We start from the raw sequence: 69,557 nt of genomic DNA, 5'->3' as shown, positions 1-69,557 counted from the left end.
CGATTATCTTAAATCTAGGGATGTGTGGTATATTGGTTTTAACATCTTATATTACAGGAAGGTGTCAAATACTTCTATACAAATAAAACACCTTCTGTGGCTTTAATGACATAATAATATCAACCAATAGTAATGCTGAAGAGCTTATGAAGAAGTGGGTGAACTAAGCGCCCCACTACTGTCTTCGAAAAGCCTTTAAGAGCCTCCAAATCATGATCACTCTCCTAGTCATGAAGGAAATGGGATGGAAAAAAGTTAAAAACCCCCTCATGAAAACACAGATTTTAGTTTTAGGTCCCATGAAATCCTAATCTAGAAATCTTCACACTCACAATCTTGCATGAATGCCCATTTGTTGTGAAACATATCAGAGTCCCATATCAGAGTTCTTTTTTTTATTTTACTGATATTTCACCAGGCCTGTGTGTGTGTGTGGTTGTGTGACTGTTGGTTACTCCCTCTCAGAATGGAGTGACCACCTAAACTCCAGCTGATGCTCCTATTACGCTCACACACACTAACTTGTCTTGTCATTCACTGCCATGTCGTTGCTGTATACCAGCCATTTCCAAGAGTCAAGAGTGCTGCATCACTAAAACCAGAAAATCCTTAATCTAATCAAAATACAACAGTGATGCATTTCCTTAAAAAATGTTTGCACAAAACATAAATCTCACAGGCTGCTGGCTATAAATTTCTGCCAGACAGATGGAATGGGATGGGAGTATTCATATGGAGGAGTGGACCTTACCTACAATTTGTCTTCTCTTCCCCTTAAAACTGACTTTATGCCAGTGTACAAAGAAGCAATGTTACATTAATATTATTAATGCAAGAGCAGTAAATGTAGGTCAGATTAATGACTAATATCACAAACTAAACCACTCCTACTACCAGTTTTGATTCATTTTTGTATATAAATATATGTCACTGTTCATCAGAATGAATTTGTATCACGTCGGCCTATCTGCAGTGCCTTGATGGCCCACCAGGGGGCCGAGCCCACACTTTCTAAATCACTGCATTATGTTGTTGGTAGGACTCTTTTGGCTGCGTTTGTTGTGTTTGAGATCATGGTCTTGCTTGATTCTTTGCCTTACTCAGTTTGCCTTGTCCTCCTGGTCAAGATTCATGGGGAGTCAGCTGGCTATGTGTGAGGAATCATGTTTCATGTCCACCAGCAAAGCCTATAGTGGTGGAAAGTCTTGTTGGAGAGTAGAGTCTGTGGATTATTCTGGAATCAGTCCCATGATTTAGGTAAACTGGAAACTTGGTTTTGGATTTCGTGGTGCTTCAGGGAACCCACCCAGGAGAGGAGCAGTGATGGATTTTGGAAACCTTTTTGGAAATCTCATTCATAAACTGATCTCTACTGTGGACTGAATTCATGATTTCTCTGGGTAACCCTCTAGACATGTGGATGAAACTGAATGTGACCTTGACAGAAATACCTTTTTTTTTCATTCAGTAAAAGGACTAATTGTTACAATCCCTGATAGTATATTGTTTCAAATGGAGAAAGTCTTGAGAGATGCCTGTTATGAGGAAAGGCAGCCCAGAAATCCAGATACCAGCTGGACACATTTTTGTGTGCCCAACTTCACAGAGTGTTTCAGTCTTTTATCCCAAACTAATCTGCTATTTTTTTTACCTTCCTTGGTTAAGTTTAGGGATTAGAGAGCTGATCTAGATTATCATATTAAAATTTAGGACACATTGTCAGTAGTTGACCTTGGATTCATCAGGTGAACTAGAAGAGGGGTGCCTGATCTGGCATCCCACACCTCCCTGTCGGATTGGGCTGTACGCTCTACCTCCCCACTGCCTCCCAGAAAAGGGAAGAAAAGCAGAGGGGAGAAGAGTGGAAAATTTTTCCTTTTCTCTTTTCTCTTCCATTCCTCCTTTAGGTTTCACTACCATGAGGTTAACTGCATGGCCCCCAGGAGGCCCTGAGACAGGTGTATCAGTAAAGCAGCAAAGTTTCTAGTGTTAGGTTTTCTACCCTTTTGATGCCCTCTCCTGAGGCAGGCCCACCACGGGTTGATCAGTCCTAGGCATGTGTCTCATGGTTAGCTGACTGCCTTAGCTGCTCAAGTGATGTCAGCCCTCTTTAGCCACAGCCAAAGAGGGCTGACATCACTCTTTAGCCACAGCCAGTGACTGGTCCTCTCAGCAGTGTTAGCTAATTCTCTACGCTGCTCTGGTCGCAGAGTAGTTGTTACGATTTCTGTGGGAAAAAATAACCTCTGAACCAAGTCCACTTGCATCTGCCAATCCCTGGCAACCTTCAGCGGGCTTAGGTCCGGGGTTGAAGGGCTAGTCCTTGGCTTGTCCCCCTCCCGGACAAATGCTGATGAGTACTGACGCTCCTCTTGGTTGAGCGTTGATGGATTTCCTCTTGCACTCAACTTTCTTGGCTAGACACCTGAGTCCTCTTTGAATTCACTTTTATCACTCCATTTTGTTTTGTGTGTGAAAACTCAGTAAAGTCTGTAACCTTTTCAAAAACATCTTCTTTCAGTCTTTTGAAAACAAAAGCAGAACATGGCAAACTCATTGTACGCGAGTTTGCAGTTGAAATATTATATCTCTACAAACCACATCGGACTTTTCTCTAGTCTTTAGGAGCCTCTGTGGTTTTATTTGTCAAACTAACAGGAAGACATCTTTATTGAATGTTCACACTGCATGTAGTTTCTTAGCACGTTTGCTTGTGGAAACAATAGAGTGAGTCAACGCCCATTTCAATGTTCACTTCATGTATAAGATGCTGCAGCTCTTTGTATAGGGGCAGCTTTTTCTGTGCCTCAGAGCCAAAGGAAACAGCTTTGGGGTCAGCGACACAAATTTCAAACCATCTGTTGAGGTCAATCCACTTTATATTTAATTTTCTTGTGAAACTCGGTAAAAACATGATGCAGTTCTTCATCTTTTGTTTTGCAGTGATAGGTAAGTATTTTTTCTGTTGAGCTTTTTACTTAAAGTTATCTCTATAGTATCTCCACATTGTTGCCGTGGAGCTCCTCTTCCAGAGAGCACATTCATTTTACATAAGCTCCTTTTAAATAGATGCCTAACACTGAAAGTGCAAAGGCCCACATGGAGCTGCTCCATTTATCCTGCAGCTTTGAATGAGGTACAAATGATTAACATGAAAAAATCTTCTGACCATAAAACCTTTCTATTTTTGAACAACAAACCCTATTCATTTGATTTATATAAAGCTCAGGGAGTCTCCATAAGAAAACAAAATTGTTTTTTTTGGTTTTTTTTACATATAAAATTTAATGAAACAAATTCAACCCCAAGAACAACAGTGGCCCCAAGATAAGCAACTGATGCAGAACTGAAAAAAAAGAAGGAACATTGCAATTTTTGAAATTAACATGAACTGTTTACACATTATCTGATGTGAATAACCAACAAACTGAACTGTTGTTTATATAGCTACTAGTCACTATGGTATTTGTCGGAGATCTTATTTTCTTTAGAGAGTGCCAAAATTAAATTGTTTCTCGTGATTATATGATTTCTTTACGATTTGTAATATTTAGGGGAAGATCTGAATTTTTCCACATCTCCAAGGACAACCTGCCTCACGAGTACCAGTGTAAGGGGAAATCTGCATGAATGCATGCTCAGGGGGTGGTTAGTCCAGTCATGCTTCAAAACTGAAAAAAAAGAAAGAAAAAAACATTATTTCATCAGCTTTATTTAAACATTTACAGCACGGTAGTTTGGTTACGACTAACAATGTGAGTGTAAATGCAACCCTTAATCAGATTTAATCTTAGCTTCTTCCGGTCTTCCACACACAAGACTTTGTTTCAGTCATATATCCTGACTCATTTCGCGTCACTGGTACATACTGCTGTCAAAGCAGCCCCGTTTTCCCTCGTCTGAACTGTCTTTGCAAAAGTCCAACAGCCCGTTGTCCGTTTCATCACCTGGATCTTTGCAGAAGTGATTACGAAAGAGGATTCGACATGTTAAAGATGTTATCACATCAGACTGTAGCATCCTGTTTATTTGTTCATTCATTTGTTTGGTTGACCACATGTTTTGATGCTGCGTTTTAAATATATCATGTTAGATATTGACGCTATGTGAAGTGACGAGGGTTTATTGTGACACAGGGTTATCTATTATTCTTTAGCATTCACCGAACACAAAGATAAATCAATGAACTTGACTCGCAGTTCAAACACTTTCTTATTCTAAGTATGGTTTCACTCATGTCTTTAGATGCTCGGGCGGATTTATTTCGCAAAATCACAGCAAATGTAAGACATTTTTATTGTCTTATAACGTATGAACCACAACCTTCTGTGGAATACTTAGAATTTTGCTTGTGCAAACCAGAAAGTGAGGCAATTGTTCACTTCTTCTAAACAACTCTGCATTTCCCTCCACGGGCGGAGGCTTTCTGCGCCTGACGAAAGAAAACGAAAGGAAGAAGCGCACGAGAAAAGATAACACATTTAGAAAAAGCTGTTCAGGTCTGCTTTAGTTTTAGTTTCCTTCTGTGGGTTTTGCACACTTGGTGAAAGCACTATGTTTTTCTTTATCTTTATTGCGTGGATAGGTAAGTGTATTTTTTCTGTTGCGCTCTTTACTTTGTTAAAGTTACCATATTAGTTTCAGAAGGGAACCCGGGTTCCCTTCCCAGATAGAATAGCCATTCTTCGGATGTAGCGCGTTGTTTGTTTTACATCAACTCCGTTTTCAGGGTCTGAGCACTCAAAGTGCAAAGGTCCCGTTAGAATTGCTCCGTTTATTATGATTTTTCGTATTTATGCATGACGAGTCGCACTTTGGGAGACACAAACAAGCTTTTAAATTTACATACGTGTCAACAGCTGTGAGCATTATATGTACCCTGTTTTCAAAAAGTAGTCTACCTCCTATGTCCTTTTCCTAAACACTTAAAGGTGATAATTCACAGTGACTTAAGAAAGAAAAGAGTTGTGGGCTGAGAATCCTGACCACCTCACAGTCGTCTCCAAAGGCCGAATTTATATGCATGTGTCAGTCTGATTTCCAAGTCAAGTCAAGTCACTTTTATTGTCACATCACATGTGCAGGTACACTGGTACAGTACATGTGAGTGAAATTCTTGTGTGCGAGCTTCACAAGCAACAGAGTTGTGCAAAATACAATAATGTAAAACAAGCAAAATATAAAAATGGCTAATCTAAAAAGTAATAAATATATGTACAATATGTAAAGGTATATACATTACTGAATGTGTATACTAAATATGTTTTTCTACGTGTGTGTGTTTGAGTGTGTATATAGTGTGTATATACATGTTTTACAAATGAAATAAAGTAAACAATAAAATAAGATATATAAAATATACAGAGGTTGGTATGTGTTCCGTTAGGACGTTTCCGTTAGGACTGCGATGGAGAGGGCGGCACTACACACATAGATGGACAGAAAATATAATGCATACATATATTATCTATATATCCATTTTTTAAATTATCAATATTAAAGGTTTTTCTTTTTAATCAGGTTGGCACAGTTGTTATTTGATTAGCAGCAGTGACAATTAAAAGTCACACTTTAGGTATTTGGAGTGACTCGTGGTCGTCATTTTACTTGAATCCACTTATTTCCTCACCACTTTAATTGCACCTTTCTCTGTCTCGCTCCTGCTAGTTACTCGGTGTTGCTGGTACTACTGTTCACGGTGCAGCTAATATGTCGGTTAATCTGACACATTTTCCTGTGTCTATTATTAGTTTCTTTTTTCTCTCTCTCAGCTTTTCAGCTCCACCCTTGACCACTGTTTCCACACCAAACACTACACGGTGCGCAAGCGCAAAGCAAAACTAAGGGAGGACCAGGTTGGGTTAAGAGATTTAATTCGGCAATACAGTTGACCCATCGGCGCAAAAGTGCGTCGACCAAACGGGAAAATGCCCGGTATGCCAGTTCACCAGTCCAGCCCTACAAGACGCTGTGCACTCAAAGACTTCTTCTCAACTCAGACAGCTCTGTATAGCTGGAATTGACTCTTGTGACAGCAGGTGTACCAACAAAGCTATCAGAAATACACAGTGTCTGTTAAATTCTAACTTAGTTAAAGGGATGATGATCAAGGAACTGACCTCCCAGCCCATTGTTCCTTCACTGGTGCTAGTTTCAGTCATTATGCAATGTACTGTTTATAAGATTGGGGAAACCTGCAGTCAGCTGAGACTGAAGAAGTCATTTGGATGGGTGACGAAACGTTTCTCCCACTAAAAATGCTACGTCCAGATGAACAGAATCAAACTTTGGGGATTTACTTACCTGGATGATTAAGCATGCACCAAGACGTTAGTTAAAGGGAATTATATTCTGACAGAATTTTCAATGGAGGATGTTACGGTGACAGTTGTGTTCAGACGTTTCACTCGTATGGTGACACATCTGAATAACTTGTATTTGTGTACAATTATTTGAATTGATGATCTTGGAATGGGGAGTTGTTTGAAAATGTCTCATTAAGCTTTTAGAGTGGCCTTCCCAAAGCCCAAACATCATCTAGTGTGAACCCACAACAACCTGAAACAAGACGTATAACTACTAGTCATATTAGTATTTGACTAGTAGTTATTAGTCAAATACTAGTAGTACAAGTAGTTATATTAGTATAAGATATTCTATAGAGACTGGCCACATTTTATTTTTAGCAATGTCATGAGAGTTTTTTTAAGCCTCATGTAAATAAGGGGGAGATCAGAAAGGTGACTGTTGTTTTGATTTAAATAAAAATGAATTGAAACTGAATTAGATTAACCTCACCCAATTTAGTTTGCAAGTAGGAGATCTCAAACCCAAACAAATATTGAAGAGTCTCCTATACCGATCCTTGATAATGTTATTTATATCATTTAATGTGGGTTTTTTCATCACATTGGACATTTAGTATCCTCCTCAAGGCTTTTGCAACAGTAAATTTTGCTGCTCCAGGTCTGTTAGCCACGGTTCGCAGTAAAGCATTACCAGCTTATGCATATTTGATAGTTTGTTTTTTTAAGATTCTGTTTGACTATATGCCTACGTTAAGCTTTCCTGTATCATTTTAGGAAAGCCTGTGAACGCTGCCTGTCCATTAGAACTTAGCCCTCCTAGAGTTGTGGTGAGATTCGGAGACTCCTTATCAGCAAATTGCACCTCATCATCTGACCAGATTGAAGGAATGGGCTGGGAGTCTCCATATGGAGGAGTGGACCTTACCCAGGGTGCCACTTCTCTTCCCTTTAAAATTGACTCTGTGCCAGACTGGGAGATAGGACCAATGTGTTATATGAATTCCCGTGATGGTGATCAGTGTACAAAAGCGTTACTGGTCACTGTTTATAGTAAGTAGCCTTAACTTTATCTGAGCATGCAATTTTTAGTATTCACTGAATAACATGAAAATAACATCGATTAATTGTATCCCTTTTTGTTACAGAAATGCCAGACAGTGTGTCTTTGAAGAATTTACGTACAGTGGAAGAAGGCCAACAGTTTGTCATACAGTGTGACATTGTTAATGTTGCACCAGCAAGAAATCTCTCTGTGCTTTGGCACAAAGGAAATAAGATCTTAAATTCTGAGACATTTGATGAGTCCAGTCCATCTCCAGTCAGTAAGTCATCTGTCCTCACTCTGACTGCTCATAGAGATGATGATGGAGCTGAGATCTGGTGTGAAGCAAAGCTGAACTTGTGGCCAGAGGAACAAGATCCTCCTGCAGTGCGTTCAGAGGCGCATACTCTGACTGTACTCTGTGAGTTTTTAACATGATCTTAATGTGATCAACACAATATTTCTTATTGTATTTTCATCTTTTAGAAGTGTATTTGTGTGCAATTTGATTTCACATTTCCTCAGACCCACCAACCTTTATCAGCGCTTCAGATGAGACTCTGGACTTTCCAGCTGGTAAAAGTATGACTTTAAATTGCAATGCTACAGGAAACCCTTTGCCATCATACCACTGGCGATTCCTACAAGCAGCACGAGAGACGTACAATAATCAAGATGAGAATTATCCAGTTTTAACTCGACCATTTGAGTTTCCAGGAATCTATACCTGCACCGCCTCAAACACACAGGGCATTGCAACTAAACACTTCACAGTCAGCGAATCTCCATGTAAGCCCTTATCAGTTAACTTGTTACATTTTTTTTATCTTTTTATACTTTGTTTTAAATTTTGTGTGCTGCATTTCAAACTCACACAAAGTGACTGTGCTTAAGTTTTTTAGAAGATGAATTTAACTGTCAAAGGATTTATTGTATTTTCATTGCTTCAAACTTTTTTCTCTCTCTATTTTGATTTCACATATGTCCTCAGACCCACCAGCCTTCATCGATCCTTTAAATGAGACTCTTGAACTTTCAGTTGGTGAAAAAATGACCTTAAATTGCAATGCTACAGGAAACCCTTTGCCATCATACCACTGGCGATTCCTACAAGCAGCACAAGAGACGTACAAGAATCAAGATGAGAATTATCCAGTTTTAACTCGACCATTTAAGTTTCCAGGAATCTATACCTGCACCGCCTCAAACACACAGGGCACTGTAACCAAATACTTCACAGTCAGCGAATCTCCATGTAAGCCCTTATCAGTTAACTTGTTACATTTTTTAACTTTTTATATTTTGTTTTAAATTTTGTGTGCTGCATTTCAAACACACACAAAGTGACTGTGCTTAAGTTTTTTAAAAGATGAATTTAACTGTCACAAGATTTACTGTATTTTCATTGCTTCAAACTTTTTTCTCTCTGTATTTTGATTTCAAATATGTCCTCAGACCCACCAGCCTTCATCGATCCTTTAAATGAGACTCTTGAACTTTCAGCTGGTGAAAGTATGACTTTAAATTGCAACGCTACAGGAAACCCTTTGCCATCATACCACTGGCGATTCCTACAAGCAGCACAAGAGACGTACAAGAATCAAAATGAGAATTATCCAGTTTTAACTCGACCATTTGAGTTTCCAGGAATCTATATCTGCACCGCCTCAAACACACAGGGCATTGCAACTAAACACTTCACAGTCCGCGAATCTCCATGTAAGCCCTTATCAGTTAACTTGTTACATTTTTTATCTTTTTATACTTTGTTTTAAATTTTGTGTGCTGCGTTTCAAACTCACACAAAGTGACTGTGCTTAAGTTTTTTAAAAGATGAATTTAACTGTCACAAGATTTACTGTATTTTCATTGCTTCAAACTTTTTTCTCTCTGTATTTTGATTTCAAATATGTCCTCAGACCCACCAGCCTTCATCGATCCTTCAGATGAGACTCTGGACTTTCCAGCTGGTAAAAGTATGACTTTAAATTGCAACGCTACAGGAAACCCTTTGCCATCATACCACTGGCAATTCCTACAAGCAGCACGAGAGACGTACAAGAATCAAGATGAGAATTATCCAGTTTTAACTCGACCATTTGAGTTTCCAGGCATCTATACCTGCACCGCCTCAAACACCCAGGGCACTGTAACCAAACACTTCACAGTCAGCGAATCTCCATGTAAGCCCTTATCAGTTAACTTGTTACATTTTTTAACTTTTTATATTTTGTTTTAAATTTTGTGTGCTGCATTTCAAACTCACACAAAGTGACTGTGCTTAAGTTTTTTAAAAGATGAATTTAACTGTCACAAGATTTACTGTATTTTCATTGCTTCAAACTTTTTTCTCTCTGTATTTTGATTTCAAATATGTCCTCAGACCCACCAGCCTTCATCGATCCTTCAAGTGAGACTCTTGAACTTTCAGCTGGTGAAAGTATGACTTTAAATTGCAATGCTACAGGAAACCCTTTGCCATCATACCACTGGCAATTCCTACAAGCAGCACAAGAGACGTACAAGAATCAAAATGAGAATTATCCAGTTTTAACTCGACCATTTGAGTTTCCAGGAATCTATACCTGCACCGCCTCAAACAGCCAGGGCACTGTGACTAAATACTTCACAGTCAACAAACCTCCAGGTAAGTTCTCATCAGTTAATTCACTACATTTCCCATCTTGTCATACTTTAACATCTATGAACTTTTTAAATTCTTTTTTAGGTATTGGTTCCGGGGTCATTGCTGGGATCGCTGTATTCGCTGTACTTGCTGTTATCTTTTTTGGGGCATTGATTTATTACAAATCTAAAAGCTGAGAGAGAATGTATTTTTAAAGTCAAAAAATTAAATCCTCAAAGTTTCTCAGCTACATTCTTAAATTTATTAAAAACATGAGGACTAGTAACGTTCAAATAGCATGTTTCATTTTAGCAATTTGTACACTTTTTGATTTAGTTTTTATAGAAACATGATTGTACTTATCAGTTGTGATGTCTGTATTTTTTTCTTTCAATGTTTTAATGTTTTGCTTTTTTGACACCATTATAATTAGTCAATAAAAATGTTGGTCTTTTCAAATACAGGCTTCATTTGTCGAGATCACAAAGATTCACGGTGTAGTATTAGTACTGTGCATTATCAGTATTAGTATGTCCTCACTAATGCACACTAGTTTTCAGGTATGATCTCCTGAAAACAAGATTAGTAACTTTTTGCAGCATTGCTCACTTGCCACATGTTGTCTTTTCTCAATTTATTTTGGATCTGAAATCCAGTTTTACAAGTGTGCACACATTAAATCAAAAATAAAGTTGATAATAAGTGTCATGATGGTGATTATCTCTGTCTAGTCGTTTAGGTCTTGTAAAGCCAGCTAACACTTTTGCCAGTTATGATTTTGTGATGAACTTCTTTCCTCTTTTCTATTTACGTCTCCAAATCAAGAAAATCAATGTATGTAGTGTTTGTCAAATGTCGAAGACGTGAAGGTTTAAATCAGGATAAAAGCTTAGACAGAAAATGCATTAAAGGAAAGAAATAATGACAAAGACATTTACAGTTACTCTCTTTATTACGGTAACAGCCATATTTTACTATGACAATAAAATATGGAATCTTCCTGGGATTTACACTGAATTCCTCAGTTGTTTGACGGTCTGCAAAGAGAGTGAAATTTAGTCAGCAACAAGATTACACAACATTATGACAAGTACACTGACAAAACTGACAGACTGAACTTACTTGGCCCATTCAACATTGAGAATAAGATGATCATATCCAAATCCTGACACTCCCGCGATGGCTCTTGCTGCATCTTCCCGACGGTGGAAACTGATAAAGGCAAATCCCTGTTGGAAACAGGATGAGAATACTGAACCATGCTCAGTTTCAGTTCAATGTCAACAGTTTAAAAAAGGAGAAGAAAACACACCCAAACTCAGCAGCTGATACTTAAAAAAATAATACAAAAACAACAATAATAAAGCCAACCACTCAATTTTCACTTTCACTGGAACACTTGATGGACAACATGTTTGTGTATTTTCTTAATAACAGAAAACTAAACACTGCAGTCAATTTACCAGCTACACGGTCTTGGAAAGAGGTTTGTTAAGAAATTGTTGCTGACACTTTATTAAATCAAATGCTCGCTTTATAACTGACCTTCGACTGTCCCGTGTTCTTGTCCTTGGCCAAATAGATCCTTGAGATTGAGCCAAATGGTCTGAAGAGCTCCTGCAGGTCTGTTTCACGGGTGTCCTCAGACAGGTTGGTGACACGAATGGTAGCATTGTCATCAGCTGTCAAAAACAAACAGTGTTTCTGTTGAACAATACTTGAGGCTGTGCAGGAATTATCAAAGATACTACCACTACCATTACATCATCCACTGGTTTCTAAAGACCTGTTTTGAAGCCCTGAAGTTTAGCATTTCCACTGTTGCCATCTCAGTTGCAAAAACTGGACGCAATTTGGGAGGCTGTGTGTGACTGTAACACTGCAAGCTCAGTGTAATGTCTTTTGACTGACAACTCATTAGCCATTGAGCATGCAATTTCATCTTCCTTTTTGAAACATAGCATTACTAAGACTTGCAAAAAAGTAAAAAATAAAATAAAATAATTTATTCAGTATGACTCAAAATAAGTGAGAGCCCATAAACTAAGAAAGCACTTTCCCTCTAAACTTCTACAGGACTGGAAGTCTTTTTGAAACCCTGCATTTCTATCACCATCTGGTGGCAACACAATAGAAAGCCACCAGATGGCTGCATTGCTGCACTGGCTTCACTTTTCTGACCTGGAAGTTACATCCATGTTTTATAATGCCTATAGCAATTTCTCAAAGAATAACGGGTGTGTATAGTATAAGCAGACAACAATGTGCACCGACCTCTGCGGTTAGGCTGCATGGACTCCCCTCTTCTGGTGCCTCCATCCCTCTGACTCTGTGCCAGAGTGGGAGATAGAGCCAGTGTGTTATGTAAATCTCCATGATGGTGATCAGTGTGTAAAAGTTTTACCAGTCATTGTTTATAGTAAGTAGCCTTAACTTAGTCTAACATTTCTAAGGTCATTTTTATTATCTAGTCACTGAGTAATATTGAGTCATTTTATTCTTTTTTTTTTTTTTTACATAATTTTCTTTTTCAGAAATGCCAGACAGTGTGTTGCTGAGTCAGAATTTAAGTGCAGTGGAAGAAGGCCAGCAGTTTGCCATAAAGTGTGACATTGTGAATGTTGCACCAGCAGGAAATCTCTCTGTGCTTTGGCTCAAATGAAATACTATTATAAAATTTGAGACATTTGATGAGTCCAGTCCGTCTCCCGTCAGTAAGTCGTCTGTCCTCATCTGACTGAGCCAAAGCCAAACCTTTGGCCAGAGGAACAAGGTCCTCCTCCAGTGTGTTCAGAGGCACATAATGTGACTGTAATCTGTGAGTTTTTAATATGATTTTAATTTAACAATTACAACTTTTTGTACTGTATTTTCATATTTTTTCTTTGTGTGGATTTTGATTTCACATGTCCTCAGACCCACCAACCTTCACCAATACTTCAAATGAGACCCTTGAACTTCCGGCTGGTGAAAAAATGACCTTAAATTGCAATGCTACAGGAAAAACTGTGCCATCATATGTCTGGCAGTTTTTGCAAGCAGCACAAGAGACGTACAAGAATCAAGATGTGAATCATCCCATTTTGACTCCATCATCTGAGTTTCCAGGTACCAGTACCAGCTCAGCTATCAACTTTCTTTAAAGCTCCATTCATCCAGATTTCTGTCCTAAACAACAACAACATTTTCAATTAGTTTTTTGTATCTACAAATTGTTTTCATTTGTTTCCATATGGATTAACATGGCATTCGAATGCTCCATAATTACTGCAACAAATGTACTACGACATATCAGTTAATTGCATTTGTCTAACGTATCAATAAAATGTTCTTGAAAAGAAACTATTGTAAGTGTTTCTCATTAAGAACACTGAATGTAAAAAAGGAAGGTTGAGGAGAGAATTTAAAGATATTTAATCAGATATTTAAAAAACAAGTCTGTTACAGTTTCCTGCTTAAAATAAATTCATGTACTGTGAGACCACCGAGAGTCTGTTTAAAAGACTCTAAGCATGGGCAGAAACGATTATCTTAAATCTAGGGATGTGTGGTATATTGGTTTTAACATCTTATATTACAGGAAGGTGTCAAATACTCCTATACAAATAAAACACCTTCTGTGGCTTTAATGACATAATAATATCAACCAATAGTAATGCTGAAGAGCTTATGAAGAAGTGGGTGAACTAAGCACCCTGCTACTGTCTTCAAAAAGCCTTTAAGAGCCTCCAAATCATGATCACTCTCCTATTCATGAAGGAAATGGAATGGGAAAAGCTAAAAACCCACTCATGAAAACACAGATTTTAGTTTTAGGTCCCATGAAATCCTAATGTAGAAATCTTCACACTCACAATCTTACATGAATGCCCATTTGCTGTGAAATATATCGGAGTCCTTTTTCGATCTTTACTGATATTTCACCAGGCCTGTGTGTGTGTGTGGTTGTGTGACTGTTGGTTACTCCCTCTCAGAATGGAGTGACCACCTAAACTCCAGCTGATGCTCCTATTACACTCACACACACTAACTTGTCTTGTCATTCACTGCCATGTCATTGCTGTATACCAGCCATTTCCAAGAGTCAAGAGTGCTGCATCACTAAAACCAGAAAATCCTCAATCTAATCAAAATACAACATAAAGTGATGCATTTCCTTAAAAAAATGTTTGCAAAAAACATAAATCTCACAGGCTGCTAGCTATAAATTTCTAATGGTACCCAGTCTTACATTAATATTATTAATGCAAGAGCAGTAAATGTAGGTCAGATTAATGACTAATATCACAAACTAAACCACCCCTACTACCAGTTTTGATTCATTTTTGTATATAAATATATGTCACTGTTCATCAGAATGAATTTGTATCACGTCGGCCTATCTGCAGTGCCTTGATGGCCCACCAGGGGGCCGAGCCCACACTTTCTAAATCACTGCATTATGTTGTTGGTAGGACTCTTTTGGCTGCATTTGTTGTGTTTGAGATCATGGTCTTGCTTGATTCTCTGCCTTACTCAGTTTGCCTTTTCCTCCTGGTCAAGATTCATGGGGAGTCAGCTGGCTATGTGTGAGGAATCATGTTTCATGTCCACCAGCAAAGCCTATATTGGTGGAAAGTCTTGTTGGAGAGTAGAGTCTGTGGATTATTCTGGAATCAGTCCCATGATTTACGTTAACTGGAAACTTGGTTTTGGATTTCGTGTTGCTTCAGGGAACCCACCCAGGAGAGGAGCAGTGATGGATTTTGGAAACCTTTTTGGAAATCTCATTCATAAACTGATCTCTACTGTGGACTGAATTCATGATTTCTCTGGGTAACCCTCCAGACATGTGGATGAAACTGAATGTGACCTTGACAGAAATACCTTTTTTTTCCATTCAGTAAAAGGACTAATTGTTACAATCCCTGATAGTACATTGCTTAACCTCTTAAGCCCCACGCCCCCGGCATTGGGGGCAAAAAGGAGGAGATCACGTTTAATCGGTTATAACGCCGGTTGAGAAATATAAATCCAGACATGTGTGGTATCCACAGAAACCCCAGAATCTCAGCTAAAATGTCATATAAACCATTTCTACAACCACCAAACACACCGAAAACAAGCCGCGATTAAACGAGCAGTTACGTAAATGCGCAGAAGTCCGCTAAACACACAAAACCGAACCAGAAATTCTTCAGACTTCATGTAAGCGGTTAAAAATAGGCTGGTTAGCTCCCAGAGCTATCACTGACTCCACACACCAAGTTTCACCACGATCAGACCAGAATTCACTGAATTAGCCGCAAAAGAAGACCACAAAAACACACAGCGGCGCAAATGCGCTAACACAGAAATTGGCTTACCGTCCCGATTTCCTCCGTTATTTTCGCCGGTAGCCGGTAACCACGTGATTGCTGTTATTTACCATGCCTACCTAGGTGCATCAGAGCCATCTTCCGTCAACAACCTCCATTTTAGACCCACCTACAGACACGTGACTGGACAGACGTCACATGCAGTAAATTTGGACACACGTGGGTTTTGGCATTACAACGTCTGATTGGTTGAAGTGACGTGAACGTGGCATCGTTACTTTGAATCTATTGGCTAAAACGATTAAAAAGAGGTGTCAATCATGCAAATTGACCAAAAGAAACCAAAGTTACAGCCCCTCAGAGTTTAAAGGGCCAGAGGCCAATGAAGCGCTCTATGCGCACGGCAGAAAAGGGCCATTACCATGTAAATGTGTGGTTAATTCTTCAAAAATATATTTTTAAAAAAAGCATTTTTAGGCCTGTTAATAAAATTTATTAATTTCTGCTCTTTAATACCTAAAAAAATTAACTGGCATGGTGTCCAATTGTGTGCCAAAATTGGACATTTTTGTACAACGTCTGGATATTCATGTATTGACAGGGCTGTAGTTTTTCACTGTTTTACTTTAGAAACACAAATCTTTGCACAGATTATGCTTATATGTTGGTTACTGGATTTCTGGAACCAAATATGATCTGAGGCATATTTTTAAAAGGGTTATATGCTAAAAATTACAAAAAAAAATTAGGCGAGAATAAAATCTACTTACTTTTTCTGTGTTCCAGTCTCAGTAACTTTGACAGAGTAATATCTGCTTTAATATTTACACCTCTGATTAAATGTCCCAAGTGTTAGCTTCATTTTGATACCAAGATTGTAAGGACAGAGTTTGTAATTGCAGAGAAATAATCAATTTAATTTAGGCATTGCATTTTCGAGCAGGAAGCTCAGAAACCCCCTTGGGGCTTAAGAGGTTAAGTAGGTCCCTGAGGTCTTGTGATCAGGGCCTACTTGTTATTCAGCATACTAGGCTGAAAACCAAGGGTGATAGAGCTTTTGCCACTGTGGCCGCCAGACTGTGGAACTCTCTTCCTCAGAACTTAAGATCTGTAGACTCATTGATTACGTTTTAAAAAACAGCTAAAAACGCATCTTTTTAGAATTGCATTTTGTTAACTTTGGACTGTTTTTGTTTTATACCTTGTGAAGCACTTTGTGATCTTTTATCTAGAAATGTGCTATATAAATAAAATTTTACTTACTTACTTACTTACTTAAAATGGAGAAAGTCTTAAGAGATGCCTGTTATGAGGAAAGGCAGCCCAGAAACTTTACCAGCTGGACACATTTTTGTGTGCCCCAACTTCACAGGGTGTTTCAGTGTTTTATCCCAAGCTAATCTGCTATTTTTTTTTACCTTCCTTGGTTACGTTTAGGGATTAGAGATCTGATCTAGATTATCATATTAAATTTGGGACACATAGTCAGTAGTGGACATTGGAGCTGCAAGGAGGGCGTCTAATCTGGCATCCCACACCTCCCAGTACCTCCCCACTGCCTCCCAGAAAAAGGAAGAAGAGCAGAGGGGAGAAGAGTGGAACATTTTTCCTTCTCTTTTTTTCTCTTCCATTCCTCCTTTAGGTTTCACTACCATGAGGTTAACTGCACGGCCCCCAGGAGACCCTGAGACAGGTGTATCAGTCAAACAGCAAAGTTTCTAGTGTTAGGTTTTCTACCCTTTTGATGCCCTCTCCTGAGGCAGGCCCACCACGGGTTGATCAATCCTGAGCATGTGTCTTGTGGTTAGCTGACTGCCTTAGCTGCTCAAGTGATGTCAGGCCTCTTTAGCCACAGCCAAAGAGGGCTGATATCACTCTTTAGCCACAGCCAGTGACTGGCCCTCTCAGATTTCAGACCTACCATTTATCAGCTCAAACATCTAACGACATGAATGCTTCAAAAGCATCAACATCAGCTCTTCTCTGACAGCATGGTGGGAGTTTCTAAAATTGACGGAGTCTTCATTAATCCCATACAAACCTACACCTATCTGGAACAACCCTGTCGTATTACAAAACAATAATATGATAAACTTTCCAGATTGGAGTGGTAAAGGAATCAAATACTTAGAACATATATTAGAAGGAACAGAATTTATTCCATTTGACAGACTAGTTACACAATATGGGATCAACAAGAAAAGATTTTTAGAATATCAACAAATTAAATCCATAGTAAAAAAGAAATTTAAACCCAGTCAAGTTGAACTACAAACACCATCAAGTGTGGTAGAATTTCTTACTCTTAAAACCCCAGAATTACTTTCCAAAATATACAGAATGCTTTCTAAAACAGATGAATCAATATCACTTCCTATTGCAAAATGGGAAGCGGATTTATTTTAACACCTTTGCTGCTGTGATTGGTGTGGGGGTAGGGACAGGCTTGGGGCGTCGGGGGGATTCCCCAGGAGCGTCTTCCTTGGGGGGCTCAACCCGGGGTTGCAGTCATGGCCTATTAAGGGCTCTGTTGGCTCTTAGGTGATGGTTTCCTCGTGGCTGCGTGCAGCGGGGCTAGGGGAGGGTCTGTGCTGACAGATGTGGGTTACTGACCTGGTAGCCTGGCTGCCTCTGGGTGGGTCCAGGGCGGGCGTGGGGTTCTGGGGGTGCTCCATCTCCGGGCTGGGGCCCTGGCTGGGCCTTGGGGGCTCGGGTCCTGGTTGGTGTGTCACCGGGGTTGTGGGCGGGTGGGTGTATGGGGGCTCAGCCCTGGTGCAGGGTGCCGCCAGTGCATCGAGCCACCTGGGGGGCTCTTCAACTGGTGGGGGAGGCTGTTACATCTTGCAGGAGGTCTCCTCTCTCCAGGAACTCACTCTGCAGGTGGGGGAGATATAGGAGAGGTGGAGGAAGAACTCAGCCTGGGTGTCAATTGTCTTGTGTAGTCTGGAAGATGAGTGGATGACGGGGTGGGTGTAGTTTTCTCTGTGGTGGGGTCGGGTGGGCTGTCCCGGGCTCTGTGGGGCCGGGCGGCGCTGCTGAACTGGGCCCTGGTCCGGATGGGCCTGGGCCCCCTTGCCCTGGTGGGTTGCAGAGTGTGGGGGTGCCTACTGGGGTCAGCAGGGGAGCTGGCCCCAGGGAGGGGGCACTTGCCCCTCCCTTCCTTCCCTCCCCATCTCCAGCTGCCTCCCTCTTCCCACTCCACCACAATCACCCACACATGCAGGGCCTTGGGGTAGGGGTGTGTCACCAGGGTGCAGGGGAGCCCCCCCTCTGTCCCCTTCTGGTTGCCTGTGCCTCAATTTTATCCCACAACTTAGACATTCACATTACTCACACTCTCATAACACATACATATAGGACCTTGGGGGTGGGCACGCTACACGTCATCCAGATGACCATCAGGGTATACAACCTCACCCCTGACGTCGTTGCCCACCTCTCAATTTTAAATACACGTAGACATTGAGGGCTATCAGGAGGGGCCATGCGCTTACCTGCTGCTCTCTGGCAGGTAGCTCCATGCCCTCCTGGGTTTTAAATGCACCTTAGAACACACATGCATCAACACTACATATGAGCGGGCGGAGGGAGGTTTGGAGTCTTCACACACCCCCTGTTGCCTGTTGGGGCAGGAGGGCTGGGAGGAGGAGTTGGCCATCCGATTGGGGTCTGGAATGTGGGGCCTCCCTGCTGCTGCGAAGTCGGGGCGGTCTGCTTCTCTCCACCCCAGGGAAGAGGGTAACACTACCCGGATCTGGGTGCAGTTTCTCCCTCCAGGGGCAAGGGTACCTAGACCTGGGGTATAGAGTTCACTTGGGGATTGTGATTGTGTGTAGTGTCTATTTATGTCTGTCTCCTTGTTGGGTGAGTGCTGAGTAATTGCATTTGAGAGCATGAGGGTGGGAATAGATGTTTGTATCTGTGTGTGCCTGTTTGTTTGTGTCTATATGTCAGGTCGGGTATCAGACGCCACCTCTCTAGGGACATCTCAGGTCCTCCAAGGTATGGAGGCCTATCTCCCCCCACCACTCCCCCTGCCAGTGGCAGACGCCCTCAGACATTGGTGCATTGGTGGTTCTTTGTGTCCGGGGATGGGCGTCCAGGTACCCACCGGCTCACTCCTGGTGGCTGCTTGTTGGGGCCTGGAGCCTGGGGCTCGCTCGGGCCCCTTCGGGGATTGGGTGCCCTCAGCCTCTCGGCCTGGGGCTCGGTCACTCTGGCACAGCTGGCTGCCGGCGGAGCTCACGAGCACGTGACTGTAAATCTTACGTGCTGCATAATAATATTCAATATTTAATATTTACTGCTATATACACATAGAGCGTCGCGATGGTGTTGTGTTTATTATATTGCTGTTTTTGTTTGCTTGTTTTCTCTTTTTTTTCTCTCAATAGGTGACCCCCCCCCCCTTTCTTTTCCCTTTTCTTTGCCCTTCATCACTATTAATCTTCCCCGCTGTCTTTGTTTCCCTCCCTCTCCCCGGTCACGTCTGTCGCGTCTGTAACAACTGAAAATAAAATAAAATAAATAAATAATAACAACAAATGTCAATCAAATGGACCAATACGGCAAGGCAGGGATGGTCCACTTGGTAAAGTAATTTCGTTGGGCTTCTCTCTTTGCCTTCAGACAATAATTCTGATGGCTAAAGAACCAAACGTAAAAAATAAAAAATAAAATAAAAAAAAGCTGACTGCCTTAGCTGCTCAAGTGATGTCATCACTCAAGTGATGATGACATCACTCTTTAGCCACAGCCAAAGAGGGCTGACGTCACTCTTTAGCCACAGCCAGTGACTGGTCCTCTCAGCAGCTAATTCTCAATGCTAATTCTCAATTCTGCCGTTGGGCCTGTCCTCTGATTCCAATCTCCCTAAGCAGTTTTGCTATTGTACTGGCAACAAAGCCTCTGCACCCCACTTCTACTGGGTGCACCTTGATCTTCCAGCCTCTGTCCTCTGCCTCAGCTGGCAAGTTGGCATACTGCAGCTTCTTACGCTCAAATTCTTCCTCAATTGCATCCTCCCAAGGTACCGTCAGCTCAATGATGTAAACAAGTTTTTGGGAGTTAGACCAAAGGGCGAGGTCTGGTTGCAGAGTAGTTGTTACGATTGATTACGAATCATTTGAGGTACAAATGATTAACATGAAAAACCTCTGACCATAAGACCTTTCTATTTTTAAACAACAAACCCTATTCATTTGATTTATATAAAGCACAGGGAGTCTCCATAAGAAAACAAAGTAGTTTTTTTTGTTTTGTTTTGTTTTTTTACATATAAAGTTTAATGCAACAAATTCAACCCCAAGAACAACAGTGACCCCAAGATAAGCAACCACACCGGATGCAGAACTGAAAAAAAGAAGGAAGATTGCAATTTTTGAAATTAACATGAACTGCGCATAAACAACAAACTGAACTGTTGTTTATATAAACGTATATAAACATATACGATATGTTTATATACGATTCGTAATATTTAGGGGGAGATCTGAATTTTTCCAGACCTCCAAGGACAACCTGCCTCACGAGTACCAGTCTAAGGGGAAGTTTGCATGAATGCATGCTCAGTGGCTGGTTAGTCCAGTCATGCTTCATAACTGCCCCCAAAAAACCGAAAGAAAGAAAAAAAATGCATTATTTCATCAGCTTTTTTTTTTTTAAGTATTTACAGTACGGTAGTTGTTTAGGACTAACATTGTCTGTGTAAATGTATTTATAAATGCAACCCTTAATCAGATTTAATCTTAGCTTCTTCCGGTCTTACACCCAGAAGAGTTCAGTTGTGTTGTTTCAGTCATATGTCCTGCGTCACTGGTACATACTGCCGTCAAAGCAGCCCCGTTTTCCCTCGTCTGAACTATCTTTGCTGCACATTTGCAAAAGTCCAACAGCCTGTTGTCCATTTCATCACCTGGATCTTTGCAGAAGTGATTACGAAAGAGGATTCGACATGTTAAAGATGTTACTACATCAGACTGTAGCATCCTGTTTATTTATTGATTTATTTATTTGGTTGACAACATGTTTTGACGCTGGGTTTTAAATATATCATGTTTAATATTGACGCTATGTGAAATGACGAGGGTTTATTGTAACACAGGGTTATTCGACTGAGGGTATAAGGATACAGGATGAAATGGAAATAACAGAATCCAACCCCGCCCCGCACGCACGCACGCACTGCTTAAACCCAACTATTTCTTTAGTTTTCACCGAACACAAAGAGAAATCAATGAATTTGACTCGCAGTTCAAACACTTTCTGATTCTAAGTATGATTTATGATTTCACTCATGTAGATTCTCTGGCGGAATTATTTTGCAAAATCACAGCAAATGCAAGACGTTTCTTTTGCGTGTAATATAACGTGTGCACCACAACCTTCTGTAGAACACTTAAAATTTTGCTTGCGCAAACCAGAAAGTGAGGCATTTGTTCACTTCTTCTAAGCAACTCTGCATTTCCCTCCTTTCTGCGCCTGACGAAAGGAAGCCCCACACGAGTGTGCGCACATTTAGAAAAAGCTGTTTAGGTGGATCTGCTTCGTTTTTAGTTTCCTTCTGAGGGTTTTGTACGCTTGGTGAAAACACTATGTTTTTCTTCATCTTTATTGCGTGCATAGGTAAGTGTATTTTTTCTTTGCGCTCTTTACTTTTTTAAAGTTACCAAATTAGTTTCAGAACGGAACCCACGGATGTAGCGCGTTGTTTGTTTTACATCAACTCCGTTTTTAGGGTAAGAGCACTCAAAGTACAAAGGTCCCGTTGGAATTGTTCCGTTTATTTTTTGGTATATATGCATGATGAGTCCCACAAACAACAAACTTTTAAATTTACATTGCGCACACGTGTCAGCAGCTGTGAGCCTGTATGTAGGCCTGTTTTCGAAAAGTAGTCTACCTCCTATGTCCTTTTCCTAAACACTTAAAGATGGTAATTCACAGTGACTTAGGAAAAAAAAGAATTGCGGGCTGAGAATCTGGACGACCTGACAGTCGTCTCCAAACCCGAATTTATAGTCCCGCATGTGTCAGTCTGCGCACGGGTTTCCGTTACGACTGCGGTGGAGAGGTCGGCACTACACACATAGATAGAAAATATCATGTACAGATATATTATGAATATATTCACTTTTTAAATTATTAATATTGAAGGTTTTTTTCTTCCTTTTTGATCAGGTTGGCGCAGTTGTTATTGGGCTAGCAGCATGTGGCAATTAAAAATCACAGTTTAGGTATTTGGAGTGACTAGTGGTTAAAGTATCCGTTCATTTTACTTGAATCCTGATTTTAATCCTTGAATCCACTTATTTCCTTACGTTAATTACACCTTCCTGTATCTCATGCGGTCAAGTGAGCCCTCACTTGCGAAGGTAGCCGTCCTGTCACTACAAGGGCTTGTTACTAGGTGTTTCTGGTACTACTGTTCACTGTGCAGCTAATTTGTCGGTTAATCTGACACATTTTCCTGCATCTATTTTTTCTCTCTCTCAGCTTTTGAGCTCCACATTTTCGCCACTGTTTCCACACTAAACACTGCTCTACACGTTGCGCAAGTGCAAAGCAAAAGTATTGGAGGGCAAGCTCTGGGTATGTCTAGGTTGGAGACTTGATTGGGCAATACAGTTGGCCCATCGGCGCAAAAGTGCGTCGTCCCAACAGGAAAATGCCCGGTATGGCAGTTCACCAGTCCAGCTCTGGAAGACACTGTGCACTCAAAGACTTCTTTTCAACTCAGACAGCTCTGTATAGCCGGAACTGACTCTTGTGACAGCAGGTGTACCAACAAAGCTATCAGAAATTCGCTGTTAAATTCTAACTCAGTTAAAAGGGCTTGTTACTAGGTGTTTTGCAATAGAGGATGTTAAGGTGACACAGAGTTGTGGTCAGAAGTTTCATTCGTATGGTGACACATCTGAATAACTTGTATTTATGTACAATCTTTTGAACTGGTGATCTTGGAATCGGCAATTGTTTGAAAATGTCTCATTAAGCTTCTAGAGTGGCCTTCCCAAAGCCCAAAGAGCATCTAGTGAACCCACTACAACCTGAATAAGAATTGTAAAGCTACTACTCTTGTTAGTATTTGTCAGAGATTTTCTATAGAGAGTGCCCATTGAAACTAAAGTAAATTCAATTATTCAATTATTAGCGGTAACCTCACCCAGTTTAGTGGGTGGGTGGGAGATCTCAAACTGAAACAAATCTTGAAGAGTCTGCAACAGTGATCCCCGATAATGTTATTTATATAATTTACTGTGGCTTTATTCATCACTTTGGACACTGAGTATCCTCCTCAAGGCTTTTCCAACTGTAAATTTTGCTGCTCCAGGTCTGTTAGCCATGGTTCACAGTGAAACATTATCAGCATATGCACATTTGATAGTATTTTTCTTTACTATTTGATGATACTAACCTAACTTCAGCTTTCCTGTATCATTTTAGGAAAGCCTGTGAGCACTTCCTGTCCGTTAGAAATAAGCCCTCCTAGTGTTGTGGTAAGGTATCAAGGCTCCTTTTCAGCTAACTGCACCTCACTATCGAACCAGACCGATGGAATGGGATGGGAGTCTCCATATGGAGGAGTGGACCTTGCCCAGGGTGTTTCTTCTCTTCCCTTTAAAATTGACTCTGTGCCAGAGTGGGAGATTGGTCCAATCTGTTTTATGAATCTCCGTGATGGTTATCAGTGTACAAAAGCGTTACCAGTCACTGTTTATAGTGAGTAGCCTTAACTTTGTCTCACACTTTTCAAGTATGTCATTAGTACTTAATAACTGGGTAAAATTAATTCATTTGATTATTTTTTTTTATTTCAGAAATGCCAGACAGTGTGTCTCTGAAGAATTTAAGTGCAGTGGTGGAAGGCCGACAGTTTGCCATACAGTGTGACATTGTTAATGTTGCACCAGCAAGAAATCTCTCTGTGCTTTGGCACAAAGGAAATAAGATCTTGTCTTCTCAGACATTTGATGAGTCCAGTCTGTCTAACGTCAGTAAGTCATCTGTCCTCACTCTGACTGCTCATAGAGATGATGATGGAGCTGAGATCTGGTGTGAAGCAAAGCTGAACTTGTGGCCAGAGGAACAAAGTCCTCCTCCAGTGCGCTCAGAGGCGCATACTCTGACTGTGCTCTGTGAGTTTTTAAAATGATCTTAATGTAATCAAAAAAAATATTTCTCTTTGTATTTAAATTTTTTATAAGTTTTTCTGTGTGCATTTGATTTCAAATATGCCCTCAGACCCACCAACCTTTATCAGCGCTTCAAATGAGACTCTGGACTTGCCAGCTGGTAAAAACAATTTAAGTTGCAATGCTACAGGAAACCCTGTGCCATCATACCACTGGCAATTCCCACAAGCAGCACAAGAGACATACAAGAATCAAGATGTGAATCATCCTATTGTGACTCGACCATTTGAGTTTCCAGGGGTCTATACTTGCACCGCCTCAAACAGCCAGGGCACTGTGACTAAATACTTCACAGTCAACAAACCTCCAGGTAAGTTCTCATCAGTTAATTCACTACATTTCCCATCTTGTTATACTTTATCATCTATGAACTTTTTTGATTCTTTTTTAGGTATTGGTTCCGGGGTCATTGCTGCGATTGTAATCGCTCCACTCGCTGTAATTGCTGTTATCTTTGTTGGGAGAAAGATTTATTACAAATCTAAAAGCTGAGAGAGAGAATGTATTTTTAAAGTCAAAAAATTTGCTGTGCCAGGTTTAAATCCTCAAAGTTTCTCAGCTACATTCTTAAATTTATTAAAAACATGAGAACTAGTAACGTTCAAATAGCATGTTTCGTTTTAGCAATTTGTACACTTTTTTAGTTTTTATAGAAACATGATTGTACTTATCAGTTGTGATGTCTGTATTTTTTTCTTTCAATGTTTTAGTGTTTTGCTTTTTTGACACCATTATAATTAGTCAATAAAAATGTTGTTCTTTTCAAATACAGGCTTCATTTGTCGAGATCACAAAGATTCACGGTGTAGTATTAGTACTGTGCATTATCAGTATTAGTATGTCCTCACTAATGCACACTAGTTTTCAGGTATGATCTCCTGAAAACAAGATTAGTAACTTTTTGCAGCATTGCTCACTTGCCACATGTTGTCTTTTCTCAATTTATTTTGGATCTGAAATCCAGTTTTACAAGTCTGCACACATTAAATCAAAAATAAAGTTGATAATAAGTGTCATGATGGTAATTATCTCTGTCTAGTCGTTTAGGTCTTGTAAAGCCAGCTAACACTTTTGCCAGTTATGATTTTGTGATGAACTTCTTTCCTCTTTTCTATTTACGTCTCCAAATCAAGAAAATCAATGTATGTAGTGTTTGTCAAATGTCGAAGACGTGAAGGTTTAAATCAGGATAAAAGCCTAGACAGAAAATGCATTAAAGGAAAGAAATAATGACAAAGACATTTACAGTTACTCTCTTTATTACGGTAACAGCCATATTTTACTATGACAATAAAATATGGAATCTTCCTGGGATTTACACTGAATTCCTCAGTTGTTTGACGGTCTGCAAGGAGAGTGAAATTTAGTCAGCAACAAGATTACACAACATTATGACAAGTACATTGACAAAACTGACAGATTGAACTTACTTGGCCCATTCAACATTGAGAATAAGATGATCATATCCAAATCCTGACACTCCCGCGATGGCTCTTGCTGCATCTTCCCGACGGTGGAAACTGATAAAGGCAAATCCCTGTTGGAAACAGGATGAGAATACTGAACCATGCTCAGTTTCAGTTCAATGTCAACAGTTTAAAAAAGGAGAAGAAAACACACCCAAACTCAGCAGCTGATACTTAAAAAAATAATACAAAAATGACAATTATAAGCCAACCACTCAATTTTCACTTTCACTGGAACACTTGACGGACAACATGTTTGTGTATTTTCTTAATAACAGAAAACTAAACACTGCAGTCAATTTACCAGCTACACGGTCTTGGAAAGAGGTTTGTTAAGAAATTGTTGCTGACACTTTATTAAATCAAATGCTCGCTTTATAACTGACCTTCGACTGTCCCGTGTTCTTGTCCTTGGCCAAATAGATCCTTGAGATTGAGCCAAATGGTCTGAAGAGCTCCTGCAGGTCTGTTTCACGGGTGTCCTCAGACAGGTTGGTGACACGAATGGTAGCATTGTCATCAGCTGTCAAAAACAAACATAGTGTTTCTGTTGAACAATACTTGAGGCTGTGCAGGAATTATCAAAAATAATACCACTACCATTACATCATCCACTGGTTTCTAAAGACCTGTTTTAGCCCTGAAGTTTAGCATTTCCACTGTTGCAAAAACTGGACGCAATTTGGGAGGCTGTGTGTGACTGTAACACTGCAAGCTCAGTGTAATGTCTTTTGACTGACAACTTATTAGCCATTGAGCATGCAATTTCATCTTCCTTTTTGAAACATAGCATTACCAAGACTTGCAAAAAAGTAAAAAAAAATGTATTCACATCCATGTTTTATAATGTTTTATAATGCCTATGGCAAATTCTCAAAGAATAATGGGTGTGTATAGTATAAGCAGATAACAATGTGCACCAACCTCTGCGGTTAGGCTGCATGGACTCCCCTCTTCTGGTGCCTCCATCCCTCAGGCTCGGAGGAACATACTTCCCGGTCTTGCTCTGTGCAGGCTGTGCAGGCTCTGGCTCCGCTGGTGAAAGGAAAAGCATGCAACATTAGTCATGATAACTTTAGGAACACCAAACCGCAACAGAACATCTGACAGCAAAGATTTGACTATATGAATGGTATGTTCATGATACCTGAACCAGCAGGCTTCTCCTTGTCTCCAGTAGAAAGTCCGAGCTGTTCAGCCAGCTCCTTCTGCATTGGGCCCAGGGTGTCCTTGTACGGACAGCGTGTAGTCCAGTGATCACCTTTGCAAATACGACAAGACACGATCTTCTGTCCTTTCAGTTTGTTCATCGGATCTTCATCCTGGTCTTGGGCATTTAAGTCCTACAAAATGAAAAAGATACATCAAGTAAAAAGGCAAAGCTACACCAAAGTTAACTTTTTTTTTTTTTATTAGAACAGTAAACAAAAGCAGCAACACAAAAAAACAAGACTCTCACCTCTTTGCTGGAGATGAAAGTCATGAAGACATCATCGCTGACGGTAGTGGTGGCAACATTAGGACCTGGTGCATCATACTCGGAGTTACCAAATTTCTTCCAGTTCTGAAATGAGTCCAGGATAATATTGGACACCGAGTTTACTATTTTGTTCATGGATACAGTGGAAAAAGGTTTACTTTTATTTAATTTAAAGACAGACCTTTCTTCTGGCAACAGCTTTTGAGGCTTTCCTTGTCTCAATCTTAAAGGTTCGCACAATCTAGAGGACAAACAAACAAACAAAATCAACAACAAATAAATCAATATTAATATTAAATAATAATATTACAAACAAGTTTCTTTGTATACAGCACGTGCAAATATTTATGAATGTTAAAAGGACTGGTTCTCATTTAGCAGTCATCTAATCTATTCAGGCTTTATGAAACTTGTCTCATTCACCAATTAACAAAAGCATTTTTTTCTACTTTGCTTTCTATCTAACATTAACACTTCAATGAAAGCATCAGGTTCAGTGTCTTGCCCAAGCATAGTTTGGCATGCAGACTGGAACAGCAAGGAACCGAACAACCAACCTTCCAATTAGTAGATGACCTGCTTTACCGCAGCCACCCTGAACTAATGCGCCTCTAATAAAATGTATACAAATCTTGAAAAATGCAGTCTTACTCAAAGCTTTCAGATGAAACTATGACCTCTAGAGGACATCTGGTATCAATAAAAGAAATATTACTTTTCAAAGAATGAAATAACCTGACATACAAACCAATTAATGACTACATCTGTAGCTTTGCTGTATAACATGTTAATTGAGAAGTTTGTAAATTTAGAATCTAGTAGATGGAAAACAAGAATGGGTTTTACTCTGTATCTATGTTTTAAATGTGCCTGCAATTTCTTTTTAACATATACTGCTCATAGCTTATGAAGTTCTAAAGCTTAAAATAAATTGTACAACCCATCATGTGCCACAGGGTTTCAGAGCTGGAGCCCAGGGCTGACCATAGACACCACAGACTAAAGCCTGATGACCTTACACAATCGATGATAAACCTTATCACACTCCGTTACACAACTGCAGTTATATCAGTAACAACCGTTTTTCCTGCACTTTTTTTGTGCAGCCATTTTTTCATGCTCCTCCAGAGCCCTGTTTTAGACTGCAATTACTACATGGGAGACACCCATGCTTAGCAACGGATCAATGAGTGGGAGAAAATGGACTACTTGTCCTACAGCACTACAGACAGTATCTATATCACCTTAACAAAAGTAATGCAATCACTGTATCCATTCTTATAACTCTATTGGTCTACAAATGCAATGATAGATGCACTTTTCAATATATAAATATAATCAAGATAAGACTTCGTATAATGAGTCTTATAAAACGACATAATAAACGTTTTATTACCTTGTACTTCTTTCCATCATCGTCTATTTTATATTCCGTGACAGTTTTAATATTTCCTTTGATGGTCTCCTTGGGGGATGGCAGTGTGCCTGTGAAGAAAACATTCAGTTTAGTCCTTGAAACTGCTAGAAAAACGATTGTTTTTCATGCCTCGTTTCTGAAGAGCTTCGTTTCCCTCGTATTCAATCAAACTCTCAATGAAAGCACCATCAAGGCTCATATTTTGATCAAATATCCAGTTCCGAATTGGATTTCACACTCAGGTGTTCTTATTTGCGAAAACACACCTATTAACTTTTAATTACCTGTGGCACTGAAATCCTACTTCTAACACAGCTGTGTTGCTAGCGTAGCCTGCTAGCTGATAGCTGCACTCATGTTAGTACCGAGAGACCCTGCTTACGTCACTGTTACAGGCCTCAGCATATATCGGTAACTCTTTTCATCAAAAAATCGTCCATCCATGTCAGTCACACAAATATATCACTCCAGCTTTTGCATAATTAGACAACCCAAATGTCTCAGGTAAACACATTTTTAGCTCTACGTTTACGCCTAACAACCACGTGGAAGTGGAAACCGCCTAGCCGGCCTCCTTCTTGAGTCACTGGACTACAGCAGATGTGTTAGCATTAGCTAAAGCTGATAATAGGCTCTTTACCTTCATCTCCTTCCTCCTCAACTTGATCAGCCCAGCTGGGCTTGGAGCTGAAAGACAGATGCGAAAATGCAACGTTATTTTGAGCTCAATAAAGACTTCACAGTATGAAATGAAACAAACAGAACTTACTCGTCGTATTCAATCGACGGCATCCTCACTGCTAGCTTCGCTTTAGGACCGGAGCAGTATGAGTCGACCAGCGTCGCTACTGTAGGCACTTCCCACCAACTTCACAATAAAAGTATAGTGTAATCCCTTTTTTTTGCTTCAAAATAAGAGTGCAGAACTCCTTGTCTAAAACCAAACCAAATTAAACATCGGGGTTGATAATAATCTGGAAAACTTTACGCAAATGTAAAATTAAGTTTTTAACAGAAAGCAATATCTGAGATCTTAGGGGTTTAAAAAACGAACAAACAAACAAAGACACGAACATGCAATTTACATGAAATTTAATTTAAAAAGTTTTTTAAGAGCAACAATAACAACGATTTTTATTTTTCAATTCAAACAACTACATTTTTAAAGCTGCTTCTACTACACAAAACTAGATTAGTGAAAATTAAATAATATTCTGGATTCTTTCAAACCTTCCTCACATGTTTGATAGTGGAAAAGAAGCACATTCAAGAGCAAATTTTGGGGCATTAGAAAACCTTTATTCCTAGCTGTATTTTGCAAAGCACTGTTGGTCTGCATTCAAGTCAAGGAACATAATGTATTTCTGGAATTTGCGCCTTTACAAATCCTTTGGACAGAGGTTGCACCACTGCAGCCTGTCTCACTCAAGTGGTAGATGTCTGTAGAAGATGGTCGGTCAACTTTAGATGCTGGCATGTTGACTTGATTTAACATGTTGTCAATTGTAGTAAAGCATTTTAAAAGAAGTTGGTTTCTTGTCTAATTGGGTGCAGTCTCTGCTGCAGACAACCAAAAACTCTGAGATGCATAGATCAAAGAAATGTCAGATCTGCTCAAGGGCCAGATGCATATCTCAGGTCCTGTGTCAGGACTGATCATTTGCCATACACAGCTTGATTTTTTCAGACCCATCACTTCTTCTTTTGTTCTACACTTGTTCAATTTCCTTAGATTTTTTGAAGGACACACTGCACTTGACTAATATCCCGTTAGGAATCATGTTGTTGATGCAAAAAATATTTTATTTATCTTTGGCAATTTTCATAGATTCAACTAAAGTAATTTGAATAAGTTAAAATATTTTTCTGACAAGCTGCTAGCAACAAAAATTAAAAGATACATTTAAACATTGGTTCTTTGCTATGTTGTCTGTTATTTGTAGACACAACTCGGGTTCATCCTTTGCAACAGAGGACTTTTTTAATGCTTGAATGATTCATATGTCAGTATAAAATGGTTAAACAAACAAACAAACACAAAAACAAAATGTTTTCAGGTGATGTGATCAGATGCAAGGACTGGACTGAGAATTTGTGAAAAAACACAAAGACCTGTATGAAGAAACCATAGAGAACTATTGCTCAGGAGCACTTAAAAATATAAGAAAGGCTGGCTCCTTGCAAACAAAATGTAAAGAAATAACTGCATCAATTTTTATTGCTGAACTAGGCCAACAGGAAATTAACCAAAAGAAAGATAATGAAAGTGTTTTAGATGCACAACAAAGGAAGAAGTCTTTAATACAGAAACTGTTTGAAAAGTCATAATACAGACTATTAACACTTTGAAATAAGATAGCTACAAGAAAACCAGGCAACTGCTATATGCATTGCATTGCATGGGTTAGACTGTACACAAAAACCACAACAAGAGCAACACCTCATCACTCCCTGATGTTGTCTTCTGAGCTTTTTCCACAGCACGCTACTCTCATACTGTCAAACACAGCCATGTAAAGGACCGGATGGATACACATGTTCACAGTTGCTAGTCCCTTTGACACTTGGTACATATCATAGATCCAACAGACAGTGTTGTCCGGATGCAACAATCTTAGATACAAGTGATAAATCTGAAAGAAATGATAAGGCACGAAAGAAATGGCATACAGCACAAGCACTGATGCGACTAACAGGGCGACTTTGCGTTTCTCAAGAGGGGTTATGTTGACATTCTTCCAAACTACCCAAATCACCACACAGTAAGAAGTGAAAGTAACCAGGAAGGGAACCAGACACCCAAACATAGAGAGGAAAAATTTGTAAACGTAGTGAGGGCGTTCAGTCTCGTTGCAGAAGGACACGCACTGAATTTTGTTATTAGACCCATCTGAGCAAACAGAGGCAAATTTCAACACCGGACTGGAAATGACTCCAACGATGACCCATATGATTATACTGGTGACCTTGGCGTGGCCAGGCGTTATATAGGAGCGGGTGAAAAATGGACAAGCGAGGGCCACGCATCGATTCACGCTTATCGCCATGATGAAGAAGATGCTCACATATAAGTTGCATGTGAAAAGAAACTTTTCCAGCTTGCACACAGCGTCGCCGAACATCCAGTGCTTGTCCTTTGAGTAGTAGACGATCAACAAAGGCAGGGTGAGGACGTACAGCAGGTCGCTGATGGCCAAGTTGCATGACAGAACAACACCGGTGTGCCAGTTTCTTCTCTCTTTGACTACCAGCAGCCACAGGGCGAACAGATTTCCTGCCAGAGCCACGACAAACTCAACTCCATACACCACAGGCAGGGCGCCTGTTTGAAACTTCTCACATTTAGAGAAGTTAGACAGCATGCTTTTAATTTACTTTTAGGTACACTGTTAGAACTGTCCAAGCCCTGCAAATCAAAGCATATTGATGCATTAAATTTCATTATCTAATAAAACAACAATTATTCTGGCACAAATTTATATTTTTGTAGAAAAGGAAGTTATTGAAGCTATTTATAGAAACTGCTTTTCACTATCTAAAAGTTCAAAAGTGTTACAGCTAAAACAGAGATTATATTTAGTAATGAGTTCTTTTTTTCTCTTACCGAAAGGGTGACGAATAGTGCGTTATGACTTGAAAGTTAATTCCTGTGTGATAGGTAGGAAAAATATGAAACGCTTCTCAAGTACCATTCTTATCTCTGTCAGTGATAGAAGTGAGCGAGAAGCAGAACGCACGCATGAGCATAGAAGCAACTTCCTCATACCCTTTGTCTTTATTTCACAACTAGAAGAAGGAAAAGCGCGACACCAACGTCAAGCATCTGTAATAGTCACGGGACAGATTAGTCATGTTGTAGCAAAGCTTCCATCCATATCTGCATCTATATTTGTTCTTTTTTAAAATTCTTTCCCTTCATCTGCCATTAGTCTAATTTTGGGAGGATCATTTTTTTTTAAATATATACATAATAACAAATGTAATCTATTCCATATCACTTACAGTAAAAACAAAGTCAATTGCTGACCAGGAATTTTAAAAAAAACTAGCCAACATTGTCCTTTTGAGGTGCAGGGCCAACATGCACTGCAGGAGCTGCTTTGATTATTAGTACTTGTTTGGCTATGATTGTCAATACACTACTTCCCTTTTTCTTATCCTCAATGCAACTCTGAATTTCACATCAATATTTTGCGATGTCAAATGTTCAGAACTGTAAATGTAAGCTTAGACGTGTCATAGCAGTTATTAAATATAGTAAAAAGGACTGTTAAAGGTCAGTTTATTTTTATGATCCTTAAACACTTGAATCTTTTCATTTATCATACTTAAAGCCCTTTTTCTCAGATACTTTATTTTCAGAAAGATTGACATATTTTGCTTTCAAGAAATTGTCCAAAACAATAGGTGAATAAAAAGATCTTAATATTTCCACTTCATTTTAAACTGGTATCAAAAGGTGCTCATGTAATGCAGTTATTTTTAATTTAGCTTTCCCTCATCTATAACAGTGTTTCCATGTCAACATGCTAGGACAGCAGCTCAGGGAGAGATAATAAGAGTTGCTGACTGCTTTCTTCCAGCTTTGTAACTCTTTGCAGTTACTTGAAAAACAAAAGATCAATTAAAAAGAGAAACTGGGAGTCAATTTATTTACAGCACAAATACAGTTTGAAATTCAAAGATCTTTGCGTGACAGAAAGAGGTCGGTTTTCTGGTGACAAATATAAATGCTAACAGGAAACTCTCACAGGCATCGCTTGCAGATAAAGCATTCACCAGTTAAATAACAACTTTTCCACGTTTCCTGTTGGAAACAGAAAATTTTTCCAAGTCCAGTTTAAAGGGAAGTACTGAAGGTCAGCCTTTTCCCTTCCTCTGTTTGAAGCCTTGCTTTCTTCCTCCTGCACTCTTATTAAAGCCCATCTTGCCTTTCTGACTTTTAGACTTGAATGGTCTGTCCCCATTTCTCTTCTTTTTCCCACCAAATTTATCCTGCTCTCCAGCTCTCTTTGCTCCAAAAGCCTTTCCTGTTGGCTTCATTTTCTTCCCAAATGATTTTTCCCCATCCCTGGATTTCTTCCATCCTTCTTTCTGTTGTTTTTTCCCTGTTTGGTTTCTATGCTGTCCTCCTGGTGATTTGGAACCTCTGTCTTTAAAAGATTGACCAGGGGACAACTTCCTCTTCTTGGCAGGTCCTTGAGATTTTTCTGAACTCCTCCTCTTCTTCTTTCCACTCGGAAACATGCCTACATGGAAAACATCTGTTAATACTTAAAAAGACCCCAGTGAACTAAGAGTGTTAAGTAAATTAGCTACAGTCACCTTCTTCTGGCTCCTCTCCTACGGCCTGTCTGTAGTACTCGGCCTCATCATCAGACTCTGCATCAGCTTCCTGACCGTCCTGAGCCCCTGGGTCCTCCACCTCACTGTCCTCTTCAGCTTCGGCACGTTTCTTCTTAATGCCTTCCAGGCTCTTTTTCCTTTGAAAATCAAGTGGAGACACCGTTTGTCATAAACCGCATGAAAAAAGTGGATACAAAACAAAGGTCAAAACATTTGAAAGCCAAATTACCGGTGCTCTTCTTTTTTCTCTGTCTTCTGAGCGATGTTCTGCTCCTGCTTTTTCCGGCGTTCCTCCTTCTCTTTTATCTTTGCCTCCTTCCTCTTCAGGATCTCCTGTATTTCTTCTTCCGTCTTGGAGACTACAAGGATTGTACAAATAATTCCTGGTTAAGAACAGTTTTTGCCAGCTCCTAAACGATAAATAAAATTCTGCAAGTTCAGGGTGTATCAGTAAGCGTTTACTTTTTTTTTTTTAGAGAGAAATCATAGAATTCATACCGTTTTTTTTCATCATGTACACCCCTGCATATGCTAAGGAATAAATTAGGAAAAGGATGCGCTTACTCATGGAGTGATATATGACGTTCCCCTCGCCCATCCCTTCTTGAATCTTCATTAACCGCAGAGTCATGCGAGGACCAATCTGAGAACAGCACAATGCAATTTTCAGCACCACTCAAACACTATTTAGGAAAAAAGTCAACTTTGTGTGCGTACGCACTTCGGTTAAGCGGACGGCACTCTGCTGGGACGCCATGTTGCCTCTTCCAGAGTAGACCTGTGGAAGTTCGGTAACGTTGTGCTCCTCATCTTGCTCAGCTTCACTTTCTGAGAGGTTTGCCCCCCTGAGAATGGTTACAAAGAACATTTCATTAGACAAAACTCCAGCTCACCAATTCGACAACGGCTACAAATCCGAGCCCCTTTTTATCCTGGAGGCTACAGCAATTGTACCTTCAAAAGAACCTTACTTCATAAGCAGCTCACTGATATCCTCAAACTTGTTCATATTGGGGAACCTCTCCTGCATCAGCTTCTTGACTCCACGGCTCACTCCCACAGGGACAACCTTCAGGCTGCTGCAGGGTGGGAACAACATATTGGTCAATTTCAATGTGTAAACAGAGTACAAAAAAACCAAATGTTTTTATCCTGTCGGGGCTCATCAGTGCGTTTACTTTGGACATAGATCACTGAACAGTCAAGTCAAGGTCTGTCATCATCTGAGCCCAAATTTCACAGGATTGTTGTTGAATGTAGGTTTACGTAACTGGAACTAGTTTCATGTACATTCCTGAACAGCACATCATGTGTGATGTGCGTGCAGATGTATAGATTCAAAGCGGTGTGACCTGATGTTTACAAGCAACTTAAAATGATAAAGAATAGCCAATTTTTACTTACTAATGTCGAAATTCAATTTCCTCTGACTCGGAATTGTAGCTTAACAGGACACACCTCTTGATGGTGTTGAGGCTTATCTAAAACACAAGAAACAGAACGAAACATTTCTCTTCAGTGGCAGTCAGGGTTAGGCAATCACAAAGCTGAATGGATCAACAGAGAGATCAGAAAGCGTTTACTTTTGATAAATCTTCACATAAACTCAGAAGACTATACTTTCATCATATCAATGAGGTTGTAAACCTCGAGTCACCCAAGGAAAAATTATTGCAGTAGCTTTAGTGGTAAAACACACCTTGTGCACATTTATGGAAGGAAACATGTTTTGGAACATGGTGGCCATGAGTTTGATATGCATGCCATCTTGTCCAAAGTTATTGAGGATGAGCAGCGGATGATACTTGAACTGCTCCTCGTGCATCCTGTGCTTCTTCAGAGATGAAATGACATCTTTGATAAGACAGTACTGAAAAACAAAAAAAACAACAACTTTGCAAAAGTACGGAAAAGAACAATCAAGAAAGAAATCGCAACTTTGGTAGTTTGGGCACATCAGTGCGTTTACTTTGAAAAACATCATGTATTAATCAAAATTTAAAAAGTCATCATCTGACCCCATGACTCATTTGATTTAGTTTTATTTTGTATGCACAGTTTAAATGATTTACCTTGGTGACCTGGAAATGAAGCATGGGACCTTTGGGAAGACGAGCAACTCTCTGTAAGAAGAAGAATTTTTGATTTGATTAACAGAGGCACGGATTTGACATACAGTTGCAAATGCATTTGTTTACAGTCTAATATAAGGATTCTCAACTTGATGTGACAGGAAGCCAGGTGCTTGCTAATATAAACAATATAAAACGTAAAAATTAAAAAAGGTCTGTATCTAATATTTCGATATTTTCAAATGACTTAACTACTTTAGCTCTGACACCAAGCACATTTAGAGGTAAATTATAGGCCTCAGTCAATCAATACCCTAAGGTCATCTTACCATGTTGATACTGGTGGGCGTTTTGCTGAAGATGTTGAAGTGCGTTACTCCCAGTGGTCCTGCTATCGCAACAAAGTCTTTGAGCACATTCTTCTTCCTAACCTGTTTTTTTTTTAGTAAAAAAGTAAAACGATTTCACGCACAGTCTGCAGAAATAAAATATGAATAAATACAATAGTTGCCTAAAGAACTCAAAGAAGGGACCTTGAGAGAGACTGCGGTGTAGGGCTCCATGACTTTCCGGATATCGATGATGAGCTGACCCACGTTTTTTCCAACCTGGCCCCGGTGAAACACCAAAGTGTGGGGCACAGACGAGTAAGTCTCCTCAGCCTCATGGTTGGCCTGTAATCGGTCTTTCTTCTGATTCCGGGTCTGTTGAGGGCGATAAACACATATTAGTAAAGGGGTCAATTTCTGACTGTTGCTGGTCTCACGTTTAGCTTTAAGTTTGGTGAAAAGAAGGCTAACGTGAAAGGGTCTCACGGCACAACGAGCTTTACAAACTACACACATTTTCATACTCATCGCTAACTACAACTCGCCAACAGGGTTTCCATTTAATAAAAGTAACAGTTTGGTTTTTCGCAAACTAACAATGATTAAATAGCCTCTTTAATAGCAGCATTTCAATCCACATCGGCTAATCTTTTAGCACAGGCCGGTACTTACCTTTGATTTCCCCATAATTCAGCTCGAAACAGAGCGCAAGAATGTAATGGGAACAAAAACACACTCACTAAAACTATCGCTATACTATACTTAAGCTACCAAGAACGATCAAGCTCATTTTTTGACGATATTAACCAACAGTTAGTCCAAACTGAAGTTAACGTGACGCCACCCACATGGCTCTACTCTGCTTTTCTAGTGTGTGTCACAGGCTAATAAGTCCGTATTTCTCGTGTCTTCGATAGTTCCTAGCCGGTGTACGCTACTTTGTTTTTTTCCAATTGCAGTTCATTATAGTAACCGCTGGATGGCCGTAGACAGCTGAGACGGCTGCATCTCTTTGAAAGATGGTAATCGACCCCCTACCTTTCTATGAATTTTGGAATAATAATAAAAGAAAATTAAAGTAACAAAGTAACACAAGTAACATATTCTAATTAAGTTCAATTCACTATACTCAATAAACAAGAACACAGTATTATGAAAAAGTCTTGAGCCACTCCTCATTTCTTTATATTTTGCTTCCAAGGACATCCAAGATAATGGTAATTTGCATCTGGCAATTTGCAAGGCCTCAAACTCAAACACACACACACACACAAAGAAAACAACTGTATTCATTATATTCATTCTATAGGCAAACATTGGCTTATTTGAAGTTCAACAGTTTAATTATACAATTTTTGATAGGAAACCAATAAATGTAGCATCATGACGTTAACGAGAGTGTAAAGTCTTTGTCTCTCTGACATAAGAAAAAAAGTGTTTATTTGTTTTGGCAGTATAGAGAAAACCAAAATGAAAAAAAAAGTGTGATCAGAGCTTGGGTGTGACCCAGTGCAATACTGTAAGCTGTTCTGAAAGCAGAAATAGAGACAGCTTTTTAGGTGTGGTTTCTGTTCACACTTTGACCTCAGCACTGTGTGACTGTGAGTATCTTTACTGTTTTTCAGTATTGCTGATTTTCCCATAAAGCTGATGCAGTAGCAAAGAACTATTTCAGAGCCACTGCTGTCATGTAAAAGGCAACTCAGACCATCACAACTTATTATTATTATAACAAAGTGCATAATCTGCTGCAATTAACCCACTAGACTGAGTGATGCTGGAGGACCAATATATATATATATATTTTTAAAAAAAAGAGCTGATGAGTGTGAAGCTTTACTTTTCACAGAATGTGATGGAACCCAGAATTTCCCGAACAAGCACCTGCAGCAATATAAAGAGCTGTAATGGCATTTAAAGCAGCAGACTAATCCACTTTTAATTTGAGAGTCACCGTCTTGGCAACAAAACAGACTCACTGAATGAGCATGGTTACATACAGGACGCAACCTTTACATACAGGATACAACCGTTTTTGAAGCGCCACTGCAGCCACAAAGAAGGCTGAAGTGCAGGTGCAGCCTTTATTCTAGTCTTTGTGGCATAAAGGGCCAACATTCTTTTCCTAGACTGGTATCATTACTATCACTTCACTGTATTCCCAGCATTGTCTGTTTGTTGAAGTCACACTAGAGAATATGAGTCCCAATTTAAGGCCCTAATGCTGCAGTGGTCTTTTTTATGCTTTCATAAAATTAGGCCACAGAAAACAAGCCAAATGTGCATCAGAAAAAAGAGGCAATGTATTTCAAAAATAATCATGCCACACTGATAAGGTGCTACAGCAGGATAGAGTTGACAGCAGGGTCGTGGGTTAATGACAGAGGGAGGAGACACCCTAGATTCCTGCACCCTGCTAAACAACCAGTTCTGGGAGGCATCAGTTTGTAATTAGTTGTCTCTTTCTTTTGGAGAGCCCCAGACAGAAACTCTAGAGACAAAGCAGCAGTTGTGTAGTTATCAGTCTTTTTGTTTTCTGCCATCAGCTTTAGTTCAACATTTTATTAAGATCATTAACAGCATTAACATTTATTTTGATTTAGAGGAAGATTTTTTTTAAATATCACTGTTTATGTCTTAACATTTGATTTCTAATTTTCCGCGTTTTTGTCCTGGGAGCTGCTGGAGCGCAACAAAAACACCAAAAGCTGTCTAACCATCTGGCACAGTAAGTTATGCATGGTCACAGTGTTTAATTATATCTACTTTCAGGTACACTTGAATACACTTGCACTGATTATGACTACATTAATCTTCACATAGTTAAATCATTATGGTGCATGTTTTTTATCATCTTATTCTTACCCACAGCAACTGAGAAAGCTACATAACACAATGTGATGGGTCTCATGTTGCTGTTTTGTGGAAGAGCTGTACATCTGTGTTGGTCTGTTTGCCTTGGTTATGGTGTTGACCATGGCTGTTGTATCTGGGTGTGGAGCTTACTGTACTGTTGACCCTGAGATAGAGAAGAGTTGATTCTGACTGGTTTGTGTTGACCTTTGTCCCTTCTGTATTGACCTGCTAAACTCAAGGAAATGCGCGTACTCTTTCTTTGTAAGGAAACATCTGGTGAAAAGTCAAGATTCACCAGATACTATTTTACTAATATGCAAAGTGTATGTCTGTGTATTAAAGTGCTAATTACCTGATGAGAAACTATTGCTTTTTGTGTGTCCTCAGGATTGTTACAGATTCATGGAGAAGGCACTGACAGTAGTTCTGCCTCTTTTGCTTACACTTTGTGTGAACATGCCAGAAGTTGGCGGACAGAAGGAGGGAGCCCAGGTTGACAACAAAGGTTCATCACGTTCTTCAGAAACAAAAACAGGCCGGTGCTCTTACACCTTCATAGTGCCTCAGCAGAAATTGACTGGGGCGCTATGTCTGAACACGCAGCCTGCTCCTACCAACCATTCAGAAGTGTCAGCCTTATGGGCAGAGCTCAAACGACAGCAGGAACTACTAGAGAAGCTAAGAAGCCAACTGGAGCAGGAAGGGGCCCTTGCCATTGAAGTAAGGGCCTTGCGCAAAGAGAGCAGCAGTATGAATTCTCGCATCACCCAGCTCTATGCTCAGCTGTTACATGAAGTTATAAACAAGAAAGATCAGACCTTGGAGCAGCAAAAGGTGGAGAACCTTCTGCTAAATGCGACAGCACAGGTGAGTCTAGAGCAGCGGAACTAGATGTTATACTCACCATTGTCATATTTATCCTTATGCTGTGAATGGTTGGAAATCTCAGGCACTGCAGGTGTCCAGTGATTACAGGGAGCTGGAGAAGAAATATGGAGCCCTCACCTCTATGATGAGTTCACACAACCAGTTTATTGCCCGTTTGGAGAAGAAATGCCAGTGCAGGGACTCTGCCCAGTCCTCTAAGGTAGGGGCAAAAAACCCCAGTTGTACATCTGCCTCTTTATAAAAGATTTATGAAAAAGGACTCAGGATTTTTTTTTTTTGTCTGAACAGGTCGTTACTGAACCACCCAAAAGTCAGTCAAATGTGCATCCGAATTACAGTTCTGAAAACAGCCAAATGACCAATGATGTTCAACGGGACCAAAGTGCTCTTCCATTAGAGCAAGCTCAAACAGGGGGAGGTCCTTTCCATCCCCCCACTACCACCAGCAGTCCTACAGACCCTTCCTTCTTTAGCTTCCCTGTCACGAAAACTCCAGGTAGGTCAATATGCAAGCTTGTTTCCAAAAAAGTTTGAATGCTGTGTTAGATGTAAATAAAACTTGGAGTAATTCTTCACTTAAACACAATATTAAACATGAATTCTACTGAATATAGTTCAAAGAAAACACATCAAATGTGGGAAAAATGTTTATGTTGTGACAGGGTCACGTTTACCCCACATCACATCTCTCCTTGAGTTAACAACGCTGTATTTGGGAATTGATGAGACCAACTGCTGTAGGTCTAAAAAAGGTTTTCCCAGCATTAATTGTGCCTCCACAGATATGCAAGTCATCCATGCTATGACAGATAGTGGTCTTTTAACCATGCACTGATAACAAACCAGATGGTCCCTCTCTTCTTCTGTGTCGAGGGTGCAACACCCATATCAAACATAATTTCTGTTTTCACTGAAATTAGCTAGGCCCAGAAAGGATGTGAACCTTCCTGTGTGTCATGCAGTAGTGAATGTGTGTGTGTGTGACTGTATTAATGAAGCTTGATGGTTGAGCGCTCTGTCATCGTAGAAAGTACTTACTTTATGCATCTTGACAAATCTTTCTATTGTTTTATGTACATTTTGAACAATATATCTGCTTCTTCAAAGATGGAGTTGAAAACATGGTTTATAGTAGTACCTGATTAGAGTTATTTGGTGTTTATATATATGTCTATCTCCTGTCAGATTTATTTAACTGCTTAGATAAGCACCAGTGGCTGTTGGAGTCAGTGACCTGGTATTAACTGTCCTATCGCTCTGGGAACCTCAGCTTCTGAAAACAGCAGCTCTTGTCACAGCACAAAACACTTTCTAATGAAGACATGCACAGAACAGTTTTTGAACTTTTTATAACACTTCCCTTTTGAACTTGCAATTACAAACCAGAGAATATGAACTGCAGAACCCAAAAGGATGAAACATCTGTGTGACTCAACACTTCCTCCGATGTGTAATGAGAAAGAAAGGGAGTTCAAGTCATGACAGACCATTAGGGCTTATCACTTGGTGTGGGAGTCTCTCCTCTTTGTATACATTGTTGTTTGTGCACATTCCTATGTCTATCTTACCAGTGTGGCATGAGATACCGAACATGTACTGGGAGAGAAACAATAAGATCTGTGATCTTCCTAATGTCCAAACTGAATTTCAAAACCCTCTGTTAGAAGCTTCCTGTTGTGTTTTCCAGTGTCCTATATTTTTTTAAAGCCACAAAAGACCTTTGAAGATATCTTCCATGTTCTTACTTAATACTAAAAAAATGTTATATGTTGTAATATTACATCACTATATTTGCATGTTGCTTTTATTAGTCACTTGCTTGTCCCTTCACTCAGGGCCATGGCAGGACTGTCAGCATGTGCTGGAATCAGGTGAAACTATCAGTGGGATCTATTTGCTCCGGCCGCAGAATTCCAACCGACTCCTGCAGGCCTGGTGTGAGCAGAGTCAAGCTCAGGGAGGGTGGACGGTCATCCAGAGGAGACAAGATGGGTCAATCAACTTCTTTAGAGACTGGGAACAGTATAAGGTATAAGTTTGAAACTAGCAATTTAACTAAACACAATCAAGTATTTCATCATGAACCTAAGAGTGTTACAAATACAAATTTACTTCCACTTAAAAATCACTTAAAACCTATGTTCTTTTAAAAAATGCACATAAAGAATATCATCAAATTAAAATCAGTAACAGCTGCAAAACTTTAAAGTCAAAATGAAAAATTCTAGATAAAATGTCTGGGATCATTTTGAAATAAATGAAGTCTCACTGTCTCTCAGGCTTAAAAGAGAAGAACTTTGCATCTTTACATTCGTCTAATAAATTAGTGAGTAAATACCAGCTTTATAATAAGTGAGTGAGCAGTGATGAAACTCTTCCAAACTGGATGCGCTTATCCAATTCAGGGTTGCGGGGGAGCTGGAGCCTATCTCAGATGTCATAGGATGAGAGACAGACAACCATTCACACACATTCACATCTGTGGACAATTTTAAATCAGTTAACCTAACCTCACTGACTGCATGTCTTGGACTCTGGGTGGAAGCTGGAGTGCCCAGAGAACATGCAAACTCCACATAGAAAGGCGATTGAACCCAGGCCCGTCTTGATTGTGAGGCAACAGTGCAACGCTAATTAGTATTAATAAGGAGAAAGGGCTTGATATTATCAATAGATGAAAAGTAATAAGTGAAAACATACCACAAACTTGATTAAAACAGATCCTGGAGGTGTGCACGTATGCTCTTAAGAGCTAATAAGTCTACTAGACATTGCTTACTCTGGAGATCTACTGTCTAAATGTTGCCATGATGAATTCATGCAACTTAGAGTGATTAAACCCGGCTACTCATGTTTTACAGCAAGGCTTTGGGAACCTAGATGGAGAATACTGGCTTGGTCTGGAAAACCTATACTGGTTGACCAAACAGGCTCAGTATAAGTTGCGGGTGGCCCTGGAAGACTGGCGTGGCCGGCAGGTGTTTGCTGAGTATGACAGCTTCTATGTGGAACCAGAGAGTGACTGGTATCGACTGCGGTTGGGACTGTATCACGGCAATGCAGGGGACTCCCTCTCCTGGCACAGCAACAAGGCCTTTACCACTTTGGATCGAGACAAAGACAGCTATGGCGGTCTGCTCTTCCCCTGGTCCTACCTGATTGCTATCTGTTGTATAGTGACATTTCCCTTTTAACATCTTCATTTTCTTCTGCTGTGTCATCAGGTAACTGTGCTCATTATCAGAAGGGAGGCTGGTGGTATCACATGTGTGCCCACTCCAATCTGAATGGTGTGTGGTATCGTGGTGGACACTATCGAAGCCGGTACCAGGATGGCGTTTACTGGGCAGAGTTCCATGGAGGATCGTACTCCCTTAAACGGGTTTCCATGATGATCAAACCCAAATAACAAGGTTATCTTATGGACATGTGGAAAGGAAAGACATGATGTGGATGATCTTCACATATGTGCAGAGAGAATAAAACAAACAAACTCTATTTGTGACTCTGCGTTTAATAAAAATGATATTTTAAAATTAACCTAGTCTGTGACATGTGCATGAACTATGATTAACAGGATGATGACTAATATTGACTAACTTGAGAAATCTGCTCTCGGTCATGCAATTTCCTGACAGAATTTGTATTGCTTAATAATTTTTTTTTTAAATCACATAATTTTTCACTCCCATTTGGACAAAAAACAGGTGGGAGAAACAAAAAAACACTTTGTGAAAGACTACAGTAAAAAATTACATAAAATATGGGAGGAGGAGAACCTATAAGCTACCGTTACTCCACAAAGGGCTGGCTGCAATTGTGGTTTTGTATTTTGGGCTTCACAGAGTTTCCTGTACACAAGGGCGTTAAATTTCCTCTCTAGTTTTTTTTTTCTGCCTGTGAAACTTTTAGTCGGTCATCATAAGTAGGATCTGCATCGAGCTGATGTTCATTTAACCCAGGTCCTGAAGCTGGATAATCTCTGGACGCTCCTGAAACACTGCTCCATTCACCTCATTCCTCCTGCATGCTGTGCAAGCATGCTGCCTGTCAGGATGCTGAGCATTCTCATCCTCCTCTTTTCACTGTGCAGTGAGTAATAATGATGCTCTGCAAGAACTCTGTGTGTATGGGAAAAACTATTTCATTAAATTGTTAGGAATAAAAATTAGGTTAACTTTTAGTGTCTTGCTGGTGTGATCAGTGAAACTGAAATGTTATTAGTGATGGTAACTGCAAAAGCTAAAACTAATAATGTTTATAAGATCATGTTTCATGAAATACTTCCCTTTTAAGTTTTCATGATTCTATGTGGACTTGTGAAAAACATATTTATGTTTGGTTACATGGTTCAGTAGCTTTTAAATCAAACCTTGTACTAATTGTTGTAGACTGTCGTTTTGTTGTGTGTTGTTTTGATCATTGTAGGGTCTGACGGTCAGGATTTACATAGAATTTGGACCCAGGTGCAGATTTTGAGAAGGTTTAAACAAACTGAAAACTAACTTTTACTTTGACCTGAGGCAGTAAATTCACAAGACTGACAGAAAACAGACTCCAACAAACCACACAGGTGGATAAACAGTAGAACAGGATGAATAACTGAGGGGAGACAAAGGCTATAAATACATATAAGGTCATTGGAACAATGGGAAACACTAGGGAAAGACAAGCTCACTAATCACAGGAGAAAAGACAAGGGAAGTAAAACAAAACACAGTGAATGCCAGATGAGGGACTAACAAAATAAAACAGGAAGTAAGCGAATACGGGAACATCATGGGAACAGAAAAGCTGACTTGACACAGAGAACAAAGGAATATAGGGAAACAACCACTGGAAATGAACTAAAACTAGAATAGGATAATCTAAATGAGAAGAATAAAGAGCAAACTAATCAGAAAATATATGGTAATAATATAATAAACAAAAAAAAGTAGAAAATCTAGAGTCATGCGTGGATGTCCACGCCTGAGAGGATGATCAATTAATAGTGCATTTCATTAGTACAGCCTAGCATACCCTCTGAAACCCTATAGGAGTAGTGAGGATGCACTTTGTTTTTCAACATTACTGCACAGAATCCTGTAGGAATTTTCATTTTCACAGGACTGCATTTATTTATGATGTTTTGAGTTTATTAGATTAACAGTTTTTAAATAACAGACAGCTTTTGAATAAATTTATAAATAAAGACAAAGCAGCTTTTTAGCAGCTTTAATCAGAGTTAGCACCTGTTCTGTTCTGTCTTAATAACAACACAGCAACTGGTAGGCTCGTTTGGTTCCCCATGTTGCTCTCTTTTTGGGTGTGTCTTTTTCTTAAATGTACAGTTGGGCCCATAATTTGTTGAACAAAGACATAGTTTTGCCTCTGAACAGTCAAGATATGACAAAAATGCACACCTCCAGCTTCAGTTCAAGGGGTATACAGTCTATAGGGCTAATAAAAATCAAAACATTATTCTTGTCTATTCATAGATGCTGACAGCATATGCACAACAGAGTTCAAGACGGATCCACGTGAGATTATTGCAGAATATGGAGGAATTCCTGTAAGTGTAAACTGTACCACCAGACTGGGCGATCATTATGGACTATACTGGAGAGTTGGGAATGAAAGCGGTGACATCGAAGATGAAGAAATGTTTATCTCCCAATCAGTGCCAGTGTCAGACTGGAATGTGACAGCCGAGTGCAAAATGAAGTTAAATGAGTCTTATGAATGCAGCAAGGAACTCAAAGTTATTTTATTCAGTAAGTTTAATTGTAATTGAATACAGTACAATGCTAAGAAAATAAATAAATGTTGACATAATTAACTAACTTTGCTTAATTTTGTTTGCCAGAGAATCCAGAAGTTGTTCATTCTGTACAGCTTGTGAATGTGATGGGAGAAGAAACACAGTACAGACTGCAGTGTGATATCATCAATGTTGCTCCTGTTCAGTACCTCACTGTTAGCTGGTACAAAAATAGTGAAAAAATCCAGACAGAATCTTTCAATGACACAACAACCAAAACTCCAGTAAATGAGTCCTTGATTCTGAAAGTCAACATCAGCAGAGATGAAAATGTAGTTGAGTTCAGATGTGAAGCTCAGCTGGACTTTGGACTACACAGACCAAAACTTCCTGCCATTTCCCAAACACACAGCGTTTCAGCCCACTGTGAGTAAATATCCTGCTGTTTACACACAAACAGAAGTTTAATTTTTTTTAAACTAAAGATTAAACAAAAGTTCTTTTCTGTTCAGCTTTCAATTGTGTAAATGTGAGAACTGATAAAAAACTGTTTATCATTTCAGACGCTCCGGAGCTAAAGACACAAAATAGTACTGATGATACTTATGCACTTGAGGGCACTAATATCACCTTGAGCTGTGAAGCTGTTGGAAACCCTCTTCCTGTGTATAACTGGATTTGTGATGGGAAAAACATGTTGGAGAACACAAACAGTCTCAATATACCTCGAGTAAATGGCAATAAAACCTGCACCTGCACAGCTACCAATTATCTGGGAAACATAACTAAGACAATCCATCTTCATGTTGAACCAAGAGGTATACATTCTTACTTCACATCTAAAATTGTGGATGATTTAGATGAAACTGCTGACTTATGTCTTATTTTACACCAAATCATCTCTAACTCTGAATATATTTGCTTGTGAATGGCAGGTTGCCCCCTAACAGTGAACCCTTCTGAAACTGTTGTGAAATTTGGAGATCCAGTTTCAATCAACTGCAGCACATCAGCCAGATATGTTGAAGGAATGGGCTGGGAGGCTCCATTTGGAGGTACAGGATTTGAGCGTCCTCCTGTTGTCACTTGGAGGGTTGATAAACTAGAAGAGTGGACTCCAAGTCCTTTCTGCTATGCTACTTTGGTTGATGGATTACAGTGTGCTGTGAGACCAGTCATCACTGTTTACAGTAAGTACATGTGTACAACTTTGTTAGTGTATTATAAACAGCATGAACTGACTGTTTTTATATAATAAAGCAAAGATTTCTCTTCCTGAAAGCGCCACTGTAAATGCTCAGATATGATGGTGGAGGCTGCATGGACGTGATTCTAAGTTGTCCATAGGAGTGAAAGATTATCTCTTTCTATGTGATACCACTGTGACATATTGGTGACCAGCCCAGTGTGGACTCTAGTGCTTCCCTAATAACAGCTGCCCTTGGTTTATGCCCACAGAAGACTCAATTTAAAGCAGAAGAAAACAGATGGATGGATGAATGGATTTTTAAAATTGATTTTTCTTTGCTCTATTCACAGAAACACCAAACATTGTGTCAATATATCCACTGAATCAAAGTCAAATGATGGAGGAACATGTACACATAGTGCCTTACAATAAAAACACGAGAACGCAGTACTGGTTACGGTGTGACATCATAAATGTTGCTCCTGTTCAACACCTGACTGTGAGATGGTACAAAAATAATAAAACCATTCAGACAGAGTCTTTCAATGACAAAACAACTAAAAAACCAGTAAATGAGTCCTCTATTCTGAGAATCGACATCAGCAGAAAAGAAAAAGCCATTGAGTTCAGATGTGAAGCTCAGCTGGACTTTGGACCACATGGACTAAAACCTCCTGCCATTTCTCAAACACACAGAGTTTCAGCCCACTGTGAGTAAAAATGCTTAGGTTAACACACAAACAGAAGATTATTTAATTGTATTTTTTAGGCTAGATTAAACAAAAGTTCTATTCATTACAACTTTCTATTATGTAAATGTGAAAATGATAAGAAAAACTGTTTGTCTCTCCAGATGCTCCTGAGATCAACACAAGTTGTGCTGTTGACATCTCACCACTTGAGGGCACTAACATCACATTGAGCTGTGAAGCTGAGGGCAACCCTCCTCCTGTGTATAACTGGACTTGTGATGGGGAAAACATGTTGGAGAACACAAACAGTCTGAATATCACTCGAATCAATCACAATAAAACCTGCACCTGCACAGCTACCAATTACCTGGGAAACATAACTAAGACAATCCATCTTCATGTTGAACCAAGAGGTATACATTCTTGTTTACCTTACATCTAATCTTCTTCCATTATTTAGTGAACACTATTCACTTGTTTTACACTAAATTAATTCTAACTCTAAATATATTTGCTTGTGAATGGCAGGTTGTCCTCTAACTCTGGCACCTTCTGAAATTGTTGTGAGATTTGGAGATCCAGTTTCAATCAACTGCAGCACATCAGCCACAGATGTTGAAGGAATGGTCTGGATGGTTCCTGGTGGACACACAAGATTTGAAAGTCATACTGAAGCCACTTGGATGATTGAGAAATTTCAATACTGGGCATCAAAACCATCATGCCACATCACTCTAAATGACGATTTTCAGTGTTCTGTGAGTCCAGTCATCACCGTTTATAGTAAGTACAATTGTATAGCTTGTATTAGAGATTCAGAAAATGCAGGGCATGATGTCAAAGTTGGATGTACGCATTCTTTCAGATTGATTTTACAAAGTCATAAATATACTTATGTTATATTTTCTGAAATATTTTTTCGTTTTCTTTTTTGCTTTGCTTTATTTACAGAAGCTCCAGAAAAGGTGTCAGTCACTGAATTGGATAATGCTCAAACGGTGGGGGGGACAGCATACAAAAAGTACCCACATACACAACACAAACTGCAGTGTGACATCATAAATGTTGCTCCTGTTCAATATCTCACTGTTAGCTGGTACAAAAGCAATGAAAGGATCCACACCCAATTTTTCAATGACACAACCAAAACTCCAGTAAATGAGTCCTCAATTCTGAGTGTCGACATCAGCAGAAAAGAGGATGTAGCTGAGTTCAGATGTGAAGCTGAGCTGGACTTTGGACCACATGGACCAAAACCTCCTGTCAGTTCTCAAACACACATAGTTTCAGCCCACTGTGAGTAAACATCCTGCTGTTTACACACGAACAGAAGATCATTTCATTGTGTTTTGTTCGTTTGTTTGCTTTTTGTCTTAGAATAATTCTCAGTTTACATATTTATTGTGTAAATATGAAACTGAAAAAAACCCCCCCTGTTTTCTTTTTTCTTCTTCAGATGCTCCGGAAAAAAACACAAAGAATAGTACTCAAGACATTTTTCTACTTGAGGGCACTAATATCACCTTGAGCTGTGAAGCTGTTGGAAACCCTCCTCCTGTGTATAACTGGACTTGTGATGGGGAAAATATGTTGGAGAACACAAACAGTCTCAATATCACTCGAGTCAATCACAATAAAACCTGCACCTGCACAGCTACCAATTATCTGGGAAACATAACCCACACAATCAATGTTCATGTGAAAACAAGAGGTATTCATCGTTGTTTATTATACATCTAATATTTTTGTAGCTCATTTAGACGATAGTGATGGCGTCTTTTAAATTTTACTCCAAATTAATTCTAACTCTAAATATATTTGCTTGTGAATGGCAGGTTGCCCACTAACACTGACACCTTCTGAAACTGTGGTGAGATTTGGAGATCCAGTTTCAATCAACTGCAGCACATCAGCCACAGATGTTGAAGGAATGGGCTGGGAGGCTCCATTTGGAGGAACAGGATTTGAACCATCTCCTGTTGTCACTTGGAGTGTTGATAAACTAGAAGAGTGGACTCCAAGTCCTTTCTGCTATGCTACTTTGGTTGATGGATCCCAGTGTGCTGTGAGTCCAGTCATCACTGTTCATAGTAAGTACATTTGAAAACTGTGTTACAATATCATGCAGTGCACGAAAACACAATTAAAATAAATAAATAAATAAATGAATTATTAATTAGTAAGACAATAATTTAACTTTCAGCAAGAAGGTCCTGTTATTCAATCCACCAGCTGGCTGGGACTCTTCTATGCAGAGTTTTCAATTTCTCTCTGTGTTTGTTTGGACCCACAGACTATGCAAAGACATCAGTTTTGAATGATTTCAGGTTTCTAAGTTGTCTATAGGAGTGAAATATTGTTTCTTTTAGGACCACACGGACCAAAATTTCCTGCCATTTCTCAAACACACAATGTTTCAGCCCACTGTGAGTAAAAGTGCTGCTGTTTACAAAGTATTTCTTTGATTTTTTTCAAATTGTAACTCAGATTAAACAATGTCAAAACCAGTGTAGGTATGCACCATATAACGATTCCAGTCAATAACAGACCTGTGTTTGTTTCTTCAGATGCTCCTGAGCTAATTCTTAAAAGTAGCACTGAAGACATTTTTCCACATGGGGGTGCTGATATCACCTTGAGCTGTGAAGTTGAAGGAAACCCTCCTCCAGTCTTTAACTGGACTTGTGATGGGGAAAATATGCTGGAGAACACAAACAGTCTCAATATTACTCGAGTTGATCGCAATAAAACCTGCACCTGCACAGCTACCAATTATCTGGGAAACATATCTAAAACAATTAATGTTCATGTCACACCAAGAGGTACACATCTTTTATTATTATTTAGTTTTTATTTGTTTCTTAAATTTATTTGATCTCTAATGTTCTTGGTGTTATTAGAGGATACAGTTGGCTTATTTTTGATTTGACAACAAATCATATCTAACTGAAGATATTGTGAATGGCAGGTTGTCCTCTAACTCTGGCACCGTCTGAAATTGTTGTGAGATTTGAAGATCCAGTTTCAATCAAATGCAGCACATCAGCCACAGATGTTGCTGAAATGGCCTGGATGACTCCTGCTGGAGACAAAGAATTTAAACCTGGTTCTGATGTCACTTGGATGGTTAAAAACCTGAAATGGTGGACTCCAAGTCCTTTCTGCAGCATCACTCTAAATGACGATTTTCAGTGTTCTGTGAGTCCAGTCATCATTGTTTATAGTAAGTACATGTGTCAAGACTGCATTATTGTTCTAGAAATTAAGATGAAACAGGCTATGATGTAAAATATTTTTATTTATTTATTTTTGTATAACAAAGGAATAATTTCAGTTTGCTGAAACTGCCACTTTGAAGACGATGTTGTCGAGTAACCTCCTGTAGCTCTGATCCAAATGTTGTACTTTCATGTAGAACTGTGAAGAGTGGCAAGAAAAACCCAACCTTTTAATATCAATGCATTTATGCATTCATTCTTCTCATATTGATGTTAACAAGCACATCCATTTGTCATATGTTCTAAATGTATTTTTTACTTTGCTTCGTATGCAGAAACCCCAGAGACTGTGTCAATCTCTGAATTGAATCATGGTCCGATGTTGAAGCACAAAGAGGACAAGAAGTACACCAAGACACAATACAAACTGCAATGTGACATCATCAATGTTGCTCCTGTTCAGTATCTCACTATTACTTGGTATAAAAACAATAAAATCATCAAGACACAGTCCTTCAATGACACAACCAAAACACCAGTAAATGAGTCGTCTGTTCTGAGAGTCGACATCAGCAGAGAAGAAAAAGTCGTTGCATTCAGATGTGAGGCCAAGCTGGACTTTGGACCACATGGACCAAAACTTCCTGCTATTTCTCAAACACACAATGTTTCAGCCCACTGTGAGTAATCATCCTGCTGTTTACACAAAAACGGAATATTTCTTGGATTTTTTCATTTCTAAACTGAATTTAACAATGCGAAAATAAGGCATGCAACATGTAATTATTTAAATGAATAACAAACATCTTTTTGTCTCTTCAGATGCTCCAGAGGTAAACACAAAAGATAGTACTCATGACTATCTACTTGAAGGTTCTAATATCACCTTGAGCTGTGAAGCTGAGGGAAACCCTCCTTGTGTCTATAAGTGGACTTGTGATGGGGAGAATATGTTGGCGAACACAAACAGTCTCAATATTACTCGAGTAAATCGCACTAAAACCTGCACCTGCACAGCTGCCAATTATCTGGGAAGCGTAACCAAGACGATCAATGTTCATGTTGAACCAAGAGGTACACGTCTTTGTTTATTTCAAGCCTAATATTGCTGTGGGACATTTAGAGGACACTGTTGACTAAAGAGAAGTGTTAACTGATGTTTAAATTGATCAATGTATTTTATGAAGTTTTGAGAAGTCAACTTTGGTTTTATTTTTTTTTTTTATCTTACAGGTAAAACCAATAAAATCACTTTTACAGTCATTTGGGCTTTGCCATTTATAGCAGTCATCATCTCCATCTTCATTGTGTTCTACTGTCGCAATCAGTGGAAAAAACATGGACATTATAGTTTTGTTTCTGACAAAGATATCCCTTTGACACAAACTAATGGAAACAAATAAGATATCTGCTGCTTTCTGTAAATTGAAGCAAAAACTTAATTTTATGTGCTACCTAATTATTTTCCTTTCATTAAAAAAGACGTTCTACACCCATTTCATACCCTTGTATGAAAAATTCCTAGCTTCACATTCCTGGAAATGTGGGCCCACCCACTTCAACAATGGATCCATGCTGATGGGCTTTTAAAAAAAGTTTTATTTTCTGTTACTTCTATTAATTTTCTATTAATTAAATAAATATTTAAAAAAAATTAAATGTCATGTGTTTTCCTTACTTAAAAAAACAAGTAATCAAAAGATATTTAAAAAAAATAATAAGTTATCACAAGCAAAGTCTGACTACAGAGGCAGTTTCACATTGACCAATAGCTGTTAAATCTGAAATCGCATGTAAGGGTTCAGAGATTTCTCAGGCAGCGGAGAATAAAACTTAGAAACTTAACACATAATGTAAGAAAATTTGAGTTTGTTATAACAAAAAAATTATTAATGTTTTTTTGCAATAAATCTTACACTGTTGGAAAAAAACATACATAGAGACAAGAGCCCGGCACCGCTTCCTTATCCTGGTCACCAGCTTTTCACACACTGCTATGGGATGTTATCCCATTCATCAAACAGCATTTGTTGCAAGTTGCAAGTCAGTGGTTGTGCTGCTCACTCTGGCACAAACAGGATGTCCAAGCTGATCTCCCAAATGTTCAATGAGATTGAGGTCAGGACTGCAGACAGACAAAATGAGCTTCCTCTGTAGACAGGCTGTGTCACGGTTTGCCGGGGCAAGCCGTGTGGGAATTATTTAGGACCAGGAAGCGGCAGCTCAGGTGCAGGTGAGTATTTATTAACGAAGGAAATACAAACAACAAAGGCACTGGGAACATGAAACTGGAACCTAACTGGGTAAAACTAACAAAACAAACCAGAAACGAAGATGCAGGGAGGTCCGGGGAAATACACATGGAGAGACGCAGGGAGACCGAGGGGAAACAACACAGACGAACCAGCAATGACTAAGACAGAAGACACGACTTAAAAACACTCAGAGAACACAGGGAGATTACACACAGGTGGGGGACACAGCTGGGAGTGATTAACGTGACGAGACTAGGGACGCAACCTGAAAACACTCACATAAGACGCAGACCTTCACAATAAAACAGGAAACCCATACACGCAAAGACACAGACTAGGAAACGCGGACTTAACACAGGAATAGATGGGCAGAACAGAATAACACTAAACAGGAGGAAGAACAGAACCAAAAATCACACTAATAGAAAACACAAAACGCTGGGTCAAAAGGACCCAGGATCATGACAGGCTGGGGTCAGTCTTAGAGATAGGATGAGAAGAGGCGTTCTCGGCCTAACTGGCAACCATGGCAGACCCTGGGATAGACCCAGACCCCCGTGGAGAGATAATATATCTTATCTGGCCAGTTCCCAAGAGGGGAACTGCTGTACTGCATGAGGAAGTTAAGTGTCAGAGGTATGTAATGGTGATTAGTATTTTATGCAGGATTCTTCATAATCTATGATACTCACAATCTGTATCTGTTATCTGTAGTGAGCAGGTGGACAATAATATGGAGAGGTGGTGAAATACTGTGGAGAAAAGGGAATTAAAGTCAGCACAATACGTGTGTGTAAATGAGAAGGAGACATGCGTAACAATGAAGCTGCAAGGAGTAAAGATAATGAAGGTAGATGTGTTTAAATACCTGGTAATGTGGGGTCAATCACCCAAAGCAATGGACATTGTACAAGTAAGATTAATAAGAGAGTGCAGTCAGGGGTTCCCTGTGACAGAAGAATAGCAGCAACAGTGAAAGTTGAAGGTTTGCAAGATGATAGTGAGATCTGTGTCTCGTGTGTGATGTCTGAAGATGGTGGCACTAACAAAAAGACAGGAAGGATGTAGCAGAGTTGAGGATGTTAAGTTTTTTATTGGAAGTGGCCATTATGGACATACTTAGGAATCCATCCGTCCGTCCTCTTCTGCTTATCTGGGGCCGGGGCCAGCAGCCCAAGCAGAGAAGCCCAGACCTCCCTCTCCCCAACCACCTCCTCCAGCTTGTCCAGGGAACACAAAGGTGTTCCCGGGCCAGCCGAGAGATATAACCTCTCCAGCGTGTCCTGGGTCTGCCCCGGGGCCCCCTCCCAGTAGGACATGCCCGGAGCACCTCACCCAGGAGGCGCCCAGGAGGCATCCTTGTCAGATGCAAAAAACTGGCTCCATTCGATGTGAAGGAGCAGCGGCACTAGTCTGAGCCCCTCCCGGATTGCTGAGCTTCTCACCCTATGCGGGGATGCGATCACAACCATTAGTAGCATGTAATGTAATTCCCACCATGGGAGATTTTCCACTGGAGCAGTCTTGTGATGACACCCTATGCTCAGCCTTTGACCAAGTGATTGAAACTGATGCTTACGTGGTGTGCCCTGAAGCCATGCGGACCTACCTGTGTTTTGTATTGTTCAAAGATAGGTTGTATTGAATGAGTTGTGACACTTGCACGGAGGAGACACACACCCAGTTGTTGGTGGCTCACTGTAACCCCATGGCAGGGCATAGGGGGTTTGGCAAGAGCGAATTATGACCCAATTTTATTGGCCAGGCATCCGAGAGGACGTGCGCTGCTGGTGCGCATCCTTTCCGGAATGCCAACTCATTAACCAGCCAGCCATACCAAAAGCACCTTTGTGCCCCCTACCATTAATGGAGGCAGTGGCGGTGTTTGGCGCCCCGGGCGAACACACCCTCTGCCCCCCCCCCCCCCCCCCCCCACACACACACACACACACACACGCACGCACACACGCACGCACACACACACACACACACACACACATATGAAGAGAGAGAGAGTATGCATAGTATGCAAACGGCTACCAAACAGACATCATAATTCGTCATACAATGAGAACAGGACAAATCAACAATTGACACTGACTAATTAATATTATATTATTGTATATATTGTTTGGAGTTTAGTCTGTTACTGTTACTATTTTTACCATTTCTTCTTGGAGGAACTGTAACCCACATAATTTCCTTAGGGATTAAGAAAGTATTCTGATTCTTAATGTTTTAGGATACATGACCTGCCATTATCCAATGACACATCTGCTTACCTGTATCTTTTGCTCGTTTCTCCTTGTAGGAGCCATAATTAAATGTATTGAATTTTAATGATCACTGGGTTTTCATTTGTTTGATTGCTATGGTGATGTGTAACGGGAGTCACGTGGGTGCTAGCAGCGACATTAAGAGGGCGTTGTCAGTCTGTCTTTCACTGGTTTGATTTTGACAGAGAGGGGGGCTGGGTAGCCGTAGTTTTTGTTGACCGCAGCACAACGAGTTTCCCCTTGTTGCATTAGAGCTGTGATGTTTTAAGAGTTTGAATCGCGAGCCGATCGCATTGCTCTGTAAACTTTTCAAGCACTTTAATAAACAAGCAAGCAATTCCACCTCTCGCATTATTGCGTGAAGTTGACAGCACGTCAGGCAAATAGGCAGGCTCAATCCCCGGCCTCTAGCGACTGTGGAAGTCGCTACACTCCTCCTCTTCTTTTCTCTTTTTTTTAAACTTTAAAAACGGGTTGTGTGAGACTTTAAATCAACAAAATATAAAATATACATTTTAAATTGTTATTGATCCCTTTACCCCTGGTCCTAAAGTGTATATTTATTTTCTTACTCTTCTTATATTTATTGTTTGTTTACTTGCACTGCTGTAACAGAAGCCTCGTCGTCTCGTCTCTCTATATACTGGACTGTAGCGGAGATGACAATAAAGTTTACTTTGACTTCAGCAGCGAGCAGGCGCACCGAGGGCTCTCTCGCTCACTTTTCGCGTATAGAATTTCGAAAAAACATCGGTGCAAATTATAAGTCTGTATCATAATGTCTGCTGTTTTCGTGTTTGTTGGTTTGTTTTTATTTTGTTTTATTTTGCGAGTTGGTTATTAGACGCTGCTCCAGCCACCCAGAGAATCCCCCGCCGCCCCGCCCTCTCCTCCCTGTGCCGCAAGCAGCAGGCGCACCTCGCAAACGGAGGGCGCCCTTACTCCCAGCTAATGGGCGAAAGAAAACCGATCGGTGCCTATGCCATTCCCAATATGCGCTGGCATGATGTCGGGGCAGCATGAGTACTAGCAATTTTTTTTTTTTGCCGATGCCCGTGATGCCGCCCCCCACCACGATGCCGCCCCGGGCAACCGCCCGTGTCGCCCGTATCTAAAACCGCTACTGAATGGAGGTCCTGTTTGAACTTATTGACATGGACCTCATCGGGCCTTTTCAGCGGAGTGCATGAGGCTATCGCTTTGTATTAGTTCTAGTGGATTATGCAACGCGATATCCTGAAGCAGTGCCGTTGCGCACCATCTCTGCAAAAAGTGTGGTGCAGGCACTGTTTCAGGTCATCTTCCGAGTTGGTATTCCGAAAGAAATACTCACTGACAAGGGCACGTCATTCATGTCTCGCACACTGAAGGAACTGTATGAATTATTGGGCATTAAATCTATTCGGACCAGCATCTACCACCCTCAGACTGACTGGGTTGGTGGAGTGGCTGAATTTTCTCCCTTTGAACTGCTGTTCAGCAGGAAGCTGCGTGGGGTGCTCGACCTGATTAAAGAAAGCTGGGAGGAAGGTCCGAGCCCCTCAAAGAATGAAATTCAATCCGTGCTGGACCTGAGAGTAAAACTCCACACATTGGGGAGGTTGATTTGGGAGAATTTGCTCCAGGCTAAGCAATGTCAGCATCGCCTGTATAACAGAGGGGCCAGACTCAGGCAATTTTCACCCGGAGACAAAGTTCTTGTATTACTCCCTTCTTCTAGTTCAAAATTACTCGCCAAGTGGCCAACACTCTTCAAGCCAAGGATCATCAAAGATTGCAATCTGCCTCGGAGTGCAGAATTGGATGAGGTGCTTGTTTCTGCACAGCATGATCCTGACGAGGGTGTATGGGACTGTGAAGTGTCTGCCTGTGTCTTGGAGAAAGAAAGAACATCATCCAGAATTTCTACATTGTCCTAGATCAAAAGGTCATTCCCTGTGTGATGTGTAATTTCAAGGCACATTTTGTATTTGCTGTGTCCTATGACGAGGTATTGCACAACTTCTACACTTTCATCCAGACCACGATGTATGGCATTGATGTTGGCAGCATGAAGGAGAGTCCTTGGGTCAGGGAAATCAGAGCAAGAATTCTTTACAGCACAGTTTGAATACATCCACTATTCAGCACTTTGACTGGAAAAGTTCATCTGTTACATTTACAAGATACTCCACACAAGTTACTCGGTGTTATTTAGACATTTGAATTACCAGCATGGTTTGTACCCAGGAACGTTTTTGCATTTGACCTGTGGAGAGCCTGAATGTTCATTTATCATTTGCATGTAGTCTGGTTACAAGTGGCACGTATCCCAAACAGACGGAGACTGTGTTGATTTGGATATCACCAGCAATTTTGATTTTGAGCCTGTACCTAATGATGGAGCCTCCGGCTTCATTAAATATAACACAGGAAAAGAGAGAGCGAGAGAGCTTATTAACTAAAACACCACACAACTGTCCCACCAACCTCCCTGGCACTGCCCCTTGAGCTCACTGCACCACCCCTTCCCTGCAGCTGAGCCAGGGAGCACACCTTCATCACACTCACTGTTTCCAACACCAGGCCAAAGAGAGAAGAACTTCACATCTTTAGGTTCACCAGTGATGATATGGAACTAATAAAGAAATGAAACTCAAACTTTAATAAACTGCATGCAATAGAAGTGAACAACTGATACATTCATTTATTTAGATAAATGCTAACTGACCTCTATAATTTATGTAGAGGAAGGCAATATTGCTTCTACTACCTAATCTATTCATTAGACATTGCTTACTTTAGAACTGAATATAACAGCTTCTATGTGGAACCTGACAGTGACTGGTAACAGCTACAGTTGGGTTAATATCATAGCAATCAAGGGGACTCCCTCTCCTGGCACAATGTCTCACCAGTTTGGATTCCACTTCCACTGATCCCATCTGATTGCTATCTGCTGTATGTTGACTTTTTCCCATTAATATGGTTATTTAAATTATCATAAATGAGGCTGGTAGTATCAAATATGTGCCCAATCCAATATGAATGATGTGTGGTATCGGAGTGGACACTACTTAACCAACCTGAAGAGAGTTTCCATGGTGATCAAACCCACATAACAAGGTTAAATTATGCACATGTGTAAAGGTAAGACATGATGTAGACGATTTTCACATGTGTAGAGAGAATAAAACAAACTTCATCTGTGTCTCTGTGTTTAAGAAAAACATTATTTTCAACTTAACCCAGTCTGTGAACTGTAAATAGCTCGATGATAACTAGAAAGCGCTAATGTCACGGCTGCGATGGCAGACGTGTGGTGTGTAAGAATTAGGACCCAAGACGCAGGCACGGCCTAAGATGTGCGTGAGCTTTGAGACAAGGGGAAGAAAAAACTAGGCACACTAACGTAGGACATGGCACTGTCAAAATAAAACAGGAAATGATATGAACACAGAGACACAATAGTAACACAGTACAGAGGGAACACAGAAACCAAAACCTCAGAACTAGAAAATCGTAATCAGAATTAAATCGAAACAAAAGATAACAACAATCAAACAGAGTCCAAAACAAACAAAAAGACACTGGAACCCAGAGAATAGTTCAAAACACTGTCCAAAAGTTCAGGAGGCCGACGACACAGGTGTCCATGGCAGAACAGTTCAAAAGGCCGACCCGATGGACGGAAGCACAGGAGCTCAGGTATAAAAAGTTCAGGAGGCCGACAGCTCAATAGTCCAACACAGGGTAACTCAGGGGCCCGACCATGCTAAGGCAGTGGTGGCACAGCAAGCGAAGCAAATCTGGAAGGCCCAGACCAGACGAGGCAGGACCAGACGGTGATGGTGCTGCAGGCAACGCCATGGAGGACGCAGGTGGTGACGCTGCAGGTGACAGCGTGGAGGCCGCAGGTGGTGATGCTGCAGGCTAGATGGTTCCCTCAGATCCTCCAGCGGAGACAGAAGGCTGAAGCGGTCACTCAGACCCTCCAGCGGAGACAGACACAAAACCAGCAGGCTCAATGTCCTGTGGCAGACAGGGAGGTGACTGGAGCTGCGCAGGGCACTGGCTCTGCCCAGGCAGCAATAACACGGTGCAGTCCTCAATCGGCTTCTTAGCCTCCAGGGTCCAGAATCAGGGCTTAAACCCAGCCTCTGGGGAGGCCCTGGAGAGATTTACTGTCTCTAAAGCGGAGAGTTCTTGAGAAACACCTAAGTTTAGAGCAAGACTTTCTCCCTGCATAGAATGAACGGGTGAGGACGGTGGCAGAATGGGTGGCTGAGCTACGGACTGAATAGCAGACTCAAATTGCAACACAGAAGACTGAGCTGAGGGCGACTGAACAGGAGACTGAGCTGAGGGCGACTGAACTGAGAGCGACTAAACAGGAGACTGACCTGGTGACTGAGCTACCGGCTGGGCAGCTGACTGAGCCACAGACTAGAGTGGTGGTTGTGGTGAAAGAGGGGCTGGAACACTGACAGGCAGAGGAGCAGGCTCAACGAAAACTGTTTTTGTAAAACTGGTTCCATGCATTGAACCAGCAGGGGAGAAACAGTTCTTAGAATTCTCAGTCTTGTCCTGGTTATTATAACTCTGGACTTGGAAGGAGCAGAGTAAATACAGCCATTAGAGTCCTCAGAGCAACAGTCTCAGGAGTAACAGACACAGAGTTAACTGATCCTGAATTTTTACATTTGGAGTTAATACGTCCTGGCTCGAAAGGAGCGGAATGAACCCTGTCTTTTTAATTCAATGTAGTCACAGAAAAGGCAGTATTAGTAATTTCAGTCACAGGTGAAGCAAGAACACCGCCGTTATCTTCATTCGCCACACAAAAAACAGCCCCTGAACAAGCGATGTGGGAATAAGTAGAAAAAGTGTCTCTTTACGAAGTCCGGCTGTGGAGTAGCAAAACAGTGGTGTAGCCATCGCTTCTTCCTCAGAGACTGCTCTGACTGGCCGGGCAGAAAATCCTCCACCGGACTGGGCAGGTGAGTGGTAGTGGCAGGGTGAAGCTATAGTTCTCTGAGGAGGAAATACTGTGCAAGTGGGTGAAGTGAGCTGAACAGCCAGGGGAGACCGGAAACGAATAGCTGTAGCCGGTTCGCTACAGCGTGGCGAAATTCTCTCCCCTCGTGCTCCAGCCACAGGCTAATTAGCAGCTCCACGGAGTAGGTAACGTCATCCTGGAGCTCCTCGGACGGGCCGAATGCCGCTGGGTCCATTTTGGCTGGTTTGTACTGTCAAGGCTGCATTGGCAGATGTATGGTGTGTGAGAATTAGGACCCAAGATGCAGGCACGGCTTAAGATGTGAGTGAGCTTTATTTAAATGGTGGAAATACAAACAGAAGTGGCGATGGAATGAGCAGAACCTAAAGATAACCTAAACTGGAAAAAACTAACAAAACTAACCTGAAACCTTCAACAGAGACGCAGGGAGATACGGGGAGATAACACAGAAGAACCAGCAACAAGCAGGAGAAAACACAGGGCTCTTATATACAAAGGGTTAATCAGGGAATGAGAAACAGGAGGGAGACACAGCTGGGATACAATTGGACAAAACAAGCCAAGGGGAAGCAAAACTAGACACACTAATGTAGGACATGACACTGTCAAAATAAAACAGGAAATTTCATGAACACAGACCCAATACTAACACAGTACAGAGGGAACACAGAAACCAAAACCCCAGAACTAGAAAATCTTAATCAGAATTAAATTGAAACAAAAGATAATAACAATCAAAACAAAACCCCTGAGTCCACAGACTCAGGCCCATGACAGCTAAGCTGACAGAATTTGTATTTTTCAGTAAAATGACATAACCTTTCTATCTGATGTGGAAATATAGAAAAAAACATTGTGTGATGCAACACAGTGAAAAACCGCACAAAATATAGAAGAAGGGGAAGCTGGTGCTACTTCACGGAGATCTGGTTGTACATATGGTTTTGCATTTCAGGCTTTACAGACAGTTTCCTGTAAATATGGGGGCTGAATTTCCTCTATACCTCTGCCTGTACAACTATCAGCAGGTCGTCAAAGTGTCATCATTAGTAGGTCCTACTATTGACACGATATTCATCTAACCCAGGTCCTGAAGCTGAACATCCTCTCGATAATTCTGAGACACATCTCACCTTTTCCATCCACCTCATTCCTTCTGCATGCTGCGCAAGCATGCTCATCAAGATGCTGAGTTTCCTTGTGCTCATCTTTTCACTCTGTGGTGAGTGATGCTGATGCTCTACAATTAAAAGTTAATTTAGTTTCTCGCGGGCAATACTGCTATTAGTGATGGTAACTGCATATTTTATGAATACTTTCCTTTTAATAAGATATTAATGGAAGTCAAAAGGATCATCAGTGTAACCTCTGAGTTTTAACAAAAGTAAAATAAAGCACATTTCAAGTGTTATTTTTATTTATGCAAGAACTCTGTGTTCATGGGAAAAGATGTATATTATTTCATTCAGTTGTTAAGAATAAAAATTTAAACCTTCTTAATTCACTTTTAGTTACTCACAGGCATTACTTTTGATATCTGCTACTAATGAATGTCAAAAGGATCATCAGTGTAGCATTTGAGGTTTGACAGAATAAAATACAGTACATTTCAAGTGGGAGAGGTAAGTGTTACATGTGGTACAGACTTCCGTTGTCAGCTAGCTGTCAGAGTGGGTGTGGTATTAACTTTACAGTCACATGAAAAAGAAAGTTTTCACATGACTCTATACACCTTGATTCTTTTCTTTTTCACTCGTTCTGTTGTGTATTTGCTGGTGTTCTAGTGATAATTGGCCTGTTGCATAACCAATTTCTAATTGTAAAGTCATAAACGTTAACATTTAACATGCCAGTTGAGGCTTTGTAGAGTCTGACATGTAGCTCTTTTATTTGTTGTTGTTTATTTGTTGGATTTTATCTGAGCATTGTACACTCTGACTTTGGGATGAATTAGTTTAAACTGAATGCTAGTTACCCTATTAAATCCTATTGAAACAGTAAGGGTGTACTTAGCCTTTCACATCACTGCATAGCTTAATAGCTCTGGTGTGGTTCCTCCTTTTACTCTAATTTCAATGCATCTTGTTAATAATTATTATACTTTTATAATTAATGAAGATATTCATTTAATTCCATATTTTGTTGGAAAAAGACAGTTTTATAGTTTTGCCTCTTTAAAATATAAACTTTTTTTTGGACTTCAGAGCTATCAATGACTCCCTGAGGTCTAGAACCCATGGATGTCACCGAATGCCATTTTTACTCCCTTAAGATGCTGTACTAGACTTTACTGCAGCTGCCTTTTGTTGCTGCTTGTCTGTGGGTCTCTGCCTCAAGGTTTGTCTTCAGGAACTGAAAAGCATGCTCCACTGAGCTGAGATCAACTGAATACTTAATCATCGGAAAATATTCCATTTCTTTACGTTCTGAAACTCTTGGGTTGCTTTTGGAGTATACTTTGGGCCGTTATCCATTATTACAGTGAAGCACTGTCTGATCAGTTTTGCCATATTTGGATGAATCTGAGCAGAGAGGATAGCCCTGTATAACTCAGTGTTATCTTTCTTCTTATTATCAGTAAACACTAGTTACCTAGTCCACTGTCTGCTGTACATTCCCATACAATAACATTACCTCCACTATATTTGACAGTTAATGAAATATGCTTTGGATCATGGACTGTTTCTCTCCTTTTCCATATTTTCCTCTTACTATCATTTTGGTACAAATGAATCTTAGTTCCGTCTGTCCAAAGATTTTTTTTCACCTTGTTGTAAACTTTCAGTATTTTGGTTCATGAAAATGTCTCTATCTTCTATTGTCTTCCAGTCCTTTTGCTTTTGCTGAACTGGCCAGTGCACTTCATATCTCAGTGGAAAAAGGGCCTCTCTCATTTGCACAGACATTTCTCTGGGCCTCAATCAATTGTTCAATTAACTTTGATCCTCTAAAAAAGGGGGATTTTGGATGAGAACAATAAATGCAACATGCTGAATTAAAGTTAACAAGCTACACCTTAATTATATCTTAATGGCTTGTTGTAGTATGCTGCATTGTACTCTACTAGAAATGCTTTTTGATTTCACTTTGTAATGTTTAAAACTAATACTTAGTCTGAAAAATGTGAAGCCAGATAATTCAAAACTTATAATAACATTAAACTGGCCTATTCACAGGTGCTGACAGCATATGCACACCAGAGCACAACCCTCTTATTCTGGAGCCACCTGAGATTATAGCAGAATATGGGGGGAGTCCTGTGATTGTAAACTGCACCACAACATTGGCCGAACATGAGGGGATGTACTGGACAGTTGGAAATGAAATCTTTCAGATCGAAGATGAAGAATTATTTGTCTCCCACTCAGTGCCACTGTCAGACTGGAATGTGAAGCCCAAGTGCAAAATAAAGCTACATGAGTCTCTTGAATACAGCAGGGGCCTTGAAGTTATTGTATTCAGTAAGTTTGATTTTAAATGTAGTACAATGCTGAGAATTTTAATAATAACCAGACATAAATAACTACATTTCTAATATTTTGGTCAGAGAGTCCAGAAATGGTTCATTCAATACAGAATGTAAATGTGATGGAAGAAGAAACACAGTACTGGCTACAGTGTGATATAATCAATGTTGCTCCTGTTCAGTTCCTCACTGTTAGCTGGTACAAAAACAATGAAAGCATCATGACAATGTCTTTCAATGACACAACAACTAAAACTCCAGTAAATGAGTCCTCGATTCTGAAAGTCAACATCAGAAGAGAAGAAAATGTAGCTGAGTTCAGATGTGAAGCTGAGCTGGACTTTGCACCACATGGACCAAAACTTTATGTCAATTCTCAAACACACAGAGTTTCAGCCCACTGTGAGTAAACATCCTCCTGTTTACACACGAACAGAAGATTATTTCATTGTTCTTTGTGTTTTGTTTGCTTTTTGTCTTAGAATAATTCTCAGTTTACATATTTATCGTGTAAATATGAAACTGAAAAAACAAACCTGTTTTTTTTTTCTTCAGATGCTCCGGAAAAAAACACAAAGAATAGCACTCAAGACAGTTTTCTACTTGAGGGCACTAATATCACCTTGAGCTGTGAAGCTATTGGAAACCCTCCTCCTGTGTATAACTGGACTTGTGATGGGGAAAATATGTTGGAGAACACAAACAGTCTCAATATTACTCGAGTAAATGGCAATAAAACCTGCACCTGCACAGCTACCAATTATTTGGGAAACATAACTAAGACAATCCATCTTCATGTTGAACCAAGAGGTATACATTCTTATTTACCTTACATCTACTATTATTCTGTATTCTTTATTTGATACTTTTATGTATTACACATTTTACACCAAATCACTTAAAAGAGTTAATATGTGTACTTGTGAATGGCAGGTTGCCCCCTAACAATGAACCCTTCTGAAATTGTTGTGAGATTTGGAGATCCAGTTTCAGTCAACTGCAGCACATCAGCCAGACATGTCACTGGAATGGGCTGGGAGGCTCCATTTGGAGAAACAGAATTCAAATCTCCTCCTGTTGTCACTTGGAGGGTTGATAAACTGGAAGAGTGGACTCCAAGTCCTTTCTGCTATGGTACTCTGGGTGATGGATCCCGGTGCACTTCCCATCCAGTCATCACTGTTTATAGTCAGTATAGATTGTTTTAATGTACTGTGACCTGAATGAACAGACATTCTTTATGTAATAAAGCAATGATTTCACTTCTTGAAAGGGCCACCTTAAATCCCTTAAATTATTTATTTCATTAATTTCTGTTGTTTGTTTGTTTTTTTTCTTTTTCTTTTTTTAACAGAAACTCCTGACTCTGTGTCAGTCCCTGACATGGCTCGTGGTCCGATGGTGGAGGGCATAGAGTACGATTTGAAATGTAATATCTACAATGTTGCTCCTGTTCAAAATCTCATAGTGAAGTGGTACAGAGGCAATGAAACTGTGCTCACACAGACATTCAATGGATCTGCTTTGACTCCAGTCAACACATCTTCCACTCTTAGAATCTCCACTCAGAGAGATTACAATGGATTAACTTTTAGATGTGAGGCTGAGCTGCACCTCGGACCCGAAGGACCAAAGTTCCCCTCTAATGTAACCTCACCACCTTACACTGCTGTTGTTCTCTGTAAGATTTCCACCAACTTACTTCGTGTTTCTTTATCTACTGCACAGCTCTGTGATCTATGAAATATAAATTAATCTATTTTGATTTTAATTCCCAGATAAACCATTCATGGAAGCTTGTCCAGACCACGTCACTGTTGTTGAAAATGCTTCCTTCAGCATTGACATGTTATCCTGTCAGCCTGATGGGAACCCTCCTCCCACTGTTCAGTGGTTCTATGAGGACAAACTCATCAATCCATCTAAGTCACTGACCAGGACTGACTCAGAAAAGTACACGGCTGTAGTTGAAAACAGTCTTGGCAGGAGCAACACCTCAGTTCATATCACAGTGGAATGTGAGTGCATCAGACCTGCATTCCTTAATATTTTGTCAGAATATAAAGCACTGCATTAAGGTATTGACAAGATAATATTTTGTTTGTGTTTATTTAGTCTGAAAATGAATCTGATACAATTTTTACAGACAGTCCTTCTTTCACCTGCAAAGAGCACTATGAGATCACAGTGAATGATAAACTTCAAAGTATCTGTGAACCAGTAGGATTACCTACACCCACCCTCACCTGGTTTAAAGGTGGTAAACAGGTGGTTTCCCCGCAGCGCTGGAAAAAGAATGATAGTGGAAAATACTTGCTTAATGCACACAACACACATGGAAGAGCTGAACACACACTGTATCTTGACATTTTGTGTAAGTTTAAATTTTTCATAATTTCTGATGAAGGCACATTTTGAAGCAAATTCTTTCTGTTTTATTTCCTCACATTTCATATTTTTTCCACAGATGCCCCTGAGTTCAAGGAAGGAAATGAAAGCAAGGAGGTGCTGCAGGGTGAGGATGTTACTTTAAGCTGTAGTGCTGACAGTAACCCACCCTCAAACATCAGATGGATCTACACAGCTGCTGTGAATTCAAAAGAGACCACTGAGGGACAACAGAAGACTATCAGTATCACTAAAGCCACATCTACCAGTGCTGGTGTTTACATTTGTGTTGCAGAAAATAAAGCTGGGAGAAATACAAGATTTGTCACACTGGTGATAAAAGGTATGATTATTGATTCTGTGCGGAAACATTTTAACAACTATTTAAATGTAGAAAGTGAAAGATTACTGATGTTTAATTCGAACAATGCATGGCATGAAGAATCGAGAAGCCGTCTTATGTCTTTTTATTTTGTTTACCTTACAGGTAAAACCATTATATTCCCCTTACCTATCATTTGGGTTTTCCTCACTCTATTGATCTTCGGTCTGATCGTCCTGATGGTCCATTGTCGCAATCAGCGGAAAAAACATGGACACTACAATTTTGTTCCTGACGAAATGGCACAGACATCTCTTTGAGTTCTCCACAATCCAGTGGCAATTCTTAGAATATTCACTGCATAAATTAAATATGTGTAACCTAATCATTTGTTCTAGCGTGTAAAAGTTGTCAGAAAAGTTCCATGAACAAATTTTCATTTTAAAACATTCCTAGCTTCATACAGTAGAAATAATAATGCATTGTACTTGTTTGCTAAACACAGCTATAAAGAAGGAAATGCAGTTATTATTTTATGTGTTGTGTTTTAATTAAATTCTTTACATATGTATGGTTTCTGTCATTTTCCTTTCTCACAGAGTAGCTGCTTTTCCGTCTTGAAATATTGGATGTAATATGTGCAGTGCAAATCTTATATGCCATTTCTGAAGTCAAACAAAGTGGCATATTTTCATGTTAGGTCTGCACTTGCAGGCCTGGCTAGCTCAGAGACTTATCACTGTGAACAAAAGCAAGACAATCAGAGCTCAATCAGTTTTGACTTGCAAGGGAAGCCCGATCAGGATCTTGGAGCTCCAAGCTCCTCACCTGATCCCAGCCAACTTCAAACTCCAGCCTTCCCTCACAGCTTTTTATTCAGTGAAAACACAAACACCCCATTGTAAAACCCATGTGGTTTGTCATAAAAGCTAAGGCAGTGTGTGTGTGTGCATGCATGTGCGAGCCTGTGAGTGCATGTGTGTGTGTGTGTACGTGTGTGCGCGTGTGTATATGTGTTTGTATACGTGACTTCCTGGTTACAACCGTTTAACAACATCTCTAGTTATAAAAAGGGTCATCTCCCCTCACCCCACACTGTTAAAAAAACATCGTAAAACAACGGTAATCTACACGGTATAATTACAGAAAATAACTCCTGCATGAAAATACGGTTATTTCCAATAATGAAAATACAATTAGTTGCGCTAATTTGACATGGGATCTCGCCTTTTTCAAGTGCCGCTAAACATTAAATTAGGAACATGTTAATGTCATTAAACAGTGAAATCATCTATAAATAGGAAAAGAAAACATCTAAAAAAAAACCCGGTAATATCCCGGCAGCTGGGGCGCCAAAATACGACCGTAAAATAACAGAAAATAACTGTCCCGTAAAAGTACGGTCATTTTCAGTAGTGAAAATAGAGTTTGTTGCGCTAATGTTACATGGGATTCTGCCTTTTCCAAGTGCTTTTAGACATCAAATTAGGAACATTGTAACGTGATCAAACAATGAAATTACCTATAAACAAGGTCAATGAATGTGGCAATATGAATCATAATATGTAAATGTCCAGAAATATACCGTTAACAGTTGGTTTAACTAATAATGGATTGCATGCCCTGGGACAGACTGACAGAGGCGAGGCTGCCGTATCGCTCCATTTGCCCCTCGCCAGTAGGTGAAGAGTCTTGACCACGGACACAACGACTTAGAGTGTCCGAGCTGGGGCTCGAACCGGCAATCTTCTAATCACAAGGCGAACGGCCAACTCCTGAGCCACGATCACCCTAACTAGCAATGATAATAATACTTATGTGATGTAACACAAGCTTATAGGGATCATGTTATATACTTTACCGTAGCATTACATTTGAATTCAACAGTTCAATCTTTCAAATAACGGACAGATATTTGTGGAATCATGATACATTTGTGAATGTATTTTAACAATCTAAATATGCATATGTACAGACAGATACATTTACTAATCATGACAATTATGTTTCATTACATTACAGTGATTTAACGTTAATTTACATTTGAAACACAACATTCAAGATAACAGTTAAAAGTAACTAACCATAAACAATAAAACAAGAACATCTAAACAGCACATGTCCCAAGGCATGATGGGAGAGAACTAGCTGTTTCTGGATGTATTTTTACGGTCTAAATATGCATATGTACAAAAAAATATATTTAAAAACAAGTAAATTGTGTTTTACTATATTTACAGTGATGTTATGTTATTTTACCTTTGACATGTAAGATCACAGTCTGCTTATGTAAATTGAATGATATCCTAGGAAGACAGTACACAACTGTAACATACACAGTAAAATACTTTGACATTACTATTTTTTGGAACAGTGCATATATGGCTTAACCCCTTTAACGGTCCACCATATACAAGCATAGGTGAGCCCATAAAGGGCAGGAAGTAACATTCCTCACCAAATAAGGAAACCAGAATCTTACATGCAAGTGTGCCTGCAGTTGGAAACTATAGCTAAATAGCTTCCCCCAACATCCTACATTTAAGGATTAACAGAAAAATATCTAATCATGCAGTTCAAGACAAGGTTTACAAATTTTGAGCACAACAATGACAACTTTTAACAAAATCACTCTAACATTTCATGCGTAAAAATGCAATTGAATTGATTGAATTGCATGGTGAGCGT

The 69,557-nt window shown here is 40.0% G+C and overlaps 8 protein-coding genes across 8 annotated transcripts; 4 read left to right on the top strand and 4 right to left on the bottom strand.

The window, feature by feature from the left end:
• Window positions 1–4,505: 4,505 nt before the first annotated feature.
• LOC134625501 (hemicentin-2-like) lies at window positions 4,506–10,173 on the top strand. The gene is made up of 9 exons (XM_063470727.1): window positions 4,506–4,585; window positions 7,083–7,358; window positions 7,454–7,771; window positions 7,876–8,139; window positions 8,342–8,605; window positions 8,806–9,069; window positions 9,270–9,533; window positions 9,734–9,997; window positions 10,079–10,173. The coding sequence occupies exons 1-9, from the start codon at window positions 4,555–4,557 to the stop codon at window positions 10,171–10,173; spliced, it is 2,040 nt and encodes a 679-aa protein (XP_063326797.1). The 5' UTR covers window positions 4,506–4,554.
• Window positions 10,174–10,909: 736 nt separating this feature from the next.
• LOC134625500 (eukaryotic translation initiation factor 3 subunit G-like) lies at window positions 10,910–12,304 on the bottom strand. The gene is made up of 4 exons (XM_063470725.1): window positions 12,251–12,304; window positions 11,522–11,658; window positions 11,099–11,205; window positions 10,910–11,013 (listed from the first exon to the last, which is right to left on the bottom strand). The coding sequence occupies exons 1-4, from the start codon at window positions 12,267–12,269 to the stop codon at window positions 10,998–11,000; spliced, it is 279 nt and encodes a 92-aa protein (XP_063326795.1). The 5' UTR covers window positions 12,270–12,304; the 3' UTR covers window positions 10,910–10,997.
• A 9,483-nt stretch (window positions 12,305–21,787) lies between these two features.
• On the top strand, window positions 21,788–25,441 carry LOC134625502 (cell adhesion molecule 3-like). Its single transcript, XM_063470728.1, has 5 exons — window positions 21,788–21,897; window positions 23,719–23,994; window positions 24,093–24,410; window positions 24,517–24,777; window positions 24,859–25,441. The coding sequence occupies exons 1-5, from the start codon at window positions 21,867–21,869 to the stop codon at window positions 24,957–24,959; spliced, it is 987 nt and encodes a 328-aa protein (XP_063326798.1). The 5' UTR covers window positions 21,788–21,866; the 3' UTR covers window positions 24,960–25,441.
• Window positions 25,442–25,708: 267 nt separating this feature from the next.
• On the bottom strand, window positions 25,709–29,685 carry eif3g (eukaryotic translation initiation factor 3, subunit G). The gene is made up of 10 exons (XM_063470724.1): window positions 29,600–29,685; window positions 29,471–29,517; window positions 28,810–28,898; window positions 27,595–27,654; window positions 27,393–27,497; window positions 27,081–27,276; window positions 26,858–26,968; window positions 26,320–26,456; window positions 25,898–26,004; window positions 25,709–25,812 (listed from the first exon to the last, which is right to left on the bottom strand). Exons 1-10 carry the CDS (start codon window positions 29,620–29,622, stop codon window positions 25,797–25,799), a joined length of 891 nt encoding a protein of 296 aa, XP_063326794.1. The 5' UTR covers window positions 29,623–29,685; the 3' UTR covers window positions 25,709–25,796.
• A 1,154-nt stretch (window positions 29,686–30,839) lies between these two features.
• p2ry11 (purinergic receptor P2Y11) lies at window positions 30,840–32,533 on the bottom strand. The gene is made up of 2 exons (XM_063470723.1): window positions 32,435–32,533; window positions 30,840–32,236 (listed from the first exon to the last, which is right to left on the bottom strand). The coding sequence occupies exon 2, from the start codon at window positions 32,190–32,192 to the stop codon at window positions 31,275–31,277; it is 918 nt and encodes a 305-aa protein (XP_063326793.1). The 5' UTR covers window positions 32,193–32,236; window positions 32,435–32,533; the 3' UTR covers window positions 30,840–31,274.
• A 932-nt stretch (window positions 32,534–33,465) lies between these two features.
• Window positions 33,466–37,446, bottom strand: ppan (peter pan homolog). The gene is made up of 12 exons (XM_063470722.1): window positions 37,250–37,446; window positions 36,782–36,952; window positions 36,578–36,679; window positions 36,249–36,299; window positions 35,876–36,046; window positions 35,581–35,657; window positions 35,148–35,255; window positions 34,898–35,021; window positions 34,741–34,819; window positions 34,406–34,535; window positions 34,156–34,313; window positions 33,466–34,079 (listed from the first exon to the last, which is right to left on the bottom strand). Exons 1-12 carry the CDS (start codon window positions 37,262–37,264, stop codon window positions 33,691–33,693), a joined length of 1,575 nt encoding a protein of 524 aa, XP_063326792.1. The 5' UTR covers window positions 37,265–37,446; the 3' UTR covers window positions 33,466–33,690.
• Window positions 37,447–39,156: 1,710 nt separating this feature from the next.
• angptl6 (angiopoietin-like 6) lies at window positions 39,157–43,801 on the top strand. The gene is made up of 7 exons (XM_063470721.1): window positions 39,157–39,305; window positions 39,821–40,300; window positions 40,383–40,520; window positions 40,610–40,817; window positions 42,157–42,350; window positions 43,183–43,453; window positions 43,546–43,801. The coding sequence occupies exons 2-7, from the start codon at window positions 39,836–39,838 to the stop codon at window positions 43,728–43,730; spliced, it is 1,461 nt and encodes a 486-aa protein (XP_063326791.1). The 5' UTR covers window positions 39,157–39,305; window positions 39,821–39,835; the 3' UTR covers window positions 43,731–43,801.
• Window positions 43,802–46,748: 2,947 nt separating this feature from the next.
• On the top strand, window positions 46,749–52,732 carry LOC134626770 (hemicentin-1-like). Its single transcript, XM_063472697.1, has 14 exons — window positions 46,749–46,882; window positions 47,000–47,254; window positions 47,604–47,963; window positions 48,107–48,358; window positions 48,474–48,728; window positions 48,897–49,241; window positions 49,402–49,656; window positions 49,781–50,035; window positions 50,315–50,371; window positions 50,513–50,767; window positions 50,914–51,168; window positions 51,499–51,843; window positions 51,986–52,237; window positions 52,397–52,732. The coding sequence occupies exons 1-14, from the start codon at window positions 46,759–46,761 to the stop codon at window positions 52,564–52,566; spliced, it is 3,435 nt and encodes a 1,144-aa protein (XP_063328767.1). The 5' UTR covers window positions 46,749–46,758; the 3' UTR covers window positions 52,567–52,732.
• Window positions 52,733–69,557: the final 16,825 nt, after the last annotated feature.

This window comes from Pelmatolapia mariae, linkage group LG4, assembly GCF_036321145.2.
Source record: "Pelmatolapia mariae isolate MD_Pm_ZW linkage group LG4, Pm_UMD_F_2, whole genome shotgun sequence".
NCBI lineage: Eukaryota > Metazoa > Chordata > Actinopteri > Cichliformes > Cichlidae > Pelmatolapia > Pelmatolapia mariae.
This window is presented reverse-complemented; position numbering and strand designations above follow the sequence as displayed.

Excerpts from the sequence above, each read along its gene's own strand:
- LOC134625501 (XM_063470727.1), top strand. The coding sequence starts at position 4,555 with ATGTTTTTCTTTATCTTTATTGCGTGGATAG. Across the intron at positions 7,359-7,453 it reads GTTACTGGTCACTGTTTATA|AAATGCCAGACAGTGTGTCT; the intron begins GTAAGTAGCCTT and ends TTTTTGTTACAG. Across the intron at positions 8,140-8,341 it reads CACAGTCAGCGAATCTCCAT|ACCCACCAGCCTTCATCGAT; the intron begins GTAAGCCCTTAT and ends ATATGTCCTCAG.
- LOC134625500 (XM_063470725.1), bottom strand. Across the intron at positions 11,206-11,521 it reads AGAACACGGGACAGTCGAAG|GGATTTGCCTTTATCAGTTT; the intron begins GTCAGTTATAAA and ends TGTTTCCAACAG.
- LOC134625502 (XM_063470728.1), top strand. The coding sequence starts at position 21,867 with ATGTTTTTCTTCATCTTTATTGCGTGCATAG. Across the intron at positions 23,995-24,092 it reads GTTACCAGTCACTGTTTATA|AAATGCCAGACAGTGTGTCT; the intron begins GTGAGTAGCCTT and ends TTTTTATTTCAG. Across the intron at positions 24,411-24,516 it reads GCATACTCTGACTGTGCTCT|ACCCACCAACCTTTATCAGC; the intron begins GTGAGTTTTTAA and ends ATATGCCCTCAG.
- eif3g (XM_063470724.1), bottom strand. The coding sequence starts at position 29,622 with ATGCCGTCGATTGAATACGACGA. Across the intron at positions 29,518-29,599 it reads CCGTCGATTGAATACGACGA|CTCCAAGCCCAGCTGGGCTG; the intron begins GTAAGTTCTGTT and ends TCTGTCTTTCAG. Across the intron at positions 28,899-29,470 it reads TGAGGAGGAAGGAGATGAAG|GCACACTGCCATCCCCCAAG; the intron begins GTAAAGAGCCTA and ends TTTTCTTCACAG.
- p2ry11 (XM_063470723.1), bottom strand. The coding sequence starts at position 32,192 with ATGCTGTCTAACTTCTCTAAATGTGAGAAGTTTCAAACAGGCGCCCTG.
- ppan (XM_063470722.1), bottom strand. Across the intron at positions 35,256-35,580 it reads GAAATTGAATTTCGACATTA|CAGCCTGAAGGTTGTCCCTG; the intron begins GTAAGTAAAAAT and ends CCCACCCTGCAG. Across the intron at positions 34,536-34,740 it reads CGTCATATATCACTCCATGA|TCTCCAAGACGGAAGAAGAA; the intron begins GTAAGCGCATCC and ends CAATCCTTGTAG.
- angptl6 (XM_063470721.1), top strand. The coding sequence starts at position 39,836 with ATGGAGAAGGCACTGACAGTAGTTCTGCCTCTTTTGCTTACACTTTGT. Across the intron at positions 40,521-40,609 it reads ACTCTGCCCAGTCCTCTAAG|GTCGTTACTGAACCACCCAA; the intron begins GTAGGGGCAAAA and ends TTGTCTGAACAG. Across the intron at positions 40,818-42,156 it reads CCCTGTCACGAAAACTCCAG|GGCCATGGCAGGACTGTCAG; the intron begins GTAGGTCAATAT and ends CCCTTCACTCAG.
- LOC134626770 (XM_063472697.1), top strand. The coding sequence starts at position 46,759 with ATGTTGGAGAACACAAACAGTCTCAATATACCTCGAGTAAATGGCAAT. Across the intron at positions 46,883-46,999 it reads TCTTCATGTTGAACCAAGAG|GTTGCCCCCTAACAGTGAAC; the intron begins GTATACATTCTT and ends TGTGAATGGCAG. Across the intron at positions 47,964-48,106 it reads ACACAGAGTTTCAGCCCACT|ATGCTCCTGAGATCAACACA; the intron begins GTGAGTAAAAAT and ends TTGTCTCTCCAG.